General features: G+C 45.3%; 6 protein-coding genes across 12 annotated transcripts in view; 4 read left to right on the plus strand and 2 right to left on the minus strand.

Moving 5' to 3' along the window:
* npy8br (neuropeptide Y receptor Y8b) overlaps nucleotides 1-1,584 on the plus strand; it is a 4,901-nt gene extending 3,317 nt beyond the window's left edge. For both annotated transcript variants that reach the window (XM_084024419.1, XM_084024420.1), the window contains one exon: nucleotides 1-1,584. This exon is cut by the window's left edge and continues 396 nt beyond it. In XM_084024419.1, coding sequence (XP_083880545.1) covers nucleotides 1-829 — 829 coding nt within the window. In that variant the 3' untranslated portion in view covers nucleotides 830-1,584.
* Nucleotides 1,585-8,047: 6,463 nt separating this feature from the next.
* On the minus strand, nucleotides 8,048-9,188 carry LOC311022695 (progonadoliberin-1-like). Its single transcript, XM_084024185.1, has 3 exons — nucleotides 8,897-9,188; nucleotides 8,230-8,323; nucleotides 8,048-8,147 (listed from the first exon to the last, which is right to left on the minus strand). Exons 1-3 carry the CDS (start codon nucleotides 9,092-9,094, stop codon nucleotides 8,098-8,100), a joined length of 342 nt encoding a protein of 113 aa, XP_083880311.1. The 5' UTR covers nucleotides 9,095-9,188; the 3' UTR covers nucleotides 8,048-8,097.
* A 101-nt stretch (nucleotides 9,189-9,289) lies between these two features.
* On the minus strand, nucleotides 9,290-14,347 carry kctd9a (potassium channel tetramerization domain containing 9a). Its single transcript, XM_084024181.1, has 12 exons — nucleotides 14,164-14,347; nucleotides 13,799-13,920; nucleotides 13,131-13,174; nucleotides 12,868-12,964; nucleotides 12,727-12,785; nucleotides 12,523-12,651; nucleotides 12,371-12,438; nucleotides 11,977-12,072; nucleotides 11,744-11,893; nucleotides 11,549-11,654; nucleotides 11,330-11,463; nucleotides 9,290-10,583 (listed from the first exon to the last, which is right to left on the minus strand). Exons 1-12 carry the CDS (start codon nucleotides 14,209-14,211, stop codon nucleotides 10,467-10,469), a joined length of 1,170 nt encoding a protein of 389 aa, XP_083880307.1. The 5' UTR covers nucleotides 14,212-14,347; the 3' UTR covers nucleotides 9,290-10,466.
* Nucleotides 14,348-14,760: 413 nt separating this feature from the next.
* ankrd39 (ankyrin repeat domain 39) lies at nucleotides 14,761-20,882 on the plus strand. 3 transcript variants are annotated; one of them, XM_084024184.1, is made up of 5 exons: nucleotides 14,762-15,295; nucleotides 15,370-15,473; nucleotides 15,538-15,741; nucleotides 15,824-16,030; nucleotides 20,328-20,882. In XM_084024184.1, exons 1-4 carry the CDS (start codon nucleotides 15,202-15,204, stop codon nucleotides 16,010-16,012), a joined length of 591 nt encoding a protein of 196 aa, XP_083880310.1. In that variant the 5' UTR covers nucleotides 14,762-15,201; the 3' UTR covers nucleotides 16,013-16,030; nucleotides 20,328-20,882. The 3 variants fall into 3 exon arrangements, with proteins under 3 accessions (XP_083880309.1, XP_083880310.1, XP_083880308.1); XM_084024183.1 differs by having other exon boundaries at nucleotides 14,761-15,295; nucleotides 15,370-15,741; nucleotides 20,328-20,881; XM_084024182.1 differs by lacking the exon at nucleotides 20,328-20,882 and having other exon boundaries at nucleotides 14,764-15,295; nucleotides 15,370-15,741; nucleotides 15,824-17,349.
* A 7,071-nt stretch (nucleotides 20,883-27,953) lies between these two features.
* fgfr1a (fibroblast growth factor receptor 1a) lies at nucleotides 27,954-56,034 on the plus strand. Of its 4 annotated transcripts, none has more exons than XM_084024175.1 (18): nucleotides 27,954-28,573; nucleotides 33,452-33,632; nucleotides 38,981-39,223; nucleotides 40,481-40,570; nucleotides 41,973-42,145; nucleotides 44,581-44,704; nucleotides 47,156-47,346; nucleotides 47,557-47,707; nucleotides 50,538-50,734; nucleotides 51,008-51,153; nucleotides 51,579-51,700; nucleotides 51,970-52,080; nucleotides 52,884-53,074; nucleotides 53,190-53,312; nucleotides 54,633-54,703; nucleotides 54,781-54,918; nucleotides 55,574-55,679; nucleotides 55,769-56,034. In XM_084024175.1, the coding sequence occupies exons 2-18, from the start codon at nucleotides 33,479-33,481 to the stop codon at nucleotides 55,943-55,945; spliced, it is 2,508 nt and encodes an 835-aa protein (XP_083880301.1). In that variant the 5' UTR covers nucleotides 27,954-28,573; nucleotides 33,452-33,478; the 3' UTR covers nucleotides 55,946-56,034. The 4 variants fall into 4 exon arrangements, with proteins under 4 accessions (XP_083880301.1, XP_083880302.1, XP_083880303.1 ...); XM_084024176.1 differs by having other exon boundaries at nucleotides 50,538-50,728; XM_084024177.1 differs by lacking the exon at nucleotides 47,557-47,707 and adding an exon at nucleotides 48,514-48,658.
* A 10,348-nt stretch (nucleotides 56,035-66,382) lies between these two features.
* The window catches only part of lgi3 (leucine-rich repeat LGI family, member 3), an 8,969-nt gene continuing 7,672 nt past the window's right edge, over nucleotides 66,383-67,679 (plus strand). The window contains exon 1 of the mRNA XM_084025157.1: nucleotides 66,383-66,715. Coding sequence (XP_083881283.1) covers nucleotides 66,513-66,715 — 203 coding nt within the window. The 5' untranslated portion in view covers nucleotides 66,383-66,512. The remainder of the gene's footprint in view (nucleotides 66,716-67,679) is intronic.

Consider the following 67,679-nt stretch of genomic DNA (forward strand, 5'->3'; position numbering starts at 1 on the left):
GATGGACCGCTGGATCCTCGGCGAGGCGCTCTGCAAGCTCACGCCCTTCGTCCAGTGCATCTCCGTCACCGTGTCCATCCTGTCCCTCGTCCTCATCGCCCTGGAGCGCTACCAGCTGATCGTGCACCCGACGGGCTGGAAGCCCCTGGTGGGCCAGTCCTACCTGGCCGTGGCCGTCACCTGGATCGTGGCGTGCCTGATCTCGGTGCCCTTCCTGTCCTACAGCGTGCTCACCCTGCCTTTCCAGAACATGAGCGTGCCGCTTGCATTCAGCGACCACCGCTTGTGCATGGAGCGCTGGCCGTCGGTGCAGGAGCGCCGGGTCTACACCACCTTCCTGCTCGTCTTCCAGTACTTCCTGCCGCTCGCCCTCGTCGCGCTCTGCTACCTGCACATCTACCTGCGCCTGCGCAGGAGGAAGGACATGGTGGAGCGCGGCCGCAACGCCACGCAGAAGAAGAACAAGGGCGCCACGCGGATCAACGCCATGCTGATCGCCATCGTGGTGGCGTTCGGCGTCTCCTGGCTGCCGCTCAACGTCTTCAACACGGTGTTCGACTGGAACCACGAGGCCATCCCGTCCTGCGGCCACGACGTCATCTTCTCCTTCTGCCACCTGACGGCGATGGCGTCCGCCTGCATCAACCCCGTCATCTACGGCTTCCTCAACAGCAACTTCCAGAAGCAGCTGAAGGCCACGCTGCTGCGCTGCCGCTGCTGGGCGGCGGGCGGCGGCGAGCGCTACGAGAGCGTGCCGCTGTCCACCGTCAGCACCGAGGTCACCAAGGGGTCGATCCTGAGCAACGGATCTATCAGCGCCAACATTTAGAGGCGGGGCCAAAGACTGACAGGGGGGAGGGGCTGCAGCCTTTGCTGCGTCATCCTTCTTTTTCTCGCTTCGCTGCGTTCCCAAAGTGAGGCCTTGACATTTACAAAGTTCTGAACCTTTTTGCAGTCGAGCCGTGTGAGGACAGTAACACGGCGGCGGCGGCCTCCGTCCAGCCTGAGCTCACCTGGAACAGAAAGTCGATAACAGACTGGCGGTGCAGAGGTCGGACTGGGTGAAGAAGTATCGGCACTTTTTACAAAAACAAGCACTTTTGCAGCTCTGGTCGTCTCCGGCGGACACGCTTCCTCCCCGAGGCGCCGGATCTCCTCACCTCGCCACATTCCAGTGGACGTCCGCTGCTTTCACACCTTTAACCTGCTTTTAAATGTGAGCGAGGCGGCGGAGGTCTTTTCAGCTTTGCTGTTTTTATATTCATAGCATCGATGAAAATATGAAGAGATTGTAAACTGTGATGTGTTGATGATTATGGACAGAGTAGCTTGTTACATCTTAATGCATTTATTATGACCACAAACCATGGAAGCATCTTTTTACACACAACCTTAGATGGAGCGTTTATATATAAAAAAAAAATATATATATATATATTCCAAGCTGCCTACCGAGGTCCGAGCTCCAGTGTGTTTTGCGCGTGGGATGTTTTTTTTCTCTCATAAAATGTTGTATATATCAAGTGCCATAAAAGAAAATGGAGGGGCAGTATGTGTAAGATTGGTGGGAATAGAGAGCGCTGTGGTTGTAAGTCTCTCTCTGTTGTTGAACTGAATTAAAACATTGACTGTCCTCTTTAACGACCACGTCTGCGTTGTGATGTTTGGTCACCATGGTGACTGTTTTCATCTTCATTTCTTATTTCAGCTTCTTTTTCCAAACTTCGTGTTGCGCTAAAGAGGCTGAGTTAAAGCAATCTTGACGAGAGGTCCCTCGACCTCTGACCTCAAGCAATGTGAATGAAAATGGTCTTTACTCTCGGGGCCAACAGAACCCATTTTCATGCTATTTTCTTTGCCTGCAGTATAAATATGTTATTCTAAACTGGTGTTTGAATATTTCGGGTCCATAAACGGTCTTGAGTTGCGTAACTTTGGGGTCTGACTGGAGAGCTGAGACTCTCGCGGGTCCAACGAGTCTGTCGGTATTCATGTGTGATGATTGCAATTCGTCTCCACGAACACAAACCCGTCATCGGCGTATAGAATGACCTTGCGGTGACCTCTAGGACTATCACAGCCTGATGAATCAAGCACCAAGGGCATTCAGAGGACGATCGATGTTTCCACGTACCTAACGCCACCGTGGTGTTCTCTGAACAGAATCGCTCACCCTCCAAACGCCCCGTTAAACACAAAAAAATCCCCAAATGTCATAATAATGACCCCAAATGATGCTGTGACGATGTGGTATTTCGGAGGGACCTTTGAGCATTTAGCACCAATCTACCCAAAATTGCTGCAACAACTTCTGAGACATAATAAGAGGATGAAGACGGTTCTCATATACTTGAATTCTGTTTTATGATGAGAACAAGTCGACACTGCTGAGCTTGTTTTGTCTTGTTTGGTCCCTCTGGTTCCCAGCGTTCAGATGTTGTGTCTCTTCTATGTGACGCTGCTGCTGACCTGATATCCCCCCAAACCCCTCCGACTCTGAAAGCACAAAAACAGATCTTACGGGCCTCTGAGGGGTAATTCGTTGCTCCTTAAAGTCTCCCATTAAACCAAACATGGTCCACTGAGAACCCGGCGTTTCCACTCCAGGAAGCCGTGAGTGTGGGATCTGAATCCCCCGGAGATCTCAGCGCTGTCGATCAGCGGCGTGTGATGTGGGCGTTCAGGGAAATCTCTTCTGTACGGTCAATAATGAACAAAACCCTTCCTTTTCTTTTTTACAGGGTCAAATTGAGTGTGCTGCGTTCGAGTGCATTATTCAAAGTGGGATGTCTGAAATCACAACATCACAACACACACACAGGATGTGCTTGTTGTGTTGAATAACTCACCAGCAGCGTCGGGGGGGGGGGGGGGGGGCTGTACACATTTTATCGTCTCGGAGGAAGGAGAGCGTTTTTGTTAAAACGTCGGGAGGTCGAGTGCGTCGTTTTTTTTACACCTTTCTGAGAGCAAACTGTTTTTCAGGGTCACTTGACCTTTCCAGCCTCCCTCCTCCTCCTCCTCCTCCTCCTCCTCCTCCTCCTCCTCCTCCTCCTCCTCCTGTACGCTCCCTTTTGAAAACACGAGTCGAGTGGCTTCGCCAAAGTGTGTTTCTCTTCTGTCTGGAAGGAAGGAGCCCAGACGCCGGAGACACTCCACGACGAGTGGGAACTGGAAAGATGGCGCTTCACTCCGTCGCCCCGAGTAACAGCCGGCACATCTCGGCGAAGCTCGGCTTGAAGACACTTAACGAGTCCACGGGGCCGGACGCTCCTCGCCGTGGAGCGCTTCCAGTCAAGATTTTGCATCTCGACTCTCCGCACTTTCATTTCCCAGAGTTATTTTTTTTGTTCATCAGAAATCTCTGCAGATCACAGGAACAACACGAGCTCCATCGCCGGCCAGAGAATTCCTCAAGCTGTTCTTTTGAGCATTTACATTTTTTCTTCTCTTCTTTCTGTCAAATCTTTTTCCCCAGTCTGTAATAAGACGGCATAATTCATCCTGGTCTGAATTGTTCCCATATTTCTAGTTATAATAATAGCTGGCAAAGCCTTCGGATCCACAGCATCATGTGAATCTGCAGGTTACAGGAATATTTAGATGTCACAATATAGACGGATTTCTATTCAATTATTTTATTTTATTCGTCCCTTTATTTACCAGTTATATATTCACACACACACACACACACACACACACACATATACACACACACATATACACACACACACACACACACACACACACACACACATACAATATGGACATAATAAACAGAAAACCAATTACCGATCATATTGAGTTACAAATATAATAAAGTGAAATAATAAAATATATATTCAAGGACACAGATAAGTAACGGGGGAAAACAGCACGTGAAGAAAATAAAAATATTAATAATTACAATAATATAATAACTAAATTGTAAACAAGGAAGACAAAAGACATGTGAGAGGGAGGATGAGTTTATTTCTGCTCAAACATTTATTTTTCTATTCTCTCATTTACGAGCTCTTATACGTGTGTTTCCGTGTCGCAGCAGGAAAGATCTCAGAACTTCATTATTTTTTATTGAACTATTCAAATTGGATTTTTTTTGTACAGCTGATTATTGTTTCCAGCTAAGTGTCGTTTCCTTGGCTACAAACAGGCGGTTACTTCGGGGGCGGGGCTACGAGGTGATAGGTCGCTACCACGCTACCAATGCTAGTTAGCTACTAAGATAGCTTTAACACGAAACTGTAAAGTTGACCTTGAATTATAGAAGCTAACTTTAACACCAGAATCCACATGGATCCAGATCCAGTAAGGTTCGTCAGATCCACCCGTCGCTCAGTCCAAATATGGTCACTTCCTTTACTAGTTGCCGAAAATGCCAAACTCGAGGCTGGGTGGCGTCACCATGACGACGTCCACTTCTATGCCGTCCATGGCAACAGGTTGAGGACATTTAATGTGTTCATACAGAAGGAGTTAGTGTGGAGGTTAAACATGAAACTCGTGTACGAGATGATGTCGGAGGAAGTCGTTGACTCGGTGCACTGTTCATGCCCTTGTGAGAATGAACTTCTCTGCTTCTGTTCCGGCAGATGAAAAGGTCAGAGGGCTGGCGCCCGGGGAATCATGATCATGGCGTTAAGCCGGCGAACATCGGGAACCGACAGGTTCCTCATCTCGGGGTCAAACGCTGCTCGGTCGATACTTCCCCCGCTCTCCTTCTGTTAAATCGCTCTGAATGGTTCCAGTTTGGACCGAGGCGCTTCCTCATTGCTCTCGGATACTTCAGGTTTATTGTTACTGTATTGTTTATTGTGAGCGTATTGTTGTTTATTGTGAGCGTATCGGCTATGATACCGGCTCAGGAACACGTAACCCCCCCGAGATGTTTATTCAAAGCGAAGCGCTGCTGCACGCTTTTTAAAGTGTGTCTGGAAATCTCCACGGTACCCTGGGAGATATTCCTGCACCTCGATGTGGTGTTTCTTCTGTTGTATTAATAACACACACACACACACACACAGTTTGTCTTGCGTAACACAAGCAGACTTGACAGCCAGGAATAGAAACCCCCTAATTGGTGTCGGACAGTTTTTTCCCTCCCGATTGGTTTAGTGTTTGTGCTCGCAAAAAGCAGATAAGATTAGAGACAAAGCAGACAGATGGACATATCAAGATAGATTTATTTTTTTCCAGCAGACAAAGGAATTCTTCCATGTCTATAATCTTGGCCCGACAATTTAGGAAGTGGCCTCTGCGTCTGACCTTCCGTCGTTCTTTGAGCAGAAGAAAGGAGGAAGACGACGGCCTGCTTCTGTTGCCTGGTTACGGCTTCCTCGGGGGGTTTGACGGGCTTCCTTCGAGCCGACACGGAGCACCGAGCTATTAGAGGCACTTTATTAAACACTGACGGAGGCGCTGCCGGCTGAAGGAGTTCTCCAGGAACGGTGATTCTCTCTCGCTTGAAAGGAACGCCGTGAAGCGCTCGACTTTCTCTTCATACAGCAGACATTTTCAACACGCTGGGAAAGAAAAAACCTCCACATCGCAGTGCCACGGCTGTTTGGCTTTACATGCTGATTCACGGGCGTGAACAAAGCCAGTCTGGTCATCGTTGGTGTCAAAAGTCCAGAACGGGGTCAGAGTGGTTCCGATGAAGGTCGTCTCAGAGACAAGGCGAGGCTCAGTGTGAAGCCGGGACCAGGAGGTGACGTTTTGATGACGTGTTGTGTGGGCGACCTGCCACCAGGGGGCATTTAAAAAAAGCTCAGGTTCATGTTATGATGCACGGCAACTTAAAGAGTCGTGTAAATGTGCAGGACGCGCAAAAAAAACATCAACTCTTTGTTGTTTTATTGTGCTGGGGGAATGGGGTTTTCAACGCTTACAACGTTAGCTTAACAACAAAACCAACGTTAGCTTGATACGATAAAACCAACGTTAGCTTTAGACGACAAAACCAACGTTGGCTTTAAACAACAAGACCAACGTTTGCTTGATACGATAAAACCAACGTTAGCTTTAAACAACAAGACCAACGTTAGCTTGATACGATAAAACCAACGTTAGCTTTAAACAACAAGACCAACGTTAGCTTGATACGATAAAACCAACGTTAGCTTTAAACAACAAGACCAACGTTAGCTTGATACAATAAAACCAATGTTAGCTTTAGACGACAAAACTAGCACTAGATTACAAGGATTAAATTAAACGAGCGTTTACGTTTCCACCAGGTTAAAGGATCCGATCAACTTTCCATCGACATTGTTTGTCATGCTGAGCAACACGATAAAAATGTAACATTAGATTGCATCTCCCGACTATTCGGCTGCAACGACACCAATCAAAGACGAGTCCATCTAGAGTAAATATTTTATGTCCTGCCGTGTTATCGCCTTTCCGTATATCAATCCCTTATCAAATAATTTTTCAATAAAGGACATCCCGACCCCATATGGCGTCCGTCGGCCGTTCAGCCTGAAGTAGCCGAGAACCCCGAGTGTTTGCGGAGTAACGTCGGAGTGACAGACGGGATCGAACCATCACAGATAAAGATGGTTCGCCGGCAGGATATTACAGGACGCCGTATCGCCGCCACATCTCATCCTGATGAATGATTCGTAACGATTCGTTATTCAGTTTGTTCAGATTCCATATGCTGTTGGCAAACACACACACACACACACACACAATCTCCTTTGGATTATAAAATCCCTTATTCACGGTTGGATAAGCAACATTGAAGTGTGTGTGTGTGTGTGTGTGTGTGTGTGTGTGTGTGTGTGTGTGTGTGTGTGTGTGTGTGCAATGAGCGATTACCAAACAATAAATGGGCTTGTGACACGTCGTCGTGGTGAATAAACACAGCAAAGTGCAGTTAATCACAATAAGTGGTCTGATCCGGCCTCCTGGACTCGAGTGGAGATCACATCAGTCGCAGAGATGATCTAGATTTTGATTTATGGGCACATTAATTTATTTATTCTGAGGAGTTTGAGGCTTTAAAACACAACAGCGGTGCTGGAGGAGAAACTTCATGTTGTTCTCTGGCGCCATCTGGTGGCCGAGCGCTGAACCGCCGGCCTGATCAGTTCAACCAGAGCCTAAAAGCATAGTTTTACATTTTTGCTAAAAGGGAAAAATATTGTGAACTTCTAGTATCATCGTCTGGTGTCGGCTTGATGTTAATTGAATTGAATTGAATTTGGACACAGGTGTGACGAATAACGAGTGTGTTCCCTTCAGGTGAGTCCGGATCTGAACCTGGAGGCCGACTACACTGTGGGGTTACTGCAGAGGTGGTAAGTAACCAAGTACAAATACTGTTACTGCAGAGGTGGTAAGTAACCAAGTACAAATACTTCCTTACTGTAGGTGAGTAGGATATTCAGGTATCTGTACTTTACTTGAGTATTTATTCCTCTCACAACTTATTACTTTTCCTCCCTAAAAACAAATATCTGTTCTTTAGTATAGAACACTTAGATCTAATGCATTTGAAGGAATTATCATTATTTAAATGTTCTTATAAATATGATGCAAATGTTGTTCATAGGGATGTGAGTACGTTTCACAGTACTATTACACTTCTACTTGAGTAAACACAAGTGAGTTTTTGAACACAAGTATGTGTACTTGTACTCGAGTAGAGAGTAAATATACTCCTTACAAGTAAAAGTAATGCATTCAAAGTAAAAAAAGTACAGAAGCATGATCAGAAATCACAAATTAAATCAAAACAAATGGATACTGTGACGATGTGGACGATATGAAAACTTCATGTCACCATCATCCTGCCAAAATACTTTTGATTCAAGATAATTAGCCCAATAATCAAAATATGCTTAAAACTCTCAGCTGGATTGTACACATAGTCAACTTCAAGCCACTGCATGGTTTCTTCTTTTTTTTAATCTTTCATCATGAAGTTTGAAACAGAAATCAAAATCATGTTAGAGATTTAAATCCTCCAAAAAAATAATAATATATAAAATAGCACAGAGGTTTTTAGAGCCAAACCATTTAAATAACATGTATTTCTGTTTTGTATTTATTAGCAATAACAACAACAACAACAGTGTGCTGATTTAATATTTATTGTTTGAATATGTCCTGTGTCCATTGTCCCTGGTGGCGACGCCGCCCTGAAAGACAACAAGAGATTAGATTCCAACTTTATCAGTCAAAACAAACAAAACACAGAACTACAAAATAATAAGAACTCACCAAATCCTTTGGTCCTGAACATTTTGACAAACGGAGATTCTTCTTCACAACGCAGAACGCTGCAGGAGTCGACGTAAGGAAACGCCTCCACGAGCTGAAGGGAGGAAACTCACCATGAACAGATATACATGCAGGGCTGGTAGGGTGCTGGAAATCCTTGAAAACACTTGGATTTTAGTGTGGTGTTTTCAAGGATTGGAAAGTGCTTGGATTTAGACTAAAGGTCTTGAAATGTGTGTTGTATGTGATGACATCTATGATAGAACAGAGGAAAGAAGATCTCCATATCTGAGGGACTGAAAACAGCATTTTCTGACGTTTCTTTATGAAAAATGACTTTTGATGATGAACAGATGATGAAAATAGTTGGTGATTATATTTCTGTGGATCTGTTAGTGGAATTAGTTTTCCTTTCATTTGTGGTCCTTCTGTAAAAAGCTGTCTCCAAACATCATGTTGGTTGTTTAGAGGACAATAACATCTCATTTAATGTGATGAACAAGTGACAGAATAAGTAGACTGAATACTGACCATTGGATTGGTACAAATATGGAGTTTACCACAGCTGGAAGGGGCTGGAAAAGCATGGAAATGCACCTTGAAGTGCTTGAATTTGACTGGAGGAGGTGGAGGAACCCTGATAGTACATATAGTGATGATTACTCACGGTTCCCAGCGTGTCTGGAAGGACGTCCAGGTCCCTCTTCCCCCCCGGGTTCAGTCCATATGACCAGTGCTGACAGCCGGCGAGTGGCAGCGCCGCCCCGACCAGCAGAAACCACAACGCCAATGATGTCATAGCCATTCTGAAGGAAACATTGTACGTTTGTTTGAGCAGAAGGTGTCGGGTGGAACCCCCAAACATCTCTTACCTTGTGTGCAGACGGCAGTTCAGCTCCTCTGATGGGATCTGGTCTGCTCCTGGCTTTATATAAGCCTTTTAGCCTGACTCTTCACCACAGGGGTCCCTCAGGGAAAGTACGCAAGCTCATTGGCCCCGCCTCCCCGCCCGTCAAAAACAGCATGAGATGACCCACAATAACTGAGACACGTGAGGACCTTTTGTTTCGTCTTCATAACAGTTTTATTGGTAACAGTCATTGGTGGAAACACACGTTTCCACGGTCGAGTGCAATCGTTAGACGGGCGACCGCCGGCCGATATTCATATTGCATTCAGCGAGACGTATTAAAAATAAATAACCGCAGCTCTTGTGTTGCTTTTTCTACCCTCAAGGTGAAAAACGCAACATGATTGCCTTCATGGTTGATTCTCCCGGGCCGGGTACCTTACTGGGGGAGCGGGCAGACCGGGGGACTGAGGGGAGTGGGGGACCAGGGGAACTGGGGGACCGGTTAGACCGGGGGACCGGGTGGACCGGGGGACTCGGGCGAGTGTTATTGCATCTGTGCAGCTTTGAGCCTGGAGGTGGAGGACGCATGCAAACACAGACAAACACGACTCCAACAACGCTTCTTCTTTTGTTTGTTTTGGAAACACTGGATTTTTGATTTACATGAATTACAAGCTTTGTAAACTTTTTTTCATTTTTTGTTTTTTTGGTGAGAAGGTAAAATAATGTTACAGTTAACATATATACTTGTGCAAATAAGTTTGAAAAGCACGATTAAGTGATTTTTAAGATTTCTCCTAGAATAAACATATGTACTGTACGTACAGAAACATCAGCATGCATGTGGATCTCTGGCACGCCGGGTTTAAAAGGAGAAGAAAAGGAGGTAGATTCACAGAGGGAAAGCTTGTCAGAACATTTAAAAGTAGGTAATCGTGTATATATATATATATATACATATATATATATATATTGCATACCCAAGCTGTGTTTCAAACCAGCCCGGTTTCATTCGTTATGGCTTTGGTTGCATCACTTCCTTTTGGAACAATCCAGCAAACACCAGTCGACGTACTTTAAACCAGGAGGATGAGTTATTATTAAGGAAGTGACACTCCTGTTAACACGGCGTGAATATTAATGAGTCGATCTCATCCAGACACGCGTCTACGCACACAAGGAACATTTAGAAATCACCACCCAGCGTACGACGTACACGACGACCCTGATTCAACTCTAGTGCAAGATATTTAAAGCTAAATAAGGTGGAATGCCGGGGATGTGCATATAACTACCTGTAGGCAGGTAACGATTGAGAGGAGGGGGAGCCAGCCGGCGTGTGTGTGTGTGTGTGTGTGTGTGTGTGTGTGTGTGTGAGAGAGAGTTATCTGACGCTCTGAGACATGTGCAGAGGCGTCAGCATCTCTTCAAAAATGGCTCCTTTCACGTTGGACCCCCTCAGGTTGGCTTCTTGTAGATCACAGCCGGACAGGTCGCAGTTCTGCAGAGGAAGAACCGTGATGTATGATAAACGTAGCCCACATGAGTCCAGAGACCAGACCAGACTATGTGGAGGAACCAGAGACTGTCTGTGGTCCCCCAGAGGTCTAGATAGTAGCCCACATGAGTCCAGAGACCAGACCAGACTATGTGGAGGAACCAGAGACTGTCTGTGGTCCCCCAGAGGTCTAGATAGTAGCCCACATGAGTCCAGAGACCAGACCAGACTATGTGGAGGAATTAGAGACTGTCTGTGGTCCCCCAGAGGTCTAGATAGTAGCCCACATGAGTCCAGAGACCAGACCAGACTATGTGGAGGAACCAGAGACTGTCTGTGGTCCCCCAGAGGTCTAGATAGTAGCCCACATGAGTCCAGAGACCAGACCAGACTATGTGGAGGAACCAGAGACTGTCTGTGGTCCAAACAACAAGGTCTCTGCTGTATTCATGTCTAGATGACCTTATATGGAGTGTTGATGGAGCAGCTACAATGTTAGCGTAGCCTAGCACCATCAACCAGACTCCATTCAGAAAACCAGCGTTTTAACAGTAGTTATCTTGTGGTCTTGCAGACAGACCTAACAAAGCATGACTCAGCACTTTTTTTCTCCAACTTTTTGATTTACTCCTTATTTCCTAAAGAAGATTGAATTAGCTGGACCTGTATTAAATGTGTATTTGTTGGCTGTAAACAGGACGCCCGCTGAGCGTTCCTCAGAGATAATCCCGTCCGACGAGCGAACTCACCTCCAGATCCGTTCCTGCCAAAGTGGCTCCCCGCAGGTTGCAGTTCTTCAGCTTTGCGTTCTTTAGAGTGGCCACGCGCAGGTTGATGCCGGTCATCTGACTTCCTTCCATGTCGACTCCTTTCAGGTTTGCACCTGATGACCAAAAAATAACAACATGGGGTTCAAAACGAGACCGTGGACGTTTCACCGACTCTGATGCAGCGCTGCGATGATGCACCTTCCAGGTTGGCCTTCAGTCCCGACGGATCGTCAAAGTTGCATCCTTTGAGAGAAGCTCCCTCGGCGTTGGAACAGAGCATCTTCACCCCTTGTAAGTTGGCGCCCTTTTAAAGAGAGGAGAGAAATCAAACACACGTCGAGTGAGGAAATGTGTGTATGTGAGGAAGTCGTCATCCGGCTGGTCGTGACTCACGTCCAGGTTGGCTCCGGAGAGATCGGCCCGCTCCAGGTTGGAGCAGCACAGGTTGGCGTGTGTCAGGTTGCAGCGGCTGAGATTGGCCATCTTGAAGTTGATGTAGCGCAAATCCAGTCGGGACAGATCGGCGCCGCTGAAATTAAGACCCTAGGAAAGAGGAGTGGTGTTGAATATTAATACAAATGTTGATACAGTACAGTGCCGATGTGAATAACTTTATTGATCCGTACCTGACAGCGGAGCTCTGATTTGGTCGGCGTCGCCAGAAGGAAACGAACAAACTCCTTGCGGGAAATGGGAGAGTGATCTTCAGGTGGCTGAGTGTTCTGTTGTGGAGGGTCATCGATTTCCACGTTAGCACTATTTAGCAGCTGCTAACACAGTTAGCTTCTATAATTCAAGGTCAACTTTACAGCTAAGTGTTAAAGTCATCTTAGTAGCTAACTAGCATTGGTAGTGACCTGTCAATCAGCAGGTAAGCCCCGCCCCCTAAAGCATCCCCTGCTTTCTGGTCTGGTGGACTCTAAATGGACCATAATGTACTAAATGAACATCATGCTGGATTGAAGTGTTTTTTAATTGAGATCCTCTCCCGGTTCATCACTATTCCACACTTCACATTACCTTGATTGCGACTTCCAGCTGTTCAGCCAGCTGCTCGATTCCAAAGAACCGAGCCTCCTCAAGGACGCCTGGAAGACATTCATATGCATTTATTCATGTCATGACACAGCTCAGAGTTCTGCTCAGGTAGATTCCCGTCATGCGAAGCTCACCTCGTATATTAATGCCGTCGTTGATGATGAGCTGACCGTGTCTCAGGTAGTTGAGGATTGGCTCGAAGTATTCGGGGCTGCGGTCGATGAGGTAAGCGCCGTGCTCGTCCTGCTTGTTCCCCCACACGTCTGGAACAAATCACACGTTTGAGAAGAAAGCCTCGCATAGAAACCACAAATGTTGACCGCTCGGCCCGCCCTTACGTTTCTCTCTGAACATGTGGGCGAGCATGCTCTCCGGCTCCTTGCTGACCAAAGTGCTCCTGAAAACAAAACACACGCGTTCAGATAGAAGACAAGAGGCTTGTTTCACAGCAACCATGTTGTCTCTGAGTGGTGAGATACCGGGTGGTGGTGAAGAGACGCCCGCCGATATTCAGCGTCAGCCAGTCGCTGTGCGCTCCCAGCTGATCGGACGGAAGCTTGGCTTCATTTTGAGGGTCTGCCATGTAAAAAACAACACCAGACTGAATTATGGTATCCAAGTCGTCCCGACGACAACGCACTTGAATATTCTCATTATCACGATACACTTTATTGTCCCCCGGGGGAAATAAACTGTATCACATCGACTTCACGACTTAAGTCTGACTCGTGACATCACTCACCGAAGAACGGGTCTCCTTCCGACACGTACAACACGTCGTCGTCCCTGTCAGAGATTTCACACCGATATTAAACAGTTTCAACATAAAACAGACAAATGTAAGAAAAAGGTTCCCCCCTGTTGGAGTCATCACTTTAAAAAATATTGACTCTTATTGTATTTGTCAATTGTTATATTCATACTTCCAAGTGGACCTGAAGGAAGTCAAACATCCACCAAAACCAAATGAAATCCTATTTTCAAACATTGCAAGGACTTAGAAACCAGAAAGCCATCACAGCTATCTGCATTTATAAATCCTCTCTTTCATTTTCCTGTGTTTCAGGGTTCCTCCACCTTTAACAGTCAAACTCAAGCACTTTCCAAGCATTTCCAGGTGCATTTCCATGCTTTTCCAGCCCCTTCCAGCTGTGGTAAACTCCATATTTGTATCATCAATGGTCAGGAGATCTTCTTTTCTCTGTTCTATCATAGATGTCATCACATAGAACACACATTTCAAGACCTTTACTCTAAATCCAAGCACTTTTCAAACCTGGAAAACCCCATACTAACAATCAAGTGTTCTCAAGGATTTCCAGCACCCTACCAGCCCTGCATGTATGTGTTATGTGTTGTTATTACTAACTACGTTTAGATGACGTATGGTGGCCGTGACGTTGACCTCACCTTATGAGGGCTATGTCGTCTATCAGACCCCCTTTCCCATTGTAGAGGGAGGCAGCTTTGATCCCCAGCTTGCTGCTCGCTACGGACAGCAGGTCGGACAAGGTCCCGTACACCGCTACCACCTGGAAAACAACACAACACGGGGTTCACGTCGGCGCTAACGGGTCGCAGCTACGCCGAGGTAACAGTTAGCTTCATCTCAGGTGTGTGAATACGTCATTAAGACCGTGAAGCCTCGCCTCCAGGTGAATATGTATATGTCATATTATTTGTTTATACCGCAGTACTAGCATCACTAGCTTAAACAGCGAGTCATTCTGCGGCCCGACTCAAACTAAACAGACATAAATGTGTGTTTTACTAACCTTCCCATTTTTAGATGTCCCGTTAACAAAGAGGGTAACTCTTCTCATTCTTTACAAGCTTTTGGTTATACGTGGTTTATTACTATTTCAACGTGAGGGCGGCGTTTGACAGCTAGCAGCTCGATTCAAACTGGCGTCTTAAGCTAGCTAGCTGCATCGGACAACAGCAGCAGCACGAGACAGGAGATGATGCGTTCAAGGGCTGTCCGGGGAAATCAACGCGTACAGAACTCCAAAGCTCCCGGGCTTAAATTTAAATATCTCGAATTTACAATCACGGTCTTAAAGTGTTATTGTTTTTATTATCTTACTACTGGCACGATGAGTCGGTTTTTCGTGACGCGCAAACAGTTTTATTTAATTAATTATTAAGGCAGGTATTAAAAAAACATACAAACAACGCACCATGGCAAAAAAAAAGAGGGAGAGAGAAAAGGAAAACGTAGAAAATGTACGCAAAAAAATAAGTCCAGATTCACAAAGGTTAAAATCAATACAAAAGGTAAAAAAGACAATAATAATCTTCATCTTTTTATTAAATTAAACTGTATTTATAATTAAATTTATAAACATTCAGTAATCTCAGTTCATGGACGTAAACTATACAACATACAAACACACTATTCGTAATCAATACACCGCCACACAGCACAAAACTAAAAGCAACGACCGGACCGGAGAGCACGTGAAGGGGGCCTTCCGTCTCTCAGCTCTGCGATTGGTCGGAGAGCGACCACACGTGACGTAGCCACGCTTGTTGTTTCACGCAGCGTTCCAACGCGCAGCCGTCATCTTGAAGTTTTGCCCTTTTTATCGAAGAAAATAAGACGAATTGGCCTTTTCCTGACTTCTATCTGACTTCTAACGCAACGTGTATGTTCTTTGTTCGCTTACACGTTGGCGTGTTTATTCTTTTGTGCTGCGCGTGTGTTTGGAAGCTAAGCTAGAAGCTAAACGGAATCACACCTGCACATCAAAAACTAGTGTTCAGCTTCAGGTTGGAATCAATCCAGAAGTGTTTTGGTGCCTTTTCACACGATGACGTCAGACGGACGTCACTGCTCGTGCTGCTCTCATCCGGTCTCCTCTCCCAGTGTTTACCAGACGCTCAGTGAGATGGATTTTGAACGAGGTTTGTTGGCCGAGTTAAAGCAGAATGTCTAAAATGTGAATGATTAAAACCACAGTGTGTTGTGTGTCCTGCAGGTATCTGGTCTGCTGCGGTGGATGGAGACCTGGAGAGGGTCCGGATCCTGGTCCAGAAGGGCACCGAGCCCAACCTGAGAGACTCCTCCGGATACACGGCTCTGGTGAGTTGGAGATGTCCTGTCTTGTATATAAATCCCTGTGTCATTTCTGTTTTGATCCTCCCAGCACTATGCGAGCCGCGGTGGTCACCTCGCCGTGTGCCGGTTCCTCCTGGAGAGTGGTGCTTGTTCGTCCCCCCAGACGCCGGGCGGCGCCACGCCGCTCCATCGGTCCGCCTACTGCGGCCGCCCGGACGTGGTCCGCCTCCTGCTGCAGCACCGAGCCGATCCCACGCTGTGCGACGACGACGGCGCCTCCCCTCTGCACAAGGTAACTGAGAGCCGTGATGTCATCGCAACACTCACAGTTCGATTGGTCGTCTAAACCGGCGCTCTGTTAAATGCTGGTGCAGGCTGCAGAACGGGGTCACGCCGAGGTCTGCCAGCTGCTTCTGGATCACAGTCCGCCACTCTGCAGCCGGGCCAACAAGAGGCTGCAGCTCCCCTTCCAGCTGGCGCCGCCCGGAGACCTGCAGGAGCTCCTAAGACCACCTCGGGGTGGGGATGGACACATCGGGGTCACGGCGACGTCACACCAATGACCTGAGCTCAGAAACGAGGTGAGGCCCCGGATCCACGACGCTCCTCCATCAGCAGAGACCAGAATGAGGACTGAGGACTGGGCCGTCCTGGTTCTGGTTGCCAGTTTACAGCCTGTTGCACTAATTGCACCTCCTGAGCCGTAGAAACTCTTTAAAACCTGTTAGATTCCTCCAGCATCTGTTACTGCTGCTCAGTTTAATAACAGCTCTGTTTGAACACATCTGCCACGTTTGTTTTCGATGAGGACACGTGTTACTGATCCAATACTCACCGCGGGCAGCGTTAGAGCAAAGTTGGTGACTTTCATACAAAATACCTTTTATAATGTTTACTCCAACTGTTCGTATATCATGACAGTAGAACATTAGACGGATCATCTGTAAAAGATTCAGATTATTTTAGTCTCTCGACGGCAAGATTCCAACATGCCTGAAAGAAAACAGCCAATCAGAGCGGAGGAGTCTCAACGCAAGCAGCCAAAGCCAAATGAGACCGTTTAAGCCCCGCCCACTGGCCACAGTTCACTAAAATATGTTTCTGAAAACATTTGAGGTGAGAAATCAGCTCCTCCTCTCTGATTGGTTGTTTTCTTTCACGTAGAAAACGCCATCGGGAGACTCAAAGCAGGCAGATGAGCTGATTCATGTTCTACTGTCATGATATCTGACAGTTTGAGGAAATATTATACAAAGTGTGTTATTATAAAAGATACCAACTGCAGCTTTAATGATTGTTTTTCCTTTGTATTAAAACCTGAACTCATGCTGAGTTATTTGTAAAACTTTTATTTTTTATTGTAACGTGAGTGCCAGCAGGGGGAGCTATTGTCTTTAAAGTCAGCAGGTGTGTGTGTTTTTGTGTGAAGGAGCCGACACACAGTGACCTCATGCGATCCTTCCAGCGCTCCTGTTGGTGCGTCCCTTCATGCCTCCTGACCGGTTAATTAGCTTTAATCAATCAAACTCAACATGTTGTTTTCTCGTCTGCTTCACACACGTTCTGACACGTCGGGATGAAAACCTTCAGGAACGCGCCACATATTCTCCTCGTGAGTTGGACTGTACCACTTTCTCATGTCTCTGAGTAATGAGCAAATATTTCCTGGAGTAAATCATTCACAACGTTCTTCAGGCGGAGCCGATTTCAGTAGTAATGAGTCATAACCTCAAAACACCCACGTTCTAGATTCTTCTAGTTCCTCAAAATGAAATAGTTGTTTCACCGTCACGCCTGTGTTTCTAAAGAAATATCTATTTATTTATTGAAAGGGAGTACATTATACAGCACATGTATACATCACTTTCTTTCTCTTTTAAAAGAATAGAAAAAAGTGTATTAAAAATGATATATAGAAATATTTCTATATATCTATTAATTTGTGTCATTGTGTCAAAATTGTATTGAAATTGAAAGTGGAGTTCATTATTCAGCACAACTTACATACATAATTGTATTTTCTTTAAAAAAAAAATTAAAATGAAAAAAATAAATTATAATTAAAAAGTAAATATATATGGAAATATTTTCATTTTTTTTTCATTACACTGTATTGAGTGGAGTACATAATACAGCACAACTTATATACATCATTTTATTTTTCTTAAAAAAAACAAAAATGAAAAATAAATAATTTAAAAATTGATACATAGAAATATGTTTTTTTTAAAGGATACACTCTTACTAAGATAACATCCTCTCTTTAGCCGTCAGTCGTGATTCTGAGGTTTTTTAATTTGCAAAAGTAACAAAGGATGGATCCTGGAGGTGAATAAAGGATGTTGATATTTCCATATTTCTACAGAAACAGATGAACTTTTCAACAACCGACACACTCACCGTATTCACACACACACACACACACACACACTCACCGTATTCACACACGCACACGCACACACTCACACACACTCACCGTATTCAAACACACACACACACACACTCACCGTATTCAGACACACACACACACTCACCGTATTCACACACACACACACACTCACTCACACACACTCACCGTATTCAAACACACACACACACACACTCACCGTATTCACACACACACACACACACACACACGCACTCACCGTATTCAAACACACACACACACTGGCACTAACCCTAACCCGTCTGAGGACCTTTCAGTGGGGCCGCTGGTGGGCGGTGTTTTCCTAAACTACCCTTTTTCAGAAACCCACATCCATGCAGGGCCGTGACTGGAGGGGTGCCAGGCCACATCTGGAGCTCATTGCAGCTGACGCCACACAGCACAGGGGGGGGAGGGGGGGGGGGTATTTTAGCTGGCAGAACTAAGCAAAGAGAGCTGTTTACGCTCAGTGACAAGTTCCTCCTTCCACACAAGCGAGGCGCTGTTAGGAGCCGGGGTTATGAAGAGTCCTCTTCTACAAGATGTATATAGAAGATATACATCCGTGTTTGTTTTCATAAGAACAAAGCGCCGTTACGCCGGTTGAATGGGAGCCGGCCCACAGACCGTCACCTCCCGACTGTTGGCCTGCCAGCTTCCTCTGTAACGTAATCAACGTCCATGTCTGAGATTTGCTAGCAGTGAGCGAGCTAATGAAAACCCTCTGTGTCACTCCGTAAAAAAAAGAAAGGAATATGGAACGGCCTCTTTCTCCTTTTTCTTTTTTTGATCATTTTTCATGAGCTGGTTTGAATTTGCGCCTTTAAGTGGAAACGATCAGAGAGAAAATATCCAGCTCTGTCCTTTTTTAAAGTTTGTTTTAATGAACTGCTTTCTGTCAGAAATATTAACGATGATATCTAGAGGGATGGGGGTTTCAGAGCCGGGCTTTCTCGTAATGGGAGGACTCCACAAGACGAGGAATTTGGATCCCAGCTCTTGTTTAGTGAGATTTATTTGGAAAGCAATGAAACTTCCTGGCCCTGGAAACCCACTTCCACCATAATGAGCCGAGCTAAACCAGGCTGGATGTTATTTGCCTTCAGAAATAGAAGGTGGTCTGTGTGATCCACGCTCAGTCCAGGATTACAAGTCACAGCGTTTCAGTGGGAGGGGTATTCTGTTTCAGCCTTCTACCTCCTCAAAAACATGGAATATAACCATAACATCCTTATAACCAGCTTCTCTCCTGATTATAACTCCCAAATATTCATTCATTTCTTAGATTTGACACTTTTATTGCGGTGCTTTTACGTCACGTCACAAGTTATTCCACATTTTTACCTGATTCCACCACAAATTTGTATCATTTAACAACGAAGGAAAAACGACATACATTCGAAAAATACATAAAACAGAATAAGACAAAAAGGAAAAAGAGACAGAGTTGTTTTAGGAAGTTAACCCTTTTCAATTCAAATCTAAATATCTTATACTAAATGACATGTTTGTGGGTTATGACAGGCTGAGTAGATGAATGATTAGCACCAACATTGTTTTTGAAGTTACACAAAAACCCCTCGTGGACAAAAGTGTCCATCACCATAAAATCCTTGTTTATTGATATTTCTTTTTTGTTTGTCTATGACTGAGGGGCTACACACACACACACACACACACACACACACACACATTTCTCAATACACATACACCTCTACATCCATGACAACGAGCCAACACCATTTCTCTTGAATAAATGTATTCCATTGGCCGGCAGCGCTCCGTAACACAGTGGAGAGAAAACAGGAACATATTATGTATTAGCTCAGGAGGTAGAGCGGGTTGGCTGGCAACCGCAAGATCGCCGGTTCGATCCCCGGCTCCTCCTAGCTGAGTGCCTGGTGTCCCTGAGCAAGACACCTCACCCTAATTGCTCCTGACGAGCTGGCTGTCGCCCTGCGTGGTTGATTCCACCGTCGGTGTGTGAATGTGTGAATGAATGGGTGAATGTCAGTCATTAATGTAAAGGGCTTTGGATAAAAGCACTATATAAATGAGGCCATTTACCATTTTATGTAATTGCCCCATATGATAAAAAAAGAAAGAAAGGCCCAATCAGCTGGGAAATAATCCAATCTAACATGTTGAAGCCCCAGCTTTCATCATGGGATGAAACATCGTTGTTTTAATGGAAGTCAACAGGAGGAGGCTGAGTGTAACCATTCTCATTCTAAAAGTATAGACTTCATATAGAATCAGAGGTCGAATTTCCAAAGTGTGTCTAAAAATACAGACCTTCACCCAGATATCCTGGCTGAAGCGATGGAAACCAATAAAACCCAGATAACCGAGGAGAGTAGCGAGGGTTAAACTTCGTACTTCAACACTTCAATGACACTCTTCTCTGTGCCAGATGTTGGTTATCTCCTCTCCTGTGGATGCTGTTTTCACAGATAACAGAAGGGTCGTCTGGTGCTTATCTCCCCTCCCCAAGTCCACCTGAACAGAACCAGCGCCTCCTCCCAGCTGCCCCGGCAGACCGGGACTTATCTCCAGGTAATCAGGTAAATGGCTGAATGGCTGGCAGATGGGCACACATTTAAGAAGTGCAGTGGTACTCTGGCAGCGAGGAGCGCCTCCCCTCCGTCTCATCTGCATTGTGGGTGTTTGGTGAGGGGGGGGGAGGGGGGTAATCAAATCTACGGGAGCTGCTCCTCCGAGATGCTGCTTAATCCAATTATGTCCACTCCCACTTCAAAGCAGCGTGTCGTCTGCTGAGTTCAAGTCCTCCAGGTCAGCCGCGAGTCCAGAGGGTCATCAGCTGATCCAGCCAATCACAGACCCGGGAGCAGATATAATCCAACATCCTCTGTTTATGTTTCCATTTTAATAATCATGTTTGTTTTCACGTTAGAGAGCCGCTCTTTTTATTGGAGAAGCTCTGAATCACAAAGTTTCCCAGGAAACTCAATGAACACGCAGCGATGTCTCCGTTATTGTGGTTTATTTGAGGGGGGGGGGGTCCCTGATGTTTTTCAGACTCTGGTTTGTGGTGGATGGTTTCTTTTTATTGATTATGGAGATGTAATCTTCTCAAAAAGCAGGGCCAGACAAACAACCCACAAGCTGAGCCGTATGAGTCAGAGCACAATTAATGAAGCTTTTGGGCTCATATATCTCGTTTCCATCATACCAGCAACATTAGTACGTCTCGTCTGACAAATCTGCAGAGGAACCATCTACTTACTGGGTGCCCACAATTTGTGCAATTTTTTTCCTTTTGCAGCGTGTTTATGTCTTATCTTCCCCGTCTGCAGTTTAAACAACCTTTTTTACCGACACACAAATATGCGTGTGCATGTTGGCAACGTTGTGGTTTTTGGTCTCGGCCGTCCAGACGAGTTAAGAGGTTTCAAACGGTGAATTAAAAAAACGTTGGCACCTTCTCAATGTCTGTTTCTGTTTTGTCGGGTTGTTTCAGATTCAGATATTCAAACGGCCTCGACTTAAACTGGATTCAGACCGGATCGAGACCGTTTCAGAGCAACAGGTGTCTCAGTTCAACTGGTGACCGTGTTAACTGGTGACTTCCAGCCAGATACGATGTCCGTGGTTGCTCATAGTAACGGAATGGTTGCAGAAGATTATGCTCATCCTAAACTTAAAGAAACAGTCACCCAAACTCATCTTAAAGAAACAGTCACCCAAACTCATCTTAAAGGAACAGTCACCCAAACTCATCTTAAAGGAAGAGTCACCCAAACTCATCTTAAAGGAACAGTCACCCAAACTCATCTTAAAGGAACAGTCACCCCAAACTCTTCTTAAAGGAACAGTCACCCAAACTCTTCTTAAAGGAACAGTCACCCCAAACTCTTCTTAAAGGAACAGTCACCCAAACTCATCTTAAAGAAACAGTCACCCCAAACTCTTCTTAAAGGAACAGTCATCTAAACTCATCTTAAAGGAACAGTCACCCAAACTCATCTTAAAGAAACAGTCACCCAAACTAATTTTAAAGGAACAGTCACCCAAACTCATTTTAAAGGAACAGTCACCCCAAACTCTTCTTAAAGGAACAGTCACCCCAAACTCTTCTTAAAGGAACAGTCACCCAAACTCATCTTAAAGGAACAGTCACCCCAAACTCTTCTTAAAGGAACAGTCACCCAAACTCATTTTAAAGGAACAGTCACCCCAAACTCGTTTTAAAGAAACAGTCATCTAAACTTATCTTACAGGAGCAGTCACCCCAAACTCATCTTAAAGGAACAGTCATCTAAACTTATCTTAAAGAAACAGTCATCTAAACTCATCTTAAAGGAACAGTCACCCAAACTCTTCTTAAAGGAACAGTCACCCAAACTCATCTTAAAGAAACAGTCACCCCAAACTCTTCTTAAAGGAACAGTCATCTAAACTCATCTTAAAGGAACAGTCCCCCAAACTCATCTTAAAGAAACAGTCACCCCAAACTCATCTTAAAGGAACAGTCACCCCAAACTCACCCTAAAGCACATATTATGATCAGTATTTATATCAAAACAATGGACCATATTTGAGTGGACGTCACATTTACATCACTGCAATTTGCACACAAATGAATGAATCAATGATGGAGTTAATACTTTCCGACCCTCTGGCTCCTCTAATATTTTGTTGTTGTTTTTTTACAGCATTTAGCAGCAAAGATCTAGATGTTTCCCTCAGGATTCGAGAACATTGAATATTGAATATTGGACTCATCAGGTAGAAACATAAGTTCTAATGTTGAATAATAAACTTAAAATGAGGCCAAACACTTTGTTATTGCAGGATTGATAAAATAACTTTGGTGTTTGTTGTATAACAATGCAGATGTGAGTTTATTGTTCCTCAGCATAACATGTTTTAATTCACTTTGTTTTCATTAGTTTAAAACGCTCTAATAAAACAAACTATAAAAGTCAGCCGAGATGATCCAAACACGTCGACGTTTATGTGTGAAATACAGCGATTTTACTCAAATACAACTGTAGGGTACTTTACTGGAGTGTTTGTACACTTGTACTCCGTTACATTTACCCGACGGGTTAATTTATCGTTTTTACACCCAACATGAAGAGGATGCATTGTAAAATGAGCTCCACCTCATTAAAACAGCTAAATGGCACTTAAACATTAATATGTTTAATAGTAATCCAATATAATAAGATGTGATAGAACATCTCAGTACATGTTGCTCCTACTTGACTTCAACATGTCAAATGCATAACTTTTAATGGAGTATTTTTATTGGTTTAATGATAGCGGTCGAAGGGGAAACGGATAAGAGTCGTATCTGAAACTGACATCCTGCTTTTCTTCATTGGTCGTCACAAATGGAGCAGAAAAGGCAGACTTCATGTAAAGACAAGATCCGGCAAGCCCTCATCTGGTCCAGACCAGATCAGATAAACCACTCGGACATGACGGGGGGGGGACGTAGTCAGAAGGGCCAAAGTAGCCAGAGATCTTTGGTCGCACCTAAAACACTTGTTTGTTTCAGACGACAGCGAGGACGTTCACAAGCGTCCGGTGACAAAACTCCCCCGTTGAGTGTGAACGCGACCCCGCCGCCGCACGTGTAATTGAACAAGATGGTTAACGCTGATGAACTGAGGCTCGTAGGGGGCCACGCCGGCCCCCGTCTGTCAGCAGGTGCCCCGCCACACACTGGACCATTCATATGCGCATTCCTGTCTCTGGGGCTGGCGGCCCTGCAGGTTCCTCCCCGGCCACTCAGGACCCAAGACCAGCACACAAAGGGTCTTCAATCTGCCTCAGACAACAGCCAGCATAAAGGGCCCCGGAAAGCCAGGACAGCGGGATGGGATGGGGGGGATGCTGATGGATGGATGAGGGCTGGAGCTCAAACAACGTCAGCTTTTATCTGCATAAAGGAGGATATTTGTACTCGGCCGGTAACAATGGAATGCAAACATGAGGGAAAAAAGGGGCGAGGACAATACAACGGCACTTTGGGGGGCGATGAAGAGGCTGCTAGGGAAATCATCATGCAAAAGATCTTGTTCACATGACTCCTCTCTGTTTGTCCTCACGCTGATGTGCGGCGGGCTTCGGTTTGCTTTTGCATAAAGTAGTCCCCCCCCCCCCCCCCCCCCCCGGGTTTCTAACCGGGTCCGGCACATTTCCTTACGCTGAAAGGAAGTGAGCAGGAAACGCCCCGACCTCGTCTTGTCAGACGTTGGTGCTCGTCCTGCCTCATTTACATGATTTCTTGTTTTTTTCAGTGTCTGCACTGTGTAATTATTAATAAGTTAATGCCTCCGTTTTACAGCCTTTCAGCTATATGTTTCTGGAGCGACTGTGGCATGTACACATCACAGGTTAATGATTCATGACTGGAGCATTTTTTTTTAATTAGCTCCACATAAAACGGCTTTAGACAGTACGACTCCAACCAAACACCATCGTTTATTCTTCTGCAATTGTTTTGGTTTCTTGTCATCTGTTTTTGCACAATCTTTTGTTTGTTTGTTTTTTTTGGCAGATATATATCAACCGTCTGTCATCGCAGGAAAACAATAAGCAACAATCGACCACATGTGGTGACTTTCTTGTCCTCCCTAAAGAGTTCTTCAGCAGCGTGTTGCTCATCTCGACGGGAACGCTTCATCAAAGACCTTCTCCGTGGAGGTTTTGATGCTCGGAGATCGTCAGATGTGGCCGATGGCAGCACACGCACGTTTAACTCTCACTGTTCGGTTCCCTAATAAACGTGCTCGGGTTTCTCGGTATGCGACACAACATCTGCTGCTTCGTCAGCAGCGTTCTTTGAAGCCGCCAACAAAAATATTAAATGCAGGAACGCAGAACTCATAGATGGTATGCGATTTCAGACGCTAGCTTTAAGGAATAGTCCGCATTTTGCTTTCTTGCTGACCAAAATAATTCACGATATTATACCGATATTATACCGAAGACTAGAGCTTGAGACCATAAACTCATGTTTACAATGTTTACTGAGATAATACATCAAGAGAGAAGTAGGACCATTTTCTCATAGACTTCTATACAACCAGAGCGGAGTCGCCCCCTGGTGGCCAGCAGAGAGAAGTAGGACCATTTTCTCATAGACTTCTATACAACCAGAGAGGAGTCGCCCCCTGGTGGCCAGCAGAGAGAAGTAGGACCATTTTCTCATAGACTTCTATACAACCAGAGAGGAGTCGCCCCTGGTGGCCAGCATAGAGAATGACGGTTTGAGGCACTTCACTTTTCTTCACTTCTCAGAATCGGAGGTAACCGTCTGGTCACAGATCGTGTTTTGTTCGGCTTCTTGTAGAGCCTCAAACTTCAGCGATACGAGTCGACGCCCAAGTCTGATAAACTTCATAATCTAAGGTTAGATTCCAGTATCAACACTCGAATCTAATCTGGAAACGGAGAGTCGCACACACAGCTATAAATCGTGTGTTTGCGTTTCAGCTAGCAGCAGCTACGAACGCAGAGCGGTCGTCGGGTTTCTTCTCGTACCGATCTGCTAAATCCTGAATTTAGATCTCCAATAAAGGAAAGCAAATAGCCTAATAAAGTCCCCTCATTTTGCAAACGTCTTTAACGGCACGCGAGGGCGAAGATGAAAGGGCCAACACATGTTGAAGCACTAATCTGTTTCTTTCCCCCCACTTCTTTAATCTGACTACCAAGCTGGGCCTCGTGTGTCTCCGCGGCTCCCGTCGTCAATCATTTGTCACTCGCGACGCAGAAATCAAAGACCCACACGAGCTCCTCACATGTCGGATCAGAACTGTGTTTTTGGTGCCAGATACAGTTTGAAAATGTTCTGACGCCCTTTGAAACGCTGCCAAAGCATACGATCGTAACGCCAGAACAATAAAGCTGTTTTTTATAGCTCGCCTTGAAACGGGGCTCACTTTCTTTCTGTCAGCGCTTTGGTATTCGTGTTGGTTTATCTGAATTCCTGCAAAGAAGAAAAAAAGACGGGAAACAAAGCTTCGTCTGCTCACGTCTGCTGTTGCTTTTTAAAATGCAATATAGGCTTTCAGAGTGAGCTCAACAAACATATATATCATTATCTAAGACTGTCCTGGCCCTTATTGGCTGCTAAGTGTTATACAAATACATGTATTATATTGTTATTATTATTGAGTCTGTTGAACTCATTCTCGTTAAGTTTTACACATATTGTTTTATGTATTATTATTATCTAGACTTGGAGTGAGTTTCTGGTTTGAAACCAGAGTTAGTCAGTTTGTCCACAGTGGCTGTTAAAAGTAACACAGGAGCGCTGTGAGTATTTATAGGAGCAGCCCCCCCGGGTGTCGTCCAGTCACCGATCCCACAATGCACAGGGCCACACCGGCGAGGAGCCTCGGTGTGGCTCCGGTGCTGTGGATGTGCAGGGGGGAGCCAGGTCTCTGCCAGCCCGAGCTAGACCTGCGTCAAGCTGGGGAAGTAACGGCCTGGAGAGCGTCGGCGTTCCGGCTCTGGGACTTTCACAATAAAAGCCGGTAGCAAAACAACCGGCGCTAATGCAGAATGTGCATTTAATGTGGTTTGAAAAATATGTTGTTGAAAAATAATTCGAATTGCAACAAAGTGCAAGTGCACAGGCTTTCCAGATTATTATTTTCATGTCACTTTTTTTTTCGTCATATAAATTGAGCTGAAATTATTTTATATTTATTCAAATATAGAAAAATAAAATAATATATAAGCATCCCTCCATTAATATATCACAGCCATTTCCCATTTAAATTTGAAAATGTAGTTTCCTTTGATTTTAGGTAGGTATGACAATTAAGTAGGCTACCAGATTAAAAGAGCTAAAAATAACCTGAATCTGCTGTCCCACTGAAACTCTTCTTCTTCTTCTTCTTCTTCTTCTTCTTCTTCTTCTTCTTCTTCTTCTACTACTACAGTTTATGGCAGTAGGCAAATTCCTTTTCTTGAAGTGTTAAATGTTTTTTTTATATATATATATATATATATATATATATATATATATATATATATATATATATATATATATATATATATATATAACCAACTATACACATATATATATGTCCAGTTGGTTAGCCAGGAGCTGTCTGTCAGTCTGGAAGCTGAAGTCCCACAGAACCTTGGCCCTGTTGTTCTCAGTCACCTTCTGTGGTGTGGCCCATTGGGATTTGGGTACTTCTATTCCATACTGGTTGCAGATGTTCCTGTGTACTATCCCAGCCACTTGGTTGTGCCTCTCCATGTACGCTGATCCAGCTAGCATCTTACACCCTGCTACTATGTGCTGGACTGTCTCAGGGGCTTCTTTGCACAGTCTGCACCTTGGGTCTGATCTGCTCTGGTAGATCCTGGCCTCTATGGCTCTTGTGCTTATGGCCTGTTCTTGTGCTGCCATGATTAGTGCCTCTGTGCTGTCTGTCAGTCCTGCATTTTCCAGCCACTGGTAGGATTTCTTGATATCAGCCACTTCCTCTATCTGACGGTGGTACATGCCATGTAGGGGCTTGTCCCTCCAGGTTGTCTGCTCCTCCTCCTCCGCACTCTCATCAGGGTTCTGCTGCCTGAGACATTCACTTAGCAGTTCATCCTTCTGGGACATTTTTTCGATGTAATCTAGAATTTTCGATGTTTCATCCTGGACCGTGGCCTTGACGCTCACTAGCCCTCGGCCTCCTTCTTTCCGCTTAGTGTATAGCCTCAGGGTGCTGGACTTGGGGTGGAACCCTCCGTGCATGGTGAGGAGCTTTCTAGTCCTGATATCTGTGGCTTCTATCTCCTCCTTTGGCCAGCTTATGATACCAGCGGGGGTATATACAGTATATATATATATATATATATATATAGAGTTTAATATAGTGACAGCAAATTATCTTCTTCTGTTTAATTAAGGTAATATCAACTTATCTTCTTATTCCTTGGGAGAAAATTATCTTCTTCATCTCCTTCTGTTGTTGATTGGCGAGGCTCTTATTTTGTAGCGCCAGACCGGAAGTGGTCGGCGTCGCCCCCTCTGATTTGACGACGGCCCGGAGGATGCGCACATTCTCACATTTAAGTTGGGGGGAGGTTTGGAGCAACAACTCGGACTCTTCGTTGTTTAACAGCGTTTCTCCGCCGGGAATCTCCCGTAAAACATATTCCGGGATTCATTCGGCTTCTTCTCCGTTTTCTGAGTGAAAACAAACCACGAACCCGGAGCGACATCTTTGTTTCAGCGAGTCGTGTGTTTTTTCTCGTCCGAGTGACTCGAACCAACTTCAGGAGTTTTTGTGGAGGTGAGGCGCCTCCGTTTCATCGCGGTGTGTTCGTGGGATAAAGGAACCTACGAGAAACTACCGCGTTAACGTACTTTCCTCCAGGCTAGCTAAACCTTGGCGAGTAGAATCGGAGGGAATTATTTAAACTATTCACGAAGTTTTTTTTCTCCGTAGTTCGGGAGAGGAGGAGGGGGGGACGCGCATTCTTCTTCTGTCGCGCACGTTTTAGTTCGGAAAGAAAAGAGAGAAAATGCGCGAACTTGCTAGCCAAACGTTGCTAGTTTGGAGTCAGTGAGTTGCGTTAACGGACCGCGCGAGCCCGTCTGGATTTACTGCTTTCAGGGTTCTATCCTCCTGCATCCAAATCTGTGCTCCGGACTCTTCGGGATCTGGTTTTAACGCTGGCTGGTTCTCAGCCCCCCGTCGGTAAGGTGAGTCTTTGTGTGCTTATTTTACCCACATTTACCTCCATGTATCCACTCAAACTGCACGTCTACGTGCTTTATGTCCATTTTTAAGCAGACAAATTCACATTATTCTGCGTTCCTGACATTCAACCACTTGTTGTATTTTTTTAGGATTTCGGGACATAACCTTTTTTCTTGCTTTCTTGGGAGAATCAGTCTGCATGCTTGAACACTTAAAAACAAAAGGCCCAGAATTATATTCCTGCTAAACAAACTCTATTTATTCTATGTAAAGGTTTTAAAACTTGCACATGAGGGCGTTTTTTTGCCTCATGCATTTCTTTTTATCAACTTCTCTTATTGCTTTGTGCTGTGTGTTTGCAGTGCTGCTATCAGTGTGTGTGTCTGTGAAGAGTCCCAGTCCTGGTCCTGGTTATCTCTAAAACCTTCATCGTAGGACACTGTTTGTTTTTAAGACGTTTAGCCTGAAGAAGCATCTCGGATGAAACGTTTCAATCTCTGCATATAAACTGAATAAAACGAAGCCTTTGACAGGATTAGAACACATGAATGAACGCTGTATTTCATGTTTTGGTGAAATCCCACTTTGTAGTTGTTGCAAGTTCTCAGGAGGGGCTGGAACCTGGCAGATAAAGGGATTAGAACATGAGAAACACATTTTTAAGCTTTTCTTATTATGCAAAGACAAAAGGCCACAGGCAGTACCCAGAACAAGAAGCCTCTCGGATGAAACGTCTTAAACCTAAAGCAAGTCCAGTTTCCTACAATGAACCTTCCAAAAGACGACCAGTCGCGTTAAAATAAAGTCATCCTAAACCCACGGACTCAGACACACTCTAATGTTAAAATCACAGGGACAAATGAAGTTTATTTAGAAAATAACATTTTTAGAGTCTGGAGAGGAAACGTGTTATTACTACATCTGTCATGAAGTCTGGCTCTGTTTGGGGGATGGGGGCTGCTGTTATGTAAAGCTCTTGAATGTTGTGGTATATAAAGGGAGGGGGAGAAGATGGATGTTTTTGGAGGAGCAGCATGTCCACAGGGAGTTCAACCAGGAGGAGAAACGTTTTCCACATAATGTATTTATGGTTACTGAGTCCATCAAGAAGAAATCAGGTGGAGAATTAAAGATGTCCTTGCCTCGTCTGACTGCAAACTGCATGTGTTTGGGATGTTTTCAGGCTGATTTTTGCCTCCGAGGTTAAAGTCAAGCGTCCCGATTTAACCTCCCTTTTGGGAAAACGTACTAAAGAGGACCGAATGTACCGAGAAAGCACTTAGAACGGCACCGCGCCAGATGTCCTCGCCGTCTGACTTAGGTTTGAGTGTATTCTGGTGGCTAAACCGCCGACTGGCTCTAAGGCGGTAGAAGTGTGTGTAGAAGTGTGTGTTGTGGTGACAACAGGGAGATGGTCTGGTGGTCTCTGGTGTCTGCTGGACTGCAGCCGTGTGCAGACTGGTTGCTGGTTTGGGAGTGCACAGATAACTTGGGAGGGGGAGGAGGGGGGGGGGAGGTGGCGCCAGAAATTTGGGAGCTGAGGAATTTTATGCATGGATGGCATCGAACAGTAATTACGGAGCAGGGCCGTGTTATGGGTAAGGCCTGTAACCTTTTGTCTTCCTATAATGAGAGAAGCTAAATGTGTCTCGCATGTTCTAATCTGTTTAGTTTAACCCCCTTTTGTCTGCCAGGTTTTCCTCCTCGGAGCTCACAACAACATGTAGTGGGGTTCCACTGAAAACACGTGATGGTTTTAAATGCAGCTTTCATTGTGCACCAAGAACTCTTTAAATCCTTTCAAATGCTTCTTTTTATTTTCCAAGCAGACGCTGTTCATTAGCTCTGGGTGTTTTTAATGCATTTGTTTCACACGTTTTTATAAGCAAATTTGCTTTCTGGGAGGAAAAAGAAAAGTATTTTCGTGCCTCGCCAACAGGTGTGAGTGATATGATGACAGATCTGAAAATGAAAAGGTTTTTTAGAGAGACTCAAGAGGAGTAATGTAACACCAAACCTACCAGTGGGTGGTTTTTGGTATGAATGTGGACCATTAACTCCACCGGAACCAGTAGATGAGTTTTATTGGCTTTCTGTGGTCGAGTGAGGCTCACAGCTATGACATGTTTATTCTATTCTTATTTTATCCTCTTTCATTTCTGTGAATCAGAATGTCTTCAATGGTTTGGGTATAAATAGACAAAATAATGTGACGGGGAACCCTCATATTTGGTGTGAGTTCTGCTAAATCTACGTCCCGAGGCAACATATTTCATATTGACAGGATGTATGAAAAAGTTACAGTGCATTTAGCTAATTAAACGAAATAAATTGATCACACATGGTCACCACAACCTGACAGATCTTGTTACAGATGCTTTTTAGGATTTTCATAGGATATTTTGCTGTTGAAGAGAAACAAAGCGGTTACACGGTTTCTGGACGACCTCGAACCTAGTTTGTAATTTATGTGATGTCATTTTTATGGCGCTTATCTGTCGACCAGTTCGATATACCTGCAATAAGCTAATATTTGAACCAGAAACACTGAAAATGAATTACTTAGAAAACATCTTAAACGACTAAAGACAGGACTATTTTATCGCAGATCGCAACATTAAAAAAATAGTTGATTGCGTTTGAGTTATCGGGATAATTGTGAATATTGCCATGTGTGAATTGGATAAAGCTCGTTATCTCGTTAGAGAAGTGATAAATAGTCTGATTTAAAAAGTTCGGAAAGAACAGTCACGCTATTTTAACATTTTATTTGTTGTGTAAGCTGTTCTCTCTGGGATTCAATCAAAGGTTAATTTTTAATTCTTGACTTAATAGTTTAAGCTTCCTTTCATCAATAATCACAGTTATCTTGGCGGGACAATCGTGACGTCATCGTCATGCCGACCAATAATGTCACTGTGTGTGGATAGTAAGACATACTGTATGTTTTACGCTGGATGACAACGTGTTGAGTCATACTTTGTTTTTTGTTGAAGAGCCGCAGAAGCACTTTTCTTGGAGCAAAACCAAAACGCTGACTCATAGCTTGCAGTGCTGATTTATCCCCCCCCCCCCGGACCCCGCTGACCCAGATCAGCTGCTGGAACACTAGACCATTCTTAGAAAGTGAAATTGGTTTTGCGGAGAACACAATAGCCGTTTGGTTGACGGAGACGCACAACAAGCGGTCGCCTTGACGGAAACCGCAGCTGCAACGCAGGGTTTCTTTCTATTGTTGTTTTGAAAGAATCAGGGTTGGTACGGGTGCTGGAAATCCTTGAAACACTTGCATTTGAGTGTGGTGTTGAAAAGTGCTTGGATTTATACTAAAGGTCTTGAAATGTGTGTTGTATGTGATGACATCTATGATAGAACAGAGAAAAGAAGATCTCCATATCTGAGGGACTGAAAACAGCATTTCCTGACATTTCTTTATGAAAAATGACTTTTGATGATGAACAGATGATGAAAATAGTTGGTGATTATATTTCTGTGGATCTGTTAGTGGAATTAGTTTTCCTTTCATTTGTGGTCCTTCTGTAAAAAGCTGTCTCCAAACATCATGTTGGTTGTTTAGAGGACAATAACATCTCATTTAATGTGATGAACAAGTGACATAATAAGTAGACTGAATACTGACCATTGGATTGATACAAATATGGAGTTTACCACAGCTGGAAGGTGCTGGAAACGCATGGAGATGCACCTTGAAATGCTTGGAAGGTGCTTGAATGTGAGAGGAGTCCTGGATGTGGCTGTGGGTGATGAAGCCTGGCTGCTCCATCATTTGTTTGCTGCTTGGTGAGAGCAAATGGTGGATGTGGGCATCGGGGAGCAGCACCAACTGTGATAGATCTCTCAGCGTGGAAATGATGGCCGGCGGTCTCTCCACAAGGGTGTCACATAACACCGCTTTTTTTAAGGAGGGGGGGGGGGTCTTAAACAAATTCCTCAAGGGGGGTTATGGGGGCAAGTGTTAATCTCTATGGCCAGATGCTGCAAAGGTGATGATGCAAGCAGATGTGCATGTGGAGGGGTCGCCCCAAAGCGCCCCCCGATCGCAGTTCACGATATTCGCCTGATGATTATTCACGCTGGCTTAACATGGCACTCAAACAGGCTGGTATCACTTTACATTCTGTCACAGTTTCTTTGGTGGAAAATAATCTTCAATAAGATGATCCTATAAAAGGATATCTTAAAAAGTATGTTTTTGTTTGCTGTATTTTTTGGAATCGGGTTCTTTTTTCCACGTCTCTACCATGATAGAGCTTAAAGAGCTTCTTTAAATGCATTTACATTTGGGGCATTCAGCAGACGCTTTTGTCCAAAGCGACTTCCAATAAGTACATTTGTCAAAGGAGAGTGAAACAACAATATATCTCTGTTGGTGCAGTAAGGATGCCAAACGAACAGGTTTCAAGCACTCCTAGTTGTTAGGTTTATAAATCAAATGTGAGGAGATTTACATTTATCATGATAGTGTACGTTTTTAATGTATTTATCATATATGGTACCATCCCTCCTGTACTTCTTCAGCAGAAACCAACTTGAATCCGAGCGGTCGTGTGTTGGTGAGTTCAGACTTCAGTCGTGGCTTTGAAGTGAGCGTGTGCAGAGGCGTGTTTGCTTCCGCGCTGCAGCTTTCTTATCAGTGTTCTCGTACAAGTGGCTGCCTTGAACCTCGAGGACGTACAGAATATTCTCCTCCTCAGAGACGGGAGAGCAGCTTCCTCATCAACACAACTCAAGATTTCCATGTTACTTCCTCCTCTTTTGAAATGTCTTTCCATCTCACTCACCCTGAATCGATTTATGGTTTTCTTACTTCTTATGAGAAAACATTCATTTAGTTGTTTCATTGTTTTGTGTGTTTTTAGTGGAGCCCCGTGAATGACCCGCTGCTGATGCCCCAACGGCCTGAATGGCGTTCCAGTCGCAGGAAAGCCAGCGGTTGTAGCTCCCTCAGCAGGATGCTGATGAGGCCGCGTGGACTTGTGTGTCTGCTGTTATTCTGCCAAGTCCTGGGGAGCGAGTGTCGGCCCGCCAACACCGATGAAGGTAAGATAACGTACATTTCTACACCCAGCGAGTTGTGGCTGTACAGTTGTATTAAATCCTTAAAAGTCTGGCTTATCTCCAGGCTGCTGATAATCAGAGCTTTGTTCTGTGTGCACGAATGTAACCCTGACACACTCCTTCAGTGGAGTCTGTCCTTCTTTTTCTGTTCGTGTCCCTTTTAGAATGAAGGTCTTGGATTTAGAATAAAGGTCTTGAAATGTGTGTTGTATGTGATGACATCTATGATAGAACAGAGAAAAGAAGATCTCCATATTTTCTGGACTGAAAACAGCATTTTCTGACATTTCTTTATGAAAAATGCCTTTTGATGATGAACAGATGATGAAAATAGTTGGTGATTATATTTCTGTGGATCTGTTAGTGGAGTTAGTTTTCCTTTCATTTGTGGTCCTTCTGTAAAAAGCTGTCTCCAAACATCATGTTGGTTGTTTAGAGGACAATAACATCTCATTTAATGTGATGAACAAGTGACATAATAAGTAGACTGAATACTGACCATTGGATTGATACAAAGATGGAGTTTACCACAGCTGGAAGGTGCTGGAAAAGCATGGAAATGCACCTGGAAATGCTTGAAAAGTGCTTGAAAAGTGTAGGAACCCTGTAATTATTCTCAAACTGGGCCGTACCACTTTTTAGCTCGGTCTGGCTGTTTTCTTACACAAGTTAAGTTCTGAAAAAGAAGGGGGGGTGAAAGAGGCACTGAAATTGAATCCTTGAAAAATGTGTCTCTTGGATGCGGTCCAGAGGCGTAATAGCTGCCTGGACTTGTGGGTGGATGAGGTTTTTTTGGGATGTTTACACTGTGCAGTCGGAAGTGGGGAGCAGCAGAAGAATATGATAAAGCTCTGCATTATAATGAGGGTAATTAAGCGAGAGGGTCTCTTGGGCTGCGAGCCCTAGAATAAACTGGGCTGTTTTGAGTAAATGACTCCCATCTGTAGCCCGAGGGCGGCCCCGCTACCTAGCAGGCTGTGCTTTTCCCTCCTTTGTAATGAAACGGTATTTGTTGTCACTGAGAGAGGAGTTAACTGCCAGGGAAACCATAAATTAGCCCGTTTTTTTTCCTAAAAAGAAAGAAGATGCTACTCCCTTAACCTCAAGGATAGGGTTTCTGAGGAAACTCTTTGTCTTCTAAGGTGAGCCATAAATTTAGGTTGGGGGGGGGAAATCCGACGCATTTACACCCCACCCAGTCCTTAATCACCAAATGGCCAGGTACTATCTATGCGCCTCCTCTCCTGCTCCCCCACGACTCCTTGCCTGGGAACGCTCCCCCCCCCCCCCCCCGCCGTGTGACGGACGGCTTCAGCTGTCGACAAACAATCACAGCAGAAAAGCATTTGGTCGCATTCCTTTTGTCTCGGCGTGGAGAAACACAGCGGTTCTATGGGAACGGCGTGTTAATGCTGCCTCTTTGTGTCGCGTCGTTCACATAAGAAAAGAATATTCCCTGAACAAATTCAGTCCATGCTATTAATTAATTAATTACAGCCCCTTTTTAAAAAATAAGTTTTTCTTGTGTTAATCATTTTAACGTCGGAATATCTTGTTGGTTGTCGGGGTTCAAGTAAATACTTTTTATGATTTGAAGAAAACGACAATTACATGGAGAGTCAAGATTTTCTGTTAAAGTTTATTTTAGGTGTTAATGTAATTTATAAAATAGACATCTTTTGGTTATTATAACTTCCTATATTTCGTGTTAAATTACATTTTATGGAGCAGGACTACGAAACGCTCATGATGTTCAGAGTTAAAACATTTTCCCAACATCACCCAGGAGGTGTTCTCAGATGGAGGCAGCAGTACTGAACTATTATCACGTTTTTACAGATGAGTTTGAGCTTTTGAATTCAGCTCATTTGTCCGTCTGTATCAGGATTATTAACAAACTACCGGCCCGATGTTCATGAAACTGGGTGTTTTAGACGCCGGGTTCACGTGTGCTTTTGTGGAGAGCTGGGTGGTGTTTGTGGGAGACGGACGCCTCCTAAGTCTCCCTGGTTGTGGCGGAGAGAAAGTTATTTCTAGAGCGTTTCCCAGAGGGTTAGTTTGACTCGCTGCTCCGCTGTCAGTCAGAAGGGATGAGCTGCTGACCCTCCGGTGGAGCTCAAACACTGACAGACTGTTCAGACAGCGATGGAGGCCCAGAGGACGGAGACTCTCACCACCAGGGACTTTGAGGATAACATTTTACAATCCAATGACAAACGTTTGATATCTGTGGTTTTTAATTATAGCGAGTGAATATTTCTGTATTTCCTGTCCGATCATGCATCCTCTGCTCCACATGAGCTGTTTTGCCCAATGCGTTGCAGGGAGGGGGCATGTTTTGAAGCAACTGCCTGTTGCATCACGTCTCGCTGTGATCATGGTGTTATTGTGTCGAAGGGAGAGAAAAGGGCAAATTTCCCCTAAAGCTATAAATGGATAGAGGCCGGGCGGTGAACCTGACTTTGACACTGAATGTTTAAAGAATGAACCTCGCTGCAGACTTTCTGATGACGTTTAAATTGTAAAATATTCCAGAGATTTGCCTTTTGGGACTGCATTGTGTTGTTTGGTTCTAGTGGAAAACTTAGATCCATGATGTCTCTGAAAACTATTTTAATCGGTCTTTTCCTGAACTTAAACCTCCTCGTTGAGGTTTCCCTGCGTTCCCGTCCCGTTTTAAAGCCGTAACGTGAGTCTGAATGTGGCCGGAGTCATTTGAATGACACTGAAACAACTTTGCGCTGCACGGTAATCACTGCGGCTCCCAGTTGTTAATCCATGCTGGTTTGTCAGCGGCTCATTTAGGAATGAAAAGCTCCTCCACTGGAGAGCTTTCAGGAGGGACGGTCGCCAGCGGACTGTTTGGGGCTCGCTAATAGGCATTGTCCTGCTTCCTGCCAGTCCTGCCTTTTGTCTCTTATCAATCCCCCCAACACACACACACACACACACACACTCTGGTGTGGTCAAATCAGCAGAGGAAACTCGGCATTGCCATTTATCCCCCCCCTCGTGTGCCACCGCAGAGCCCCAACCAGCCCGACTTCACTGCATTCAACCATCACTCCGGTGAGAGCAGGAAATCCCACAAGTCATTCAGGCGGCCTATTGCTTCCTATCATGCAGCCAGAGAAGCCTCCACAGTCTGGCGCCAGCTTTTTTAGTTGCGCTTGAATTTACAGACTAGTGAGCTTTTGTTTTTGTTTTTACCCCCCCCCCCCCCCCCCCCCTCCCTTTAGTTTGAAACCTCTAAATTGTTTCTCCTTCACAAAAATTCCTTTCATGATTTCTGTCATTAGGGTGATTTTAAACGATGTCAATCACATGTTTTTCTCTCCAAATGGTAAGCAGAGCACATTCCAGATGGGGCTGCTTTCTGCAAATATGGTCCTTTTTAATCCATTTAATCCAATCATAGCGGCGGGAGGATTAGCTGGAGATGAAACATCCTCAAATTCAAAGGGAATGCTGGAAACTTGGCACCTCGCTGCGGTGTGAAGAGATGAAAATACATCGGTGGTTAACATCATATGAGTTGTATTTGTTTGTTTTGTTCTGAACAAGTCAAGACATAAAATAGGAATAAAAAACAACAAATATCGAAATAGTAAAACAATTAGATATTCCAAGCAATATTTGCAGAGCAATGAAAATCATAAAGCAACAATTTAAATTACTCTCACTGTTTCTCCAAAACCTCCATATTTAATAATGAATTAATCACAAAGATCTGGTTTGGGGTTGATTTGACCACGTTATGCTGCGTTTTTAATCCGTTGTTTGTCACATGACCCGGACTTTGTCCCCGACAATAAAGCAACAAGCTAATTTTTTACAGCTTTTTATGGGCTCTTTATGATGTCTGTGGCCAGATTAACAGCTGGGATGTTGACACGGTCTTTATCAGTGGCGTCTCATTTAGGGGGCGGGGCCAGAAACACACACACAAAGATGTAAGGCTGCGTCCCGGTTGGATCGCCGTAGTCCATCACTAAATACCTCCTCCTCCCCGTTTGGGGTTTGTTTTTGAGGAGAAAGTTGATCCTACCCCCTGGCCCCTTTTTCCTGCCGGGATTAAGAGCCTGTCAGACATATGTGATCCAGGAAATACCTTTACTAGGCCCAAGTGGGGTCACCATGGCAACTGGCACTAGAACCTGCCGCTGCAGGCCCTCGCTCTCTCGCCGGCTCCTGTGCACATGCTCATTGGCTCGCTCGCCCCACTCCCTCTCCCTCTCCCCTCCTCCCCCCTCCCTCCTCCTTTTTTTTTATTGTTAGGAGGCCTTTGTTGTGCCGGTGGGAGGGATTAGTCGGGTTTGCTGATGTTGTGCTGCCGAGCTTATGCTGCATAGATGTTGCTTCCTGTTGGGAGGAAGTGAGCTTGTGGGAACGGTGCAGAATAATCTCATTTTGACGGATCGCTGATAATCTGGCAAACATTTTGTTGCTATAACACCAACGAGACAACGTGGGGAAGTGAGACGGGAGGATGAGCTGCCACAACGGATCACTTTGTGGAGCATTAAGGCTTAAAAAACCCTCCCAGAACTATATAAACTAGAGCTGAAACAATAAATCAATCGGATTAATCAAAGTATCTGTCTTTATATCAGTAGCTTTTGCAGATGTGCTGCTTGTCTTTAGTAAATGTCTTTTGAGTGTTAATAATGATAATTCATTCAAGAAGAAAAATCACATTGTGTGCCTTTTCTTCGGCGTAGATGTTCGATCCTGGAGCAAGAATGTGGAGTTGCATGTTGGCGACTCTTACCTGCAACCAGACTAACAACCCTGTTGTGACGGACGGCGTGTCAGTGTAATTGCGTTACCCCCCCTCGTGGACTACGTAGTCCTCCAGAACAGGGGGGCTCAGGTGTCTCGCCCTGTGACGCCTCCCCTCTCTTCAATCCTCTAAATTGAATTTCACCTTCCTTTCCCCAAGTAGCTCCCTCGCTGCCCGACGACGGGGCCTTAACTAATTTTGGATATGATTTAATTTGGGGGAGAGGCTGGGCGGGCATTGTTTGAGCCCAGGAGGAAATCAAGGAAGGACCTCTCTGTCGCCCCTGTTGGACCCGTTGATTGAAGTACTTTTTTGACGTGTCTGCAGTACAGATGCAGCCTTGGTTTTGTGCGTAGACGCTCTGTTCCCCGTTGGCTACTATTTATTATTCAGTCAGATATTGTGCATTCTATTTTGAAAGATTTGCATGTATCATTTAGTTGGTTTGTGCCAAAGATATTCACTTTTTATGTGCTCATGGAGCGGTTACTGTGTTTACAATGAGACGAAGCTGTTGAAATAAAACCCTCTGTCTTCCTTTGGCCAGTCTCTGTGGAAACGCAAGCGGAGCTGTTCACGCTCTACCCCGGGGATCGTCTGGATCTGAGCTGCTCCACCGAGGACTCCGTCCACGCCGTCAACTGGACCAAAGACCATGTGGCGGTGGTGGACGGGGAGCACACCCGCATCCGCACCGGCCAGCTGGAGATCGAGACCGTAGAGCTGACGGACTCCGGCCTGTACGCCTGCACCACCTTCGGCAACCACAGCGTCTTCTTCAACGTCACAGGTAGAGTCACAGTCTTTAACATCACAGGTAGAGTCTCAGTCTTTAACATCACAGTCTTCAACGTCACAGGTAGAGTCTCAGTCTTTAACATCACAGTCTTTAACATCACAGGTAGAGTCACAGTCTTTAACATCACAGTCTTTAACATCACAGGTAGAGTCACAGTCTTTAACATCACAGTCTTTAACATCACAGGTAGAGTCACAGTCTTTAACATCACAGGTAGAGTCACAGTCTTTAACATCACAGTCTTTAACATCACAGGTAGAGTCTCAGTCTTTAACATCACAGGTAGAGTCACAGTCTTTAACATCACAGGTAGAGTCTCAGTCTTTAACATCACAGTCTTTAACATCACAGGTAGAGTCTCAGTCTTTAACATCACAGTCTTTAACATCACAGGTAGAGTCACAGTCTTTAACATCACAGTCTTTAACATCACAGGTAGAGTCACAGTCTTTAACATCACAGTCTTTAACATCACAGGTAGAGTCACAGTCTTTAACATCACAGGTAGAGTCACAGTCTTTAACATCACAGTCTTTAACATCACAGGTAGAGTCACAGTCTTTAACATCACAGGTAGAGTCACAGTCTTTAACATCACAGGTAGAGTCACAGTCTTTAACATCACAGGTAGAGTCACAGTCTTTAACATCACAGGTAGAGTCACAGTCTTTAACATCACAGGTAGAGTCACAGTCTTTAACATCACAGTCTTTAACATCACAGGTAGAGTCACAGTCTTTAACATCACAGGTAGAGTCACAGTCTTTAACATCACAGGTAGAGTCACAGTCTTTAACATCACAGTCTTTAACATCACAGGTAGAGGCACAGTCTTTAACATCACAGTCTTTAACATCACAGGTAGAGTCACAGTCTTTAACATCACAGTCTTTAACATCACAGGTAGAGTCACAGTCTTTAACATCACAGTCTTTAACATCACAGGTAGAGTCACAGTCTTTAACATCACAGTCTTTAACATCACAGGTAGAGTCACAGTCTTTAACATCACAGTCTTTAACATCACAGGTAGAGTCACAGTCTTTAACATCACAGTCTTTAACATCACAGGTAGAGTCACAGTCTTTAACATCACAGTCTTTAACATCACAGGTAGAGTCACAGAGAGACGGAACTTGAACTTGATTTGTAGTCAGTGATACGACACAGATTACAAATCTGTATATTAAATGACAGAATGGCGTGTGGATGAGTGTGAATGTGACTCTACCTTTTGTGTTTCTCCAGTCGAAACCCTGGCCTCGTCTGAAGACGATGATGAAGATGAAGAGTCTTCATCAGAGGAAGCCAAACTGTTGGGCAGTCAGAAGCTGCTGCGTAAGTTTGCTGCAATTATCTTCAATCTCTTCACTTTCTTCTGGCATCAAATGTATCGACCAGCATCACCCCTTTACTTTTATTATTCGGTCTCAGTTTTTGCTGTTCTTCTTCGTGGATGAGCTCGTCTGCTCAACCTGACAGCTGTTTAAAAACTCCTTAGGGCTTTTCTGTCTGTTGTTATGATGTCCAGGAGCCCTGCTCCGTCGAGGCGAGGGCTGCTGTAAAGCTCACGGTCGGGCCGGCGGGTCACCGACCTTTCCCAACGACCTAATAATAGAACCGGTTGTGGTGCACCGCTGCAGTAGTGTAAAAATAAAAAAATAATCATGAAACTGTAGCGGGCCGATCAAGGCTGCAGGTCATCAATCAGAAATCCTGGATTAATCATAAAAAATGAGAATTCCTTTGTATCAAGTAGCTAAATAGTTTGCCGACATGGTGCAGCCGTGCTAGAGGCACCTTTTCTCCAGGACGCCTGCATGCACTCCCTCCTCCCTGGAAACCATTTAAACAAAGACGCCATGTGGACACGCGCCCTTTACTGATGCCACGGCAACAGGCGGTCGTGACTCACTTGCCAAAAGTCACCGGGTGATGAGTAATTGTCATGACTGGTCAGTGATTTGAAAGCTTTATGATTCAATTACTGATGTTCGTGTGTGTGTCACACTCGGGTGAGTGATTTCGCTGTGAATCAGAGGGTTTTCACTGCTTCGGTGGCAGCTTCCACATGAGGAATGTCCCTGCGGTGATTAACTGTGGTTAACCTCAAGACGTCTTCCAGTTTGGATCTGTGGACTGATTAAGACACTCAGGTTTTTATCATGCTGCAGCCTTGAAGGAATCCAGCAGCTGAGTTTTTTATTTATCTCCCTCTGACCCCTCTGAAACCTGTTGTTGCTGCTGTTTTCATTTAGAGAAACTGGATGTTCTTGCCTCTTAGTTAAGTTAGAAATCTTCCGGGGAACATGAATTGTGTTATCGGTCCGTTTTCTGACGCTTAACCGAGACACAAGTTAGGCCAGACTCGTTAGGGTGAGCCCAGCCGCCCAAAGGAAACCTATTTTCAGCTGCAATTTAATTATTTTGGTCACCACCCAAGTGTCTAAGGCCGGCTGATAATGTGGCTGCAATGAGGAAAACCACAGAGGAGGAAGGTTTGTTCCCCAGCTTCTCTCCAGGAGAGTTTGTTCCCAAAACAACTCAAAACAATGTCAAACAAATGGATGGTAGCACAAATAGATGATAAAAGCAAAGGGGCGATGCTAGACTATCGTACAACATGGGAAAGACTGGTGATTTTGTTGTCATAGAAACAAATTTAAAAGCACTCTTTATGCTAGAACGAAGCGCTCTTCTGCTAGAAAAAAATTATATTTCTTTCTGTCTTTTTCTTTAGCAATGGCGCCACAATGGGCTCATCCAGAAAAGATGGAGAAGAAGCTTCACGCCGTCCCGGCCAGCAAGACGGTGAAGTTTCGATGCCAGGCCAGCGGCAACCCGACCCCGACTCTGAAGTGGTACAAGAACAGCAAGGAGTTCAAGAGGGACCATCGCATCGGGGGCTTCAAGGTTAATAATTACAACAAAAAATATGTCTGGAAGTGTGTTTTTCCCCTCGGCTTCTTCTTCTTCTTGGTGAGGCTGCAGCCTCCTTACCATCTCTTATCGAATCACCACGTTGTGTCGCCGAGCTCAGCTCCACATTAGATCACCAGCCTCCTCCCCTGGAGGAAGAACAGGCAAGTTTCACATTTTGACCTGAGAAAACGATCGCGATGAAACCCAATAGCACAAACAAGAACGTCGGGTAGTGATGACACCTCCAGGTGAGCAACCCGAGCCGTCCGCCTGGAAGACAGATACCATCGTCTGACCTCGTTGTCGTGGTCTTTTCTGTTATTACATCCATGCAGCTGTAAATCTACCTGGATACTGAAGCCTCTTTGACACTCCCAACACGGAGCTGTTCTGTTTAGATTCACCTTCAGACCGACGGCCACCACTTGTAGAGTTGTCGTGCTAAATCGCTTGCATTTCGCTACGGAGATGAACACTTAACTGTAAAGTTGAATCATGAAGCTAACTTTGTTAGCATCTTCACACCAGAATCCAGATGGATCCAGATCCAGTAAGGGTGCTGGTTCGGCTGCCTCTCTGCCGCGTCAGATCCACCCGTTGCTTCTCCACAAGTCCAAATATGGTCACTTCCTTCACTGGTTGCAAAAAAAAACCAAGATGGAGACGGAAAAAATGCAGACACTTCAGGCTTCAGTATGTGACTAAGTCCACTAGTTCTATACAGGCCTTCTTATAGATAGGTAGATACTTTATTGATCCCGAAGGAAATTCAAATACAATCCTTGTATACAGTCTGTGGTCTGGATTTCTATGTGAATGGCTGCGTCCGGTGTCGCCTCACAGGTGTTGGACGTATGTGAGAAAACAATCCTGCATCTGCTCTTTCCATCGAGGTGTAGACCAGTCCGGCCTCGTTTCTTTGCCCAGCCTATCTCCCACCTCAGCTGGGACGCATTTAGGAGTTTCCTCTCAGCTGCCTGCCCCCCCCCAACCCTGCAACCCCCCCACCCAGCCATGCAGCACACTTAACCATCTGGCTGCTGGTTTTCTTTTTCTTCATTGAAGGTGCAAAGGTCTGCATCGGCGGCCGCGGACGTCTCCCATATCCCTCCCACACGCTTTGCTTTTATGGCCGGGCTTCTATTGTTCATATCGTCTGCGTGGAGACGTGCGGGAGGGAGGGGGAATAATGTCCACCACATGTATATGAAGCCAAGCACAACACATCTGGCAGCAGGCAGCTGGACTCCTTCATCACGTTTCTGAGCTAAATGAGGGAAACCGTACGGCTCGGTCTGTGTGTACGCATGTTTGATGTTGCTTTGCCTTAGAGGTCCGTTTGGTTAATCACACACTGCCGGTCTTGGCAGATTTATGGAAGTAAAAAACTATAACATGTCTTTGGAAAAAAAAAGGGGCCAGACATGAGTTGGCGCTAATAAGACATGTTGGGGCAGATGTATATAAAACATGTTCCTATTTCCCCCGTGGTCTTTGTTAGGGAGGACAAAGATCCGCCGTTTGGGTGGTGCCACAGGAAGAGGGCGGGGCCGTGTCATCATCACATCACACATCATTCACCTGAGATTTACGACATTTCATATTGGGAGAAAGCAGATGGAGAAACCAGTTCTTTCATGTTTTTTTCTCTTTTAAATGCATAATTGAATTCTAGCTCCACGATTGGGGAAACTTCATTTATGTTAATTCAATTGGAGGGAAAACATTTTTAGCTTTGTGTGAACGGACGTTCTAGTCTTCTGACCGCTGAGAACGATCCAGAGGAGTAAAACATAATGATACAGACTGACCGGAAACTCCTTGATTCGTCATCATCATGCAAGTCTGGTGACCTGGGATCAGATTATGCAGCACTTCTGATGTGTAATTACGTCTCTTTGATTGATGCATGATAAGCCTCCCCCCCCCCCCCAAGACACACCCTGATTTTTTTTTTTTTTTATGGACATAATAACTGACTAATTACAGAGTCTGATACGGTTTTAATAGCTTTAAACCTATAAATCAGGGAGAATAACTCGTGCTGATGTGCTTAAATATCAGCCGGATCTATAAAAGGTCGCTTATTGAACATATTTCATCATCCGATGGATTTATTAGTAGATAAGCTTTTGAAATTGTGCTACAATCAAATATCTGCGATCATAAAATCCTGCGGTTGATTTGTTAAGTTTTCACACCACAAACACACCAGAGTCTGCTTTGAAGTGGACTGAGACCCGGATATGGTTCTCTTGTTTGGTCCACAAACAGCAGGGTTTGATTGACAGCTGCTCCGTCTCATACCATAAACAAATACAGCATATTTCACTTTGAGGAGTTGTATCTGGTTCTGGTTTTGTGGCTGTTCTATATGACCAGATACCGTAAACCTTTTTTCTTTTTGTTCTCCCCTCATCCTGCAGGTCCGGGACCACGTGTGGACCATCATCATGGAATCTGTAGTTCCCTCCGACAAGGGAAACTACACCTGTGTGGTGGAAAACCAGTACGGCAGCATCAACCACACCTACCAGCTGGACGTAGTGGGTGAGTGTTGACTGTAATCATGTTGTGGGCGGCATCAGACCAGGATCGGGTCAGGGTCTTGTGTCGGGGGAGCGTATTGTCAGCTATTTGATAAATAAAGCCTTGAGTGATGGATCCACGTGCAGGACACAAGTGATTACTCCTCAAGGACCTGAACCATGACTCTCTCTCTGCTGCTGGTTCCTCCCCCCCCCCCCCCCGGCTTCGCCTGACCTCCGTAGAGGTCCCGTCCCTGGGGAGCAGTGATGTGGCTTCGCTGAGGGGAGCGTTGGGTTTTATTGGGTTTTATAAGTGTCTGCGAACGTCTCGTTTAGAGAAGCCGGGACGGTTGACATTGAGCCACATTCTTGGCATGTAAGTTTACTTTGGAGCGTCATCCGTCGCCCTGGGGATCGTGGAGCGGTGCCAAACTTCAACATGCGGTCAAAAGTAGGGCCAGTAGTTTCCGTTTTTAACGATTACACACACACACACACACACACACACACACACACACACACACGCCCAGAGAGATAACGTTAGGGATCGACACACTAACGAGCCGACAGATTCAGTGTTTTTATCTGCTACCAGTTTTTATTCAGTTAAAACAGATCCTCGTTGTTCTCTGAGAAGTTTACAGGAAGTGATGTAATGTAGCCTCGGTGTGTTTCATGTGGAGTTAGCGCTGCACCAGACTCCATTTAAAAAACAGCCTTTTTATAAGCTGGATTGCTGGTTGGCAAACGTTCAACAACCAGCTTTAAAAGTGGCGTATGCTGTGTGGTGGATCGAAGTTAATGCGATCATGTAGATTTAGAAAAGAGACTCATGATAAATATTTAGAAAATCACCTGATTTGTGTTTAAAGAAAGAAGTAATTGACCTGTGAGGTTTTGATTAACAAAGCGTTGTCGTTGTGTTACGAAACGAGACACATCTCCAGTCATCACCCATGAAAACGGCGCCGCGAGGAGAACATTTAATTTCACACTCGACCCGAGATCAGATACTCGACTTGCCACTGTGGTCGACTCTTTAAACGTCACACAAGCAGCGAAGCCCAGAAAATAGCTGCTTAAGGAACCGTCGTCTGTAATTCACACAGTATCACATTGGACTCTACGAGCTGTTTGCTTCTCCGCCCCTGAGCACTTCCAGTAATGAAGCTATGACGCCAGAGAGTCTTTATTTAGCTGGTGTTTAGACCGTGTGTACTTTTGAATTATTGCACGTTTGTCTGTGGGTACAAGCAGGTTAACACACGGGCCTGGAAACACCTGGAGACCACTCCATGACTCCTCCAGGCCGGGAGAATTAAATTCCATCAGTAAAAACCCTTTGTCAAAAAGTCTGGGAATGTTTCTGCGTGTTGTGAAAGTCATTGTTGCGTAATCTTCCACGGATAACCTTTGGATTAATGTGACTTGCAGCCAGAAGTCAAGAACACACTGATGGTACAATCTTTCCCTTCATGTCCGTCCCACACGGACTGATTAAAATGCTTATGAAGCCTTTTAAAAAGTGACATAATATGAAGGACATGAACAAAACCAACTAGTGGAGATTGGAAAAGGGTTGCCGTTTACTTTCTAGTCACTAATTAACTAAACGGTACAATTCTGTTTTAGTTGTGAATGGTCATGAAAGTTAAATTAGGGGTCCTTGAAAGGCATGGAGGAGTTTGGGATTTTTTGAGTCCATGATAATGTGTGTTGGAAACCCTGTTTAAGTCATGCATATTTAATCCTGAGCATTCCCTTCTGCTATCTGTGCTGTTCAGTTAGGACACTTCGTCCTGCATGGCTCGGCTTGTTTGAAGATGTTTGATTTCCTTACCAGAGAGATACTTCATCGGCTAATTATCAGACCAATTATGTCTTATTCAAATAGTTCATTGTAAACACGTCGACAACATCACAGTAAATGATCATCCTACCGCCCCACCAAACTCAAATTCCAGACTTCACAGTCTCTTTAAATATTTATCACTTGATTTTCCAAATATTTATCATCAGTCCCTTTTTCCAAATCCACATGAACTACCTCTTCACATCGGCATCAATTAAATCCACCGCAGCACTGATTTTAAAAAGGAAATGCATCACTTTTAAAGCTGGTTGTTGACTCTTTGCTCACATGCAAGGCAGCGTATAAAAGGTCTGGTGCAGTGAGCGTGAAAAACACCAGGGCTTCATTACATCACTGCAGGCAAACTTCACAGAGAACAATGAGGATCTGTTTTAACTGAATATTCTCTGCTTTGGCTCGAAGGCAACCCCGCCTTAAAGACCGAAATTTGGCACCGTTTTCCTCAAAGTATTTACGGTAATTTGAACTACACCCAGCACGAGATGATTATTGGTTTAAAGAAATCTAAACAAGCCAGAGCGTCTTATACCAGTATAATAATGACTGAGCACTGATGGAGGAACCTCCTCTAAACCAGCATATATTCTGGTTGCGTTGCAGAGCGTTCTCCCCACCGGCCCATCCTGCAGGCCGGCCTGCCAGCCAACCGCACCGCCGTGGTCGGCAGCGACGTGGAGTTCGAGTGCAAGGTGTTCAGCGACCCCCAGCCTCACATCCAGTGGCTGAAGCACATCGAGCTCAACGGGAGCCGAGTTGGCCCCGACGGTTTACCGTATGTCCGAGTGCTCAAGGTAGGAACCCTCGAAGCTATGTTTGGGATTTAGAGTCATTACTTTGTTGCTATGTCAGTTGTTTTCTTAAATAGCCATACTGTCTGGAAAAAGTGCGTCCTATTCAATGTATGACTATCAAAAAACCAGCTATTCCTGATTAAATTGTTGTATTTTGACCCTTTTTTAATTCTTCCTCTGTGCTGCACATGACCGTGTTTTTATTTCCAGCATTCTGGGGTCAATAGCTCGGACGCTCAGGTGCTGACCCTCTACAATGTGACTGAGGAGGAGAGTGGAGAGTATATATGTAAAGTGTCCAATTATATAGGAGAGGCCAATCAGTCGGCCTGGCTGACGGTCACCAGATATGAGCCCACAGGTAACCACCCCCACCACCACCACCACCAAGCAGCGGACGCTTCTAGCAACACCTGGGGGGAAGACTAGGGCCGATTAACTCCAGACAACCTCAGCTGTTTCTCTCCTCCCTCCGTTCCTCCCTCCTCCCTCTCTCCTGCCTCAGTGCTCCTGACTGTAAATGACGCTATGGAAAATTCCCAGCAGAACAGTTGAAAGTGTTTATGTTGGTTCTCATTCCTGCCCCATGCCTGTACTGTGCCCTCCTAATAAGGGCCTCTCTTTGCCATCTTCTTCTATTACTCTCGCTCCCTTGCCCTTCAAAGTCCTCCTTCAATAGCTCACGGGGCTCTCTCTCCCTCCCTCTCTCTCTCTCTTTTTGTTTTTTTCCATCTGCCCCCCCACTCACCTATGTTTCACCTCCTGTTTGTCTTAATTGCCCCAGAAGATGGCGTTTCTAGTGTGTGTGTGTGTGTGTGTGTGTGTGTGTGTGTGTGTGTGCTGTTCTGCTGTGGAGTTTTCCATGTTGCCCATCTCTTGCATGTAGAGATGAGACTGAGGTATTTGGTGGTGATGGGGTGACCCGGTGCCGGGGGAGTTCAAAGCTAACCAGCTCCTCCACTAACAGATACTGGAGCTCCTCTGCCGTGGGGGGCTCTGTGGTACCTTTTTATTTGGGGGGGGGCAGATGTCTGGTGTTTGGATGATGGAGGAGGAACGCTCCTCCGTCCACCTTCTCTTTCAGATTCCTTTTTTACTCATGGTTCCCTTTCCCTCCCTCTTGGGCCTCTTATCTGGGTCTGCTTCCTCTGTTTTGTTATGTTCTAGAACGCTGGCCTTAACACCACGGACAATGAAATGGAAGTCCTCCAGCTGAGAAATGTGTCTTATGATGACGCTGGGGAGTACACCTGCTTGGCGGGCAATTCTATCGGTCTCTCTCATCACTCTGCATGGTTGACCGTTTTTGAAGGTATCAGTGGTTCTGTCTCTCTCCCTATGTTTCCACTTCTTCTTTTCCTCCCCTCGTTTCCCGACTCCAGCCTGGCTGTCCACCTTCACATTTGCCAGAAAAAAAGGGTCTCGTCCGACTCTTTATTTCTGCAGACAAATGTGAGAGGAAGCCAGGGCACTAAAGCTCCTCCCCGCCTCCCTCTGCATGGCCGCCGCTCCATCTCTCCAGATGGGTGAGCGCTAGCCATGCTCTGCTGCTGCTTCAGTGAAATCAGCAACTGCCAAACAACCCCAGAGCTGTCTGCTCCTCCGTAACAAAGAAATCAACATGTAGAGACAGTCTTTATTGTCCCGAGGGGCAATTAGGTTTGCAAACAGTAGTCAACACAACCAATACACATCATAAAATGAATAAAAAACATTCATACATGTAACATACGGTAGATACAAAGAGTCCATCAGTCGTTATTAAAGTGTGTTTAAAAAGCCAACAGCTAAAGGAACAAATGATCTCTGTTTGGTTTGGTTCTTTAAATATGAGACCACATATGTAGAAGTGTGTGTCGTCTGTGTAGAACTTCACACCGAGGGGCTTTGTTTGGCAGCTCTGATCACCAAACCCTGCTTTTCTTCTTCTTTTTTAACTGGTGTTTTTGCATTTTCGATTTTGGTGTAAAGCTGGTTTTCTTTGACAAGCGCTGGAAATGACTCCTGATGTCATTTCCTGCTGTGAAGCACAGCGGCTGGCTTTGATAATTGGCCCTCTGTAGCGTATAGTCTTGTCCAATTATCAAGCTGCTTGTCAGTCAGCCTTCTTCGCACAAGTAAGGGCTCACTTGTGTCGCTGGTGTTGGTTCGGGGTGTAACGTGCACGCCGGTCGGTTCTGGCACCTTCGGTTTGGGATTCGGCGAGTTCGTTACTGGCATGAGACCATCTCCCAGTTAAAAACATTTAAGATTTATTGCTGCAGTTAGAGATTTACTACAAGTGCAAATGTGCATAAATTTGTCAAATTAAAATGAACAGTACACATCAAAAACTATATATAGATAAAATAGAGAGAATAGTCCTACCCCTTCTCCATAACTCCAACAATGAAATCATATTTATCAACACTAACAGTGCTCTCATGCACAACCCAGATACAAGCATATATTATCTCTTAAATTCCCTCACATTCATCCTCCTCCCTCTACCTCTCAAGATTTATTTATTCTTTTCTACCCTTTTTTGTCCTTAAATTGATTAAATTTGGACGTAGTTGAATAATAGCCCCCTCTGTCTGAGAAGGTACTTTGTATGGTTGCAGGCAGTGAATGATTTCTTGTTTTATATTATTTGTGCCGTCCATTAACTTCAGAGCATGTGACTTTATCTGCTCTCGAACGAGTAAAGTTGAAATGAAATGAAACCGATGATTTCAGGTGTTTATGAGCATAATTTACCTGCATCATTGATGACCTCGTCAGGAGGTCGAGAACAACGAACGACGCCACATCCCAAACCGAGGCGCGGAGTCCGTTACACCGCGGGTTGAATAAACGTTGGTGTTTTCACTGAACGGGAGGAAACAAACAAGATCTGAATTGGAGATTTAGCCTTTTTTTTTTTCACATAAATATATAAGAATCGTATCACCAGCACCAACACACAACTCGTTTAACAAATGGATATTTATAGCATTTAAACTAGTGTTGCTTTTAGAGAGAAACGCGACTTCAAGGTAGAAATGATGTGTTGAAGTGTGTGTGTGTGTGTGTGTGTGTGTGTGTGTGTGTGTTTACGTTGCCGTGTGATTAAAAGCATGGGTGTGTATGGTGTGATTAGGTGACTATAAAGTCAGATCTCTGTTAGTTTGAGTTCATTGATGACAGCTGATCCCCCCCCCTCCATCTAGCCGTCCCACACTATCCTCCAGCCAACCACACCTACCTGGAGGTGGTCATCTACTGCGTGGGCTTCTTCTTCATCGCCGTCATGATCGCCATCGCCATCATCGTCAAGATCCGCACCTCGTCGAAGAAGAGCGACTTCAACAGCCAGCTGGCCGTCCACAAGCTGGCCAAGAGCATCCCGCTGCGCAGACAGGTAACAGAAAGTAGATAGGGGGTTTGGAACATTTATACCTTTCACCTCTTCTGTCGGCTCCTTTTCATGTTTGTTCTAACGAAAAGCATCCGTTCAAAGAGCTTTCAGGCTGATTGTAGGTCCTGGAGGTTCTTGTTCAGATGGTAAGTATCCGGGGAGTCTCTCCACCGCCGGTACGGTACACCCGAGGGGGTTCACACATTTCAATACTGTGGACTGAATGAGCGACTGGCGTCCGTTCCGCTACGAGGAAAGTAACGTCCGCCTCCTTTTCCTCAGGTGTCTGTGGACTCGAGCTCCTCCATCCACTCTGGAGTGATGCTGGTTCGTCCCTCCCGCCTCTCCTCCAGCGGATCTCCCATGTTGTCGGGGGTGTCGGAGTACGAGCTGCCCCAGGACCCCCGCTGGGAGCTGTCCCGGGACAGGTAGGACCCCGGACTGAACCTTTATTTAGACGGATACCACAGATACCACAACGCCGACGTTTTTCTGTGCATGAATGAAACCCTCCTAGCGGTTTTACGAGACCAACTTTGTTTCTAGAATCGGAACGGCTCATTTCTCTGCTATATGAACATCGTTTATGATGTAAACGTGCTTTCTTCTCTCTTGTGAATGATCAGAGGTATTAGATAATGCTGGCAACATCAAAAGAAACAAAATGAACTTCTACCACCACAAATAATAAATATCTGGGAAATGTACTGATAAATATTGAGCAGTCCCATGAATCGTTCTTCACATCGGCATAGATCAGATTATTTAAAGAGATGACGCATCGCTTTAAATGCCGGTTGATGATCGTTAAAAGGCTGTTTTTTTAGATCTACTCTGGTTCTTCCCCTCACAGACTCGTCCTCGGGAAGCCGCTGGGCGAAGGCTGCTTCGGCCAGGTGGTGATGGGCGAGGCGCTCGGCCTCGACAAAGACAAGCCCAACCGCATCACCAAGGTGGCCGTCAAGATGCTGAAATGTGAGTCCAGAAAGCTGTTACAGTGTGATCATCTTACAGAAGCCCAAAGTTCAGGCTTAGATTAACAAATATGAAAATCCCAGCTGCCGTGCAAATGGAAGAGCAGATAACCTGCGTGGAGGAGCGAGGACGGAGGGCCTTTAGCGTCTTCTAAGTGTCTTCCCCCCAGGAAGCCAAACGGCAGCCTCACTCCACCAGAGCTGCGACCATCGAGGCCTTCAACACCAACAGAACATCCACTAATTGCCCAAATGTGATTCTGCCCCCAGCTGACGCCACCGAGAAAGACCTGTCAGACCTGATTTCAGAGATGGAGATGATGAAGATCATCGGGAAGCACAAGAACATCATTAATCTGCTGGGAGCCTGCACACAGGATGGTGAGGACACACACACACACACACACACACACACACACACACACACACACACACACACACACACACACACACACACACACACACACACACACACACACACACACACCTGACTGTGTGTAGAACAGCATGAGTAAACCATTCTGACACCAACTTCCGAGCTCGCTGCTGATCGACCGCGGCTGCAGACGGACCTGTAATGAGTTTCACCACTGAAGCTCAAAGCTTTATTAACCACTCGGACAGTCGACAGGATCCCAAATACCTCATTTGCATTTAGCTATTGATCTTAAAGTGCCGATTTAAATTTAATATTTAATCTCACACCATGTACAGCTGAGAGAGTCATAAACTAACGGACTCTTACAATGTTTTCAAATTATTTCCACATATTGATAAAAGAAAATAACATTATCTGAACCATTGAAGTGGTTTTGAATTTGAGGTTGAGCAGTTTGTTTGTTTTTTAAGAGAAGATGATTGAATAAAATATAGAAATATTAATCAGACACGTTTATATTTATTTTAGGATAATTAATTGTTGATGAATATGGATTTTTTTTATATAATGTTTAGAATAATCAACATATTAGTCGCTAGATTAATAAATAAAAACTAATCAGGTGTGATGCTACTTGTGAGCTGTACTAGTGACTTTATGGGGCGTGGATATTATTTATTTTGTATTTAGTCGTGTTTTACTTCTCTTATATGATTCCCTTCATGCTGCCATCATTTCTCCTAAATAAACTCACGTCTCCATTGAAGTCTGTTTGATTATTGATTATGTACTGATTTGTTTGCAGGTCCTCTGTATGTCATAGTGGAATATGCATCCAAGGGTAACTTGCGGGAGTACCTGCGAGCTCGGCGCCCCCCGGGCATGGAGTACTGCTACAACCCGGACCAGGTTCCCATAGAGAACATGTCCATCAAAGACCTGGTGTCCTGTGCTTACCAAGTGGCCCGAGGCATGGAGTACCTGTCCTCCAAGAAGGTAACGGCAGAACCAGCTGTATGACATGTTGAGGACGACGCTACGTGATGCTGAATGTACCTGGAGCTGTGAATGTTGTTGATATTATTGTAATATTGTGTGTTTGTTGGTTTAGTGCATCCACAGAGATCTCGCTGCTCGGAACGTCTTGGTGACGGAGGACAACGTGATGAAAATAGCCGACTTCGGCCTGGCCAGGGACATCCACCACATCGACTACTACAAGAAGACCACCAACGTGAGTATCCTCGTCACACGGGACCACCGGGGAAACCAGCGACTCGGGATGGAACAATGGGAGATTCTAAAAAAAGAACTCACGATGAGTTAAATGTGGGGGAAGTGACTGGAAAAAGCTTTCTAGTTTCCCATCATGTTAGAATGTGAAAAAATACAAGAAATATCTTTTTTTAATGTATCAGAAGATAAAGAAAAATAAATAAAACAATTATAATTATATGTACCTATGTATATGTATGTTTTTTGTTATTGTTTTCACTACGGTATGAATATGTGAATCATCACACCCTATCTGAAATTATTATTGGATCCTGATCCTAATGGTTTGGTCCTGAATCATAATAGTTTGGTCCTGAATCCTAATGGTTCGGTCCAGGATCAGCATGGTTTGTTCCTGAATCCTAATGGTTCGGTCCTGAATCCTAATGGTTCGGTCCTGAATCCTAATGGTTTGGTCCTGAATCATAATGGTTCGGTCCAGGATCAGCATGGTTTGTTCCTGAATCCTAATGGTTCGGTCCTGAATCCTAATGGTTCGGTCCAGGATCAGCATGGTTTGGTCCTGAATCCTAATGGTTTGGTCCTGAATCCTAATGGTTTGGTCCTGAATCCTAATGGTTTGGTCCTGAATCCTAATGGTTTGGTATTGAATCCTAATGGTTTGGTCCTGAATCCTAATGGTTTGGTATTGAATCCTAATGGTTTGGTCCTGAATCCTAATGGTTTGGTATTGAATCCTAATGGTTTGGTATTGAATCCTAATGGTTTGGTCCTGAATCCTAATGGTTTGGTCCTGAATCCTAATGGTTTGGTCCTGAATCATAATGGTTTGGTCCTGAATCCTTATAATTTGGTATTGAATCCTAATGGTTCGGTCCTGAATCCTAATGGTTTGGTCCTGAATCCTAATGGTTTGGTCCTGAATCATAATGGTTTGGTCCTGAATCCTAATGGTTTGGTCCTGAATCCTAATGGTTTGGTCCTGAATCCTAATGGTTTGGTCCTGAATCCTTATAATTTGGTCCTGAATCCTAATGGTTAGGTCCAGGATCAGCATGGTTTGGTCCTGAATCATAATGGTTTGGTCCTGAATCCTAATGGTTTGGTCCTGAATCCTTATAATTTGGTCCTGAATCCTAATGGTTTGGTCCTGAATCCTTATAATTTGGTCCTGAATCCTAATGGTTTGGTCCTGAATCCTTATAATTTGGTCCTGAATCCTAATGGTTCGGTCCAGGATCAGCATGGTTTGGTCCTGAATCCTAATGGTTCGGTCCAGGATCAGCGTGAGGTGACCTTCTGGATCTTCTCTCCCCAGGGTCGTCTGCCGGTGAAGTGGATGGCCCCCGAGGCTCTCTTTGACCGGATCTACACCAACCAGAGTGACGTGTGAGTATCCGTTACTGAACTCAGCCTCCACAGAATGTGATGGAAACGGTTAACATGTTGCCGCTCCCGTCCCACAGCTGGTCGTTTGGGGTGCTGCTCTGGGAGATCTTCACCCTGGGGGGCTCTCCGTACCCCGGGGTCCCAGTGGAGGAGCTGTTCAAGCTGCTGAAGGAGGGTCACCGCATGGACAAGCCCTCCACGTGCACTCATGAACTGTAAGGAAACACCAACAGCATTCACATATATAATCATTACTATTACTTTCTTTTTGCTGAGGAAATCATGTGAAGTAGAGATCTAGTCTTCTATTCTCAGGATGGACACGAGGATGGAGGGTTGGTGATTAAAGCTACGGTCTAAAATCCATCAGTCTATCAGCCGTAGCCGGCATAGAAATTGACCAATGGGAGCTATTGCTCCGGAAGGCTCCCATTGGGTCGTATATTCCATCCAATCCCCTCGCCTCCCTGCTCCTCGTCATCCCGCCTCGTCCAATCGTGGAACACTGAGGGGGAGGGGTTTGGTTGGGGGGGTGGGATGCTTTTTTCAAATCTGTCTCAGAATGTAGACCAGCTTTAATGTACTGAAGACTTTATATTTGTGTGGACCAGACTCCTTTTTCAACATTTAATTACACATTTATGTTTATTTGTTTTCCGTTATTATGGGCTATCTTGTTTTTGTTGTTTTTTCTTTAAAATCTGTTGATAATATATATTTTTTAAATATTCAAAATAAAGTTTATTCTATCCCATTCATATTTGATCAGGTCAAACTAATATTAAATACATTGTAACGTCTCATCTAAAATGACTCGATGGAAGTGTTTGTATTGTTTGAAGGCTGTTTAAAGTGTGTTGATCCCGGCAGGTACATGATGATGAGGGACTGCTGGCATGCCGTGCCGTCTCACAGACCCACATTCAAACAGCTGGTGGAGGACCTGGACCGCTGCCTCGCCATGACGGCCAATCAGGTGAGGCGGCGCTGCCGACGCCTCGTACGAGGAGGAACCACCGACGTCTGACATGAAATATACATTCAGCTTCTCCTTTGTGTCCACAGGAGTACTTGGAGCTGTCGGTGCCCCTGGACCAGTACTCCCCGAGCTACCCGGACACCCGCAGCTCCACCTGCTCCTCCGGCGAGGACTCGGTCTTCTCCCACGACGCCGGCGCCGAGGAGCCCTGCCTGCCAAAGTTCCCCCCCCACTCCAACGGGGCGGCCGTCAAGAAACGCTGATACCTCTCCGCTCACGCAGACGCCGGCGTTTCCTCTCCCGGCCTCTCGGGGTTGGACTCTTCCCCGCATTCCCAGAGATGAAGCTAAAACACAAAAACACAAACGCTGTGAGGAGCAGGAGCTCGGAGACGCCCGCTCGAACTCGTTGGAGCTCGTTGGACCTGAAGAGCCGTTTGCCGGCTCGCGGCGGCGGAGACGTTTATGGGCACTTTGTATTAGCGGGAGTGGCGGTTTGTCAGTGTCACAGAAGAAATCAAACACAAGAGTCGACTCCCACTCTCCACTTTGGGCATTCCACGGTCAGGAGGAGCTGAAAGGACGGAGATCATGTCGGGGTTCTTGTTCGTGTTTCATCGGAGGCCAAATCCAGAGAAAATACTAGCGAGGGGAGATGCAGCGCCGTGGTCCTCTGCATCGCTCACATCTCCTTGTAAATACAGTTAGAAATTATAAATATGAATATATATTTACATTGTACTCTTATTTTTATTACCATCATTGCTTTATTTTCTTTTTTTGTACAAGGATGCTTTTGTTTGATCCATTTTTTTAATATAGTCTGTAGGGGCAGTTGTTACATGAGAATATCTTTGCTGAGGATTACATGGCCAGTTTTTTTTTTTTTTGTTGTTGCTTTGATTCCCCTAAATGTACTGCATAATCATGAATGGGAAAAAACAAATATATATATATATATTTAGGGTTTTCTATTTTTTAACTGTAAGTGCTTTTCATGACACAAACCTGTGTGTGTGTGTGTGTGTGTGTGTGTGTGTGTGTGTGTGTGTGTGTGTGTGTGTGTGTGTGTGTGTGTGTGTGTGTGTGTGTGTGTGTGTGTGTGTGTGTGTGTGTGTGTGTGTGTGGGGAACATCTTCCTGCTGTAAAATGCTGTATAACTTCTGATGAACGGGGGGGGGGGGGGGTTGCAGAATTATGTCATCGTAAAAAAAAAAAAAAAAGAGGATTACATGAAATAAAATGCTATTGGGAAAACGAACCGCTGAAAGCTTTCAGAGTTTGACTCCATAAACGTGGAGGTCTATAAATACCGAGATGTTTTCATGTTTGTGATGTAACTCATGTTTACAGAGACGTGGCGGCGGCCACTTCAAGCCCCCGCCCATTTAACGCGGGTTGCCGGGGCCTGATTAGATATGATAATGCGCTGCTGACATCAGAAGAAACGTTGGCGCGGCGCGGAGAAGCCGCAGCCGGCCGTAAACATGTGATTTATGGGCCGTGGGAAATGGCTTCGCCGTGAGTGCTGGTGCTACACTTCCATCCATCAGAGCGCCAACCTTGATGCTCGCGTCTGGGCTTCGTGCCCATTGGCTGATGCATCACCTGGACCGCGGTCTCCACGCAACAGGCTGAAACCAGCCAGCGGCTCGGGTCAGTGCAGTTAGCCTCCTGTGCTGTACTGTGTTACAGCAGAGGAGGAGGAGGAGGAGGTGAGGAGGAGGAGCAGATCCTCACTGCTTTCATCCCGAGCTGCTGGCATTTCTAAACGAACCTTTCTCCTTTAACAATACATGTCTGCACCTTCAGAGGTACGAGGTCACATCTTCTCACTGTGGATCACAAACATTTATCTGTATTTTTTTTGGGGGGGGTTGGAAATACCATCCGCTCCTGGAAACGGGGGCGCCATAAACCGGCGTGGTTGAGGTGACGATGAAGAGCTCTATCTAAGAACGGGACGGGCAGAGGCCTGGCTTTACAGCCCTCTAATGGTGCACAGCTGCTATTAGGCGTTATCACCTCCGACAGATGGCACGGGGCGAGTTCGGAAGAGCAAAGGTCACCCGCTATTGGCCGTCATCTGAACTCCCATCCAAGGTGTTTACTGGTTTAATGTGAAAGACTGGAAGCGTCCACCATGTTCTGAGAAATTGGTAATCCTGGAATTCCAGCCGCCACAAACTCAACCCAGTAATTAAGTTTGTGAAGCTTCTGGTCAGCCGAACATGTCCCACTAACATACCGGCTTATTTTAGAAAGAGACCTTTCCAACATGGGTTGGATGTGGAGGAATTCATCCTTCCTGTCAAAACCCCCTAAAACAATATATATATATATATATATATATATATATATATATATATATATATGGTAATATACATATGTGTGGTACATTTCAGAGCCTGTACTTTTACACTTGTGTAAAGAAGTAGAATCACTACTTCTACCTCTTTGAACACAAGTATCTGTACTTTTGACACCTGTATATTTGTTAGCGAAGTAAGCGTAGTTAGCGTGGTTAGCGTGGTGCCTTGTTTAAAGTGTCATGACTGAAGTAACCCTTTTAAAAGGTTGGTAAATTGAATCCCTCGGTTAATTGCATAGTGAAAATAATTGTTTGCTTATTGTCGGGATGAATGCATCATCACATCTCAGAGATATAAATTACCCCAAAAAATCAACATATCATCTGCAAACAGTGCGTCTTTCCTGAGAGTCTGTAATGGGGTCAAGATGAGACCCGTGTGTTTCCTCGGCGGCGTGTCGGATGAGTTGTGTACCAGAGAGGTTTGATTAATTCCGGTTTGGGATTATCATCATCTCCGGGTCTCGAGTACAAAGAGCCAGCACCATTAATCTCCAGCCATGTGCGTTTCCTTTCAGCGCTGACGGATGACCCGCCCTTCAACTCTGCCACCCTGTGGAGGGCGCCGCGTCGTCAATCAGCGCCGTTCTTAGGCAGACAGGGTGCTGGGAGGGTGACGCCTCTGGCGATGATGGTGCTGGTGACGGTGTGTATGAGAGTGTGTGTGTGTGTGTTTCTGCTTATTTGAGTCTCCAGGAAATGTGGAGCGGTGACATCAGCCCGCTGTTGTGCACCTCTGTCTCCTCGCTAAATGAACTGGTTATTTATGGGAGTTTAGTGGAGGGGAGGTGTCGATGGACGGCGAGGCGGAGGTTACAGCAGCCGTACTGGAACTCATGATATCATTCTGGCCAGCGTCCATGTGCAAGGTGAAGGACACCCATCTCCTCTGTGACAAGTCCATAAAAAAAGACATTTCAGACCTGGCAGCAACCTCCAGTTCTAAGAAGTGAAGCCAAGCCTTAAGTGCCTTAAAATCTGTCACTTCCCTGCTGGCCACCAGGGGGCGACTCCTCTCTGGTTGTATAGAAGTCTATGAGAAAATGGTCCTACTTCTGAGCGATGTTGTCTCTAACCAATCACTAGAGATCAAACTATACACCCGAACCACATGGAAACCTCCGGTTCTGAGGAGTGAAGCCAAATCTAAAGTGCCTTAAACTGTCATTCTCTCTGCTGGCCACCAGGGGGCGACTCCTCCCTGGTTGTATAGAAGTCTATGAGAAAATGGTCCTACTTCTCTCTGCTGGCCACCAGGGGGCGACTCCTCTCTGGTTGTATAGAAGTCTATGAGAAAATGGGCCTACTTCTCCCTGCTGGCCACCAGGGGGCGACTCCTCTCTGGTTGTATAGAAGTCTATGAGAAAATGGTCCTACTTCTCCCTGCTGGTCACCAGGGGGCGACTCCTCTCTGGTTGTATAGAAGTCTATGAGAAAATGGGCCTACTTCTCCCTGCTGGCCACCAGGGGGCGACTCCTCTCTGGTTGTATAGAAGTCTATGAGAAAATGGTCCTACTTCTCTCTGCTGGCCACCAGGGGGCGACTCCTCTCTGGTTGTATAGAAGTCTATGAGAAAATGGGCCTACTTCTCCCTGCTGGCCACCAGGGGGCGACTCCTCTCTGGTTGTATAGAAGTCTATGAGAAAATGGTCCTACTTCTCTCTGCTGGCCACCAGGGGGCGACTCCTCTCTGGTTGTATAGAAGTCTATGAGAAAATGGTCCTACTTCTCTCTTGATGTATTATCTCAGTAAACATTGTAAACATGAGTTTATGATCTCAATCTCTAGTTTCAAGTCTTCTTCAATCCAGCATGATGTTCATTTAGTACATTATGGTCCATTTAGAGTCCACCAGACCAGAAAGCAGGGGATGCTTTAGGGGGCGGGGCTTACCTGCTGATTGACAGGTCGCTATCAATGCTAGTTAGCTACTAAGATGACTTATAGAAGCTGATTTTTTTAGCAGGTTCACACCAGAATCCAGGTGGATCCAGATCCAGTAAGGGTGCTGCTCGGTGTTCGTCAGATCCACCTGTCGCTCCTCCGCAGTCCAAATATGGTCACTTCCTTAGGTTGCAAAAGGCCAAAATGGCAACTTTAATGCTTCATGCGATGTGTGATGTCACCATGGCGACGCCCTCTTCCTATATACGGTCTGCGGTTCAGACAGGAAGTGTGTGTGGCCAACCTCAGCAGACAGACTTAACGTTGCATCACAGACCGTGGATTTCTAAACACAGGAGGAATTTAAATGGTCTTGTTTGTTGCCGTCACGAGATTCTCCAGCCTCGTTAACAATAGTTAAGACGATGAGCTGCTGTTTTCCGTCTAAATGTGGTTTTGGGTTTTGGGTGGAGCTCAGTGTTGAGGACAGAAAACAACATGTCTAACTCTTTTTAAAGATGTTTTTGGATGTGGACGTCTCAGCGTTGAACCTCCTGAGGCAGCGCTGACAGACGGGGCGTTCGATGACCCCTTTGGTTGTTGACGTTTCAGAAGGGGTGAGGCCGGGGTCGAGGCCCGTCACTCACTGGGTCTCCTCGCTGTCGTCTTCGAGTCGCTGCCCTTTTCTAAATCTCCTCCACGTCAAAAACACCAAACCCATCGTGGGGAAGCATCGTTCCCTTCACATATATTATGTTGCAGCATCACATCGTTTCTAACAGCGTGCACGAGGAAGACGAGGTACTGTTTAAATGTGCTACACTGTGATAAAGAAGCATTGACAATCTCATGTTGTTTCCCCTGTAATTATAGTGTAGTTGTGACCTGGACATCACAATCGCACTAATATTCACCATGAAACAGATTCAACATTAAAACATGGACAATCACAATGAAATCATCTCGTTCACTTTTATTTATGGAAGGTTTAAAGAACTGGGTTTGTAATGTTTCACCATGAAAACCAGATATAAAGACTTCAGATAAATCTGCTGAACAGATCATAAAACACTGAGCATTTTGGCCCCTAATTATTATTATAATTATTCCCCCTGGCACAATATATAATAAATATATTCAATAAGATCAAAACACGTACTTTAAAGCCACTCTGCAGGACGGTATGACCGAAAGTATCTATCCATCCATCCATGAAAGTTGTCGAGGATAAAACCTTGAACAGAAAGGAAGTAAAGTTTCAGATTGATGGATGGATGTAGCGATGTTAAGGTTGGAACCAGCTGATGTCATATTTTGTTTTTTAGAAAGAAAAAGAATATTGAATTTTGATATAAAAAATAAGAAGACATTTCTGTTTTTTTCCGGTGTATATAAACTTTTTTCATTTCAAGGTTCCCCTTAAACACATATAAGTTCTCCTTGTAACTACATTGAAATGTAGAAGCTGTAATCCAAAAACACGAACCACATGATGTTTGCAGAAGTCTCCCAGACGAGACGTTTCCCTGCAAACATTTCTGGCGGTGAAAAAATGTTCTGTGGCCTGATTTTTGTGGGAAGAGTATTTTTACGGCGGACATGGTGGGGGTTTGTTTGGTGTGGAGCTAGCAGGGCGTGGAGGTGGAGGTGTAGTAGTAGTGGTGTCTGCCTGACAACGTGTGTGTGTTGGCGTCCAGACAAAAAAAACCTGACGCCTACAGGCACGGCCCCGCCTCTTTCCCACCGGATCGACTTTCTTCAGCGCAGGAATGAGACGCGTCCTCCAGGCAGAGACATATAATCTGGGCCTGTCAGGGCCTTCATCAAACAGGATCCACCGGTGTATCCACCGTCCCCACAGGCGGCCGGATACCTGCACGCATTCCTCCCGACACATCCCCGTCCCGGGAGGCGTATCGCCTGTCTTCTGTGGCGGGGGGAGGCCAGGCGCTCCTCTGCATTGTCCCCTCATGAAAGCTAAGATGGCCTTCGCTTCGGAGGATCCTCTTCATCCCTCGAGTCTCAAAATGTCCGAGCCGGTCTTTTCTGGTTTTCCTTGCAGAGAAACCTGTTGATGGTCTCAGATTGTCTCGGCTGAAGGAAGCCTTCCTTTCTGGGCTCGGGGTCGGTCCGGACCAGACCAGATAGGAAGGAGGGCATGAATCAGATGAATCAGAGCTGCAGCAAAGTCATCGTCATCGTCGTGCTCAGAACTCTAATCGTATCACCCCCCCGAGCCGTATCTCTCTGTACTCTCTTTAATTGAATTGAGCCCCGGCGGGACGAGATTGGCTGACATACCTTCCAGTGACGGAGCCGCCACTTAAGAGGGCGAGGAAGAGGCACCCCCCCCCCCCTGGTTTCATCGCCCACCAACCCCTTTCTTTAATGATAATATGGAATAATTTTATTGGCGTGTTTTGCAGCCCAGCGATGGCTTATTAAAGACAGGCTCATCAAACAGTCATTGAGTCAAACACTTCCCTTTATTGAATTCACGTGCCAACGCGTTATTTTGCTCCTGACGTCACCGCGTCCTCAGAGCCAACGCAGTTACTGACTATCAGCCGGCGGGCCTCGTGAAGATGAAGTTAATGATTTAATACTTTGTGAATCGGCTGTTTATTATGCCCTCGTCCACCTTCCCGTTAATCAAGTTGTGGAACGAGCTGCGGACACAAACGGCGTAACGAGTGCGTACACGTCTGTAAGTCTCAACACCTTTTTGTGCGTGAAGCTCCGTCGCCTGCAGCAGCTGGGATTTTCCCTGAAAAGCACTGAGGTGAAACACATTTAGTCCGTTGTTCCTATTTTGTTTTCCCCCCGACTTCCTGTGCAGCCGGGAGGCTAAACCGGGAAAAAGAAGCCAAACAGAAATGGAAACAGACACAGAGAGGTCTTTTCAGGCTCCCTGGCCCGTAATGGGAGTGGGATGTGGGTTTGAAACCCAGTGAATTAGACGTGGTCGTGACGTAGACTTGAAAGTAGGATGAAAAGGACGAAGAGGCCAGAAAGCTCTGGGTTGAGAGTCGCTAGGTGCCAGACAGCAGAGGTCCGTAATGAGACGGCGAGTCTGGCACGGCAGACGGGAACAACTTTGTGATGTTTGATGACTCATTTTTGCCAAACTCAGCAAAAGATCCGAGTGTTCCTTCCAACGGGAGCGAGTGGCAGCTTGGTTGAACTCCCTTCACACTTGGAAGTGTTGATATGAAACAAGGCAGAGTGGCCAACGCTACGTAGCTCCTGACTGTTAAAAACCTCAGTTTGTCCTCAATGCTGCATCTACGCACCTTCAAGTTGCTGTGGTTGATGTATTTTATTAAACAATGTAATATGACAATGAGAGAGGAAGTGCGGTTGGGTTAATAAGCAACCGTTTGCTACAAAGTTCTCCAAAATAAAGGATGATTTTTGCCCCCAAAATTGCCAAAAAATAGTTATTGGAGCTTTAAATTAAACTTGATAAACATTCAAAAATAGTTTTAAATAAAATTAATAAAAACAAGTTTGAAAATTTGGGAGTTAGATATCACTCTCAACTCTGTACTACGAAATATGAAGCTAGAACCCGCTTAGCTTAGCTTAGCATAGGTGGTGGCAGTGGGTAGAAACAGCTAGCCTAGCCCACCTAGCACATCGAATGCTCATTTGTTTTTTTATTAAACAAAAAGTTTAAATTACTTAGCGAGCGTTCGAGGTTCCAGTAGCTGTTTTCTGGTTTAGGGCGGGGCCATGCTAGCCGTTTTCTGTGTTTGCACTCTTTTGCTAAGATAAGCTAACTGGCTCTAGCTCTGGCATGTTGGAGGTTTTCCAGCTGCTGTTCATGCTGCCTTCTTGATGCCATGCAATTACCCGGCTCCCTCCGGAGGTTCGGTCTGGGTGGAGCTCAGTGGGAGTAAGCTCGGGCATTAACATGAATCCACCAATACAGTTGGAACATGAAAGGCTGAAACACGCACGCGCCAAAGCACAAAAAAAAAGAAAATAAAAAATAGCTCGTGCACAGGAAATGGCATTCCTCAGGGCGGCGAGCAGACGCCACCCGTGGTGTTTTTTTTAGAAGTGACTCACGTGAAGGTGCAGGAGGTTTTACAGATTAGTGTTCAGAGTCGTTTGTAACTGAAGCACTTTCGTCCATCAGGAGATGCTTTCATGTGATTGGTCAGCCTGCAGCATCAGAGAACGGGACTGGCTGGAAGAAAAAGCATGAAAGGAAAGTTCTTTATTGTCTGAGAGAGTTTCTCTAAAAGCTGTGTGACAACAGAGCGGTTGTGAGGGAAGGCTGGTAATGCCTGGCACTGAGGCCATTCACACTCTGCACAGCTGCCTGCATGGCAAGGGCTTTAATCTGGTGGTCAACAGCGCCCTCTAGTGTCACAAACAGGGGTCAGGCTGTTAACATGACTGTGTCTGAAGTGATTCAAAGGAAGAAGTTCTTCTCTCACATCGGACCACATTAAAAGCAAAACATTCACAATAAAGCAGATGATGTCATCAACGTTATCTCTGATGTTTTAAAGATATTTTTAAAAGGTCACAATGAAAACTGGAGGCAGAAGTTTGAAAGATTATTATTGAGTTGCATTATGGGAATTGTAGGACCCAGTGGAGCTCGACTCATACTTAAAAAAACAAGTTAGGATAATTCAGCTTCTGCTTCTTTCACTAACTAATAATGATTAACTTAGAGAGAGAGAGACTCACATTCTACCTGTGTATTTTCAGTCGTAGTAGTTTGTGTAGTTCATGCCACAATTCATACAGGATCCAAATAATATTTCTGTCTTGCTACGCAATTTTTATGGTTTAACGACAGACTTCTGGTGTGAAGCTTCTAACAAAGTTAGCTTCTATGATTCAAGGTCAACTTTACAGCTAAGTGTAAAAGTCATCTTAGTAGCTAACTAGCATTGGTAGCGACCTGTCAATCAGCAGGTAAGCCCCGCCCCCTAAAGCATCCCCTGCTTTCTGGTCTGGTGGACTCTAAATGGACCATAATGTACTAAATGAACATCATGCTGGATTGAAGAAGACTTGAAACTAGAGATTGAGACCATAAACTCATGTTTACAATGTTTACTGAGATAATACATCAAGAGAGAAGTAGGACCATTTTCTCATAGACTTCTATACAACCAGAGAGGAGTCGCCCCCTGGTGGCCAGCAGAGAGAAGTAGGACCATTTTCTCATAGACTTCTATACAACCAGAGAGGAGTCGCCCCCTGGTGGCCAGCAGAGAGAAGAAGGACCATTTTCTCATAGACTTCTATACAACCAGAGAGGAGTCGCCCCCTGGTGGCCAGCAGAGAGAAGAAGGACCATTTTCTCATAGACTTCTATACAACCAGAGAGGAGTCGCCCCCTGGTGGCCAGCAGAGAGAAGTAGGACCATTTTCTCATAGACTTCTATACAACCAGAGAGGAGTCGCCCCCTGGTGGCCAGCAGAGAGAAGTAGGACCATTTTCTCATAGACTTCTATACAACCAGAGAGGAGTCGCCCCCTGGTGGCCAGCAGAGAGAAGTAGGACCATTTTCTCATAGACTTCTATACAACCAGAGAGGAGTCGCCCCCTGGTGGCCAGCAGAGAGAAGTAGGACCATTTTCTCATAGACTTCTATACAACCAGAGAGGAGTCGCCCCCTGGTGGCCAGCAGAGAGAAGTAGGACCATTTTCTCATAGACTTCTATACAACCAGAGAGGAGTCGCCCCCTGGTGGCCAGCAGAGAGAAATAGGACCATTTTCTCATAGACTTCTATACAACCAGAGAGGAGTCGCCCCCTGGTGGCCAGCAGAGAGAAGTAGGACCATTTTCTCATAGACTTCTATACAACCAGAGAGGAGTCGCCCCCTGGTGGCCAGCAGAGAGAAGTAGGACCATTTTCTCATAGACTTCTATACAACCAGAGAGGAGTCGCCCCCTGGTGGCCAGCAGAGAGAAGTAGGACCATTTTCTCATAGACTTCTATACAACCAGAGAGGAGTCGCCCCCTGGTTGCCAGCAGAGAGAATGCAGGTTTAAGGCACTTCACAACTTGTCTGCATGGATTGCTGGTGTAATAATAATTCACTGATGCATGAGCACATATCCTCCGCGCCTCGTCGACTGCAGCAGCTCAACACCACTTCACACCTGATAAGGTGGTGTAATGTCCCATCATGCACCGGCCCTCCCTCCCCCACCCTATTCTCAGGTTTTTCTGCATGCCTGATGGTAAATAATTCATTGTCAGCTCCGCTGCCTGCAGGTCGTATAGTGCGGAGAAAGCGTCCTGGCTCGTCACTCCTGCAGTCCGCACGGATCCAAGGAAGCTGCAGAGCACCCACACCCACCGAGGACACACAGGACTACGCTCACGCCTCCTCCTCCTCCTCCTCCCTCCCTCTCTAACCCACCAGCCTCCCTCCCTCATCCTCAACTCTGCGCTGAGCAGAACTGCTGTACTCGTAGGCAGGCCGGCCGTCAACGAGCCACTCTCCACCGAGCAGGAACTTTAAGGAGCTCACCCACATCCATCTTCTCTCCTCCTTCTCTCTCATCCATCCTCCCATCCTTCCATCCCTAAAGGATGCCGGAGCTCGGTCAGAGATGGACCAGGCTGATCTGCCTGTCTCTCCTGTGCCTGTGTGTCTGCCTGCCGGGGGAATCGAATGCCAGGAGACCGCCGAAGATACCCCGCTGCCCTGCGACCTGCTCCTGCACCAAAGACAGTGCCTTCTGTGTGGACACCCGGGCCATCCCCAAGAGCTTCCCCCCCGGAATCATCTCTCTGTGAGTGTGTGTGTGTGTGTGAGTGTGTGTGTCTACTTCAGCACTGATGTCACCCCCCATTATGATGTAATCTTTGAATAAGATATAAAAAAAGGTGAATATAGCTGGTGTTTTCTTCATGGAAAGTGTCTTTGCATTCACGGATGTGTTACTTACAGGCTTGGTACAGGGGCTGGAAATCCTTGAAAACACTTGAATTTTAGTGTGGTGTCTCCAAGGTCTGAAAAGTGCTTGGATTTATACTAAAGGTCTTGAAATGTGTGTTGTATGTGATGACATCTATGATAGAACAGAGAAAAGAAGATCTCCATATTTTCTGGACTGAAAACAGCATTTTCTGACATTTCTTTATGAAAAATGCCTTTTGATGATGAACAGATGATGAAAATAGTTGGTGATTATATTTCTGTGGATCTGTTAGTGGAATTAGTTTTCCTTTCATTTGTGGTCCTTCTGTAAAAAGCTGTCTCCAAACATCATGTTGGTTGTTTAGAGGACAATAACATCTCATTTAATGTGATGAACAAGTGACATAATAAGTAGACTGAATACTGACCATTGGATTGATACAAATATGGAGTTTACCACAGCTGGAAGGTGCTGGAAAAGCATGGAGATGCACCTTGAAGTGCTTGGAAAGTGCTTGAATTTTACTTTGGAGAAGATGGAGGAACCCTTTACGTAGTAATAATAATAATAATAGTAATAATAATAGTAATAATACTGTGGTCCATGCTGGTGCCAGTATAAACCCAGTGGAACTCCAGGGAGGAACACTAACAATAGATTCCCCATTTGCTCCTGCAGGAGAGCTGCTTCTCCTCCAGGAGATCTGGAAGAGAGTTCAATAAGTGGAGCATGTGATGAAATGTGGCTGAACACTAGATGGGGGGTTACAGGGAGCCCCCCCTTCATGTGACTCTGCCCCATCACTGTGGGTTGATGCTGAGGGAGCTGCAGAGCT

The sequence above is a fragment of the Eutrigla gurnardus genome, assembly GCF_963514095.1.
Source record: "Eutrigla gurnardus genome assembly, chromosome: 13".
Taxonomy (NCBI): domain Eukaryota; kingdom Metazoa; phylum Chordata; class Actinopteri; order Perciformes; family Triglidae; genus Eutrigla; species Eutrigla gurnardus.

Coding starts and splice junctions, on each gene's coding strand:
- LOC311022695 (XM_084024185.1), bottom strand. CDS start 9,094: ATGTTTGGGGGTTCCACCCGACACCTTCTGCTCAAACAAACGTACAAT. Junction 8,324..8,896: donor TTCCAGACACGCTGGGAACC/GTGAGTAATCAT, acceptor TCCTCCCTTCAG/CTCGTGGAGGCGTTTCCTTA. Junction 8,148..8,229: donor GTTCAGGACCAAAGGATTTG/GTGAGTTCTTAT, acceptor GTTGTCTTTCAG/GGCGGCGTCGCCACCAGGGA.
- kctd9a (XM_084024181.1), bottom strand. CDS start 14,211: ATGAGAAGAGTTACCCTCTTTGTTAACGGGACATCTAAAAATGGGAAG. Junction 12,786..12,867: donor CGTCTCTTCACCACCACCCG/GTATCTCACCAC, acceptor TTTTGTTTTCAG/GAGCACTTTGGTCAGCAAGG. Junction 10,584..11,329: donor TGGCAGGAACGGATCTGGAG/GTGAGTTCGCTC, acceptor CTTCCTCTGCAG/AACTGCGACCTGTCCGGCTG.
- ankrd39 (XM_084024183.1), top strand. CDS start 15,202: ATGACGTCAGACGGACGTCACTGCTCGTGCTGCTCTCATCCGGTCTCC. Junction 15,296..15,369: donor TGAGATGGATTTTGAACGAG/GTTTGTTGGCCG, acceptor TGTGTCCTGCAG/GTATCTGGTCTGCTGCGGTG. Junction 15,742..15,823: donor GCGCCTCCCCTCTGCACAAG/GTAACTGAGAGC, acceptor ATGCTGGTGCAG/GCTGCAGAACGGGGTCACGC.
- fgfr1a (XM_084024175.1), top strand. CDS start 33,479: ATGCCCCAACGGCCTGAATGGCGTTCCAGTCGCAGGAAAGCCAGCGGT. Junction 52,081..52,883: donor GGGAGCCTGCACACAGGATG/GTGAGGACACAC, acceptor ATTTGTTTGCAG/GTCCTCTGTATGTCATAGTG. Junction 54,919..55,573: donor TCCACGTGCACTCATGAACT/GTAAGGAAACAC, acceptor TGATCCCGGCAG/GTACATGATGATGAGGGACT.